Below are 69,731 nucleotides of genomic sequence, written 5' to 3' on the forward strand. Positions count from 1 at the left end.
AACAGGCAGTTTTCTTCAGGTACTTGGAGATGGACTTGGACTAAGTAAACCATCTGTGTCCAGAGCTGTACAAGCAGTCACCTATGCACTGCTTCCACTTGCAGCTGAACACATCAAATTTCCAGCATCAAGACAGGCCATGTCAGACATTCAGGAGTATTTTCTAACACATTACCATATACCACAAGTCATTGGAGTCATTGATGGTACTTTAATTCCCATCAGTACGCCTTCTGTGGATGGCCATACATATATATGCCGCAAAGGTTATCCAGCAATCAACTGCCAAGTGATCTGTGACCATAACTGTTTAATCACAGACATTGTTGCAAGGTGGCCTGGGAGCACACATGACTCCTATATCTTTACCAACTCATCTGTGGGTCAAGAGGCCCAAAACTCAAACGGACATTGGAGGCTGCTTGGTGACAGCGGATATCCATTGAGGCCATATCTGTTCACCCCTGTTGCTAATCCTGTCAGTAACAGTGAGGCACATTTCAACGAGGCTCACCGTGTTGCCCGAAGTACTGTGGAGCGCACTTTAGGAAGGTGGAAGCTACGCTTTCGGGCTATTCACAAGTCCAGTGGTGGTCTTCTCTTTGTGCCACAAAAGTGCTGTGCTGTAATAACAGTAACAGCTATGTTGCACAACATTGCAGTGAGGGCAAGAGTGCCCTTGGACATCAGGGAGGAAGATGAAGAGGTGGAGGAAGAGAATGAAGTTGAGATGAGAATTCATGATGATCAGCCAAGACATGTTCAATACATGGCTGGGTTTGGGGCACGTCAGCAAGTCATTGACACATTTTTTTGAGTTCCTCCTTTATTTGTGTCATCTTTAAATCACATTAAATATTTTCTGTTAAATACAACATATGTAGCCTACTACCCTCGAAATGTCCATATACAACAGTGTAATTTTTTTTTTCATTCTAACATTTATTATGTAATTTTTATTTTTTTCTTTATTCATTATTATTTGTATATTGAATTGTGTAATGTGTAGAAAATATAAATGAATAGAGATATACGTACAAATAAAATGAATAATGACTTTGAAGAGAAGTAAATTGTAGGTGCAATTTGCCGGTTGTCCAGCAGGTGCCCTCATAACTCTGTCTCCTTACGATGCACTTAAGGCTTTACGATTACTCCAGAGCACTCGTAGATCCACTAAGATTTTCAAGTGCTACTTAAGTTACGATGCTTTTGGGAAACAGACCGTAATATTAAGATCAGTCGTACGATCATTTCTACGAACTTCTTAGGCTTACGATGCTTTTGGGAAACGCAGCCCAGAGCGGGTTGGGTGGTGTAGTACTGGTGGGGTTACATTGGTGCAGTGACCTGGATGGGAGTGAGGTTTAGGGGGGTGAGTGTAATGGGGGCCAGCTAGTAAGTGCTGTGCAGGTAAATCTCACTCCTCTGTCCTTTAAAGGTGCTCTAGCGACAGACGCTAGAGGCCAAGGTCTTTAGCCTCCATGTTAGAGCAACTGACTCCCAAGCGGAAAGTCGCCGGTTCAATCCCAGCTCGGAGCAGGTTGGGTGGTGTAGGACTGGCGGGGTTACTCATCAATACAATAAAAAATCTTACAGCTTGCTTTGTTTCTAGCTCAAATATCTAAAACGTCTTGAAGCATTTTCTAGACAATCAGAAAATATTGTCCTGTTTTCAGAAATGAGACGAGTTTTCCCTTAAAATAAGCAAGACAATATCTGCCAATGGGTTATGTAAGAAAATCTTCTGTCAAAAGGAAAAAACTAGATTATTTTGTTTACCCCATTGGCAGATTATTCTACTTGTTTTAAGGAAAAACTCACTAAATATTGGCCTAATATCACTGAAAACAACAAAAACCCAGAGTAAGACAAGCATTGTTTGCAGTACAGCTAATCCGTACTTTGAATTTAAGTAACAGTTTCTGCTTGACGATGTCAAACGCTCTACAACCATATCGACACTTTGCCATTCTGATGAAATGAACAATTTGTACAATTCAAACTAATGCAAACAGCACTCGCAGCAATTTATTTTCCAGGGCATTTGCTTAGAAAGCATTTCCCAACAATCATCAATGTAAATGTAGATGTAAATGCTGGCAGATTACTTTTTTAGAAACGCATGAAAAAGCACATCAAGAGTGTCCGTGTTTGCAACTGGACCACAATTAAATGCATTGGACATTTTAGATTCACAAGATCCACCTGAAACCTGAAGACAACTGTGTGTGTGTTTCTAAAAGCATCTGCTTATAGTGTTTGTCTTGCACTCTGCACTATTTGACTAGCCATACCATCCTTTTGCATATGTAAATAATGTTGATGTCTTTTTTCTTAGGAAAGAAGCTCAGAAAATGACAGATGATGCTGATCTGGGAACAGAAAGCAAGACTGATGTGTTCACCATAATTTTCCTACTGTAGAAAAACCTCACAACACAATGCTCATTGGCTCAATGCATTAAAACGCAGTAAACACTTTATTGATATAGTAAACTACCAAGCACATGTGATTAGATCACAAATGAGTCGCATTTAATGAAATATAAAGCATTTCACCCAAAGAATAACAGATCTAAGTAAGAAGTGTCAAACTCTGTTCCTGGAGGGCCACAGTTTAGTTCCAACTCTGCTTCAACAAACTTACCTGAAGGTTTCAAACAAGCCTGAAGGACTCAATTAGTTTGATCAGGTGTGTTTTAATAGGGTTGGAACAAAACTGTTCCAGTTACAGGAACCTCCAGAAACTGATCTAAGCAAAATAAAATCAGGCATATGTCTAGCTCCACCCACGCTCCGCCTCTTTGCCCATTTTTGGTAATCAGAGTGATGCATGGACAACTAGAGGTTGAACTAGGTATTGCAGTCCAAATTGTATATATTATAGTGCAGGGCTTCTCAAAGTCCGGACTCTGGTCCGGATCCGGACAGCAAAGGTAATCAATCCGGATCCGACTCCATTTTGTATTGCAAGACCATGAGTAAAGGATTGATACTGTGGATATCCTTCATTGATAACTGCACAAACCTCACTGATAAATCAACAGTTTACAGCCCTGCATTTGAGCCCGAGCCCGACTTTTATACATCTCAGGCCAGGCTTTGGGCCAATTTTCACATCATAGCTAGCACGCATATCAGGCTTCGGGCCTGCATTAGAATCTGGGTGCTTACATACTTTGTCATGATAGTCCATTAATTTGATAATATGTCACTCGTAATCAGTCACACAATGACCTTTGAAATTCAAAAGTTTGTTTGCTACACATATAAGAAAAAAAGATAAACTGCAGAAATTAGCAATTTGTCAGATTTTTTTATTTCATTCTCTGTTTCTCCGGAATCGTGTCGCTCCAGTTGGTCACATGTTTGTATTTAATGTATTTTTTGCATGTGAATTAAGATCACAGCAAATCCAGACTTCAGCGTTTCCTTCATCTTTTTGTTTGAGCACAGTGAGCTGTAAATAAAACAGTTAATCACGTCATTTTACATTTCATTTGTACTATGTATGTTCATGCTAATGGGATAGTTCACCCAAAAATGAAAATTCTGTCATCTTTTACTCTGTTACTAACTGTCAGTCCTTTAGGGTGGGGATATCAGTCATTTAGGATGTGGCTATCAGCAATTTAGGGCAGAGCAATCAGTCTTTTGGGCCGGGGCTATCAGTAATTTAGGGAGAGACAATCAGCAATTTAGAGAGGGTCCATCACTAATTTAGCATGTGGCTATCAGTCATTTGGGGCAGGGCAATCAGTCATTCAGGGTGAGGCAAACAGTAATTCAGGGCGGGACAATGATTAATTTATGATATGGCTATCAGTCCTTTAGGCCAGGATAATCAGTAATTTAGGGTAGGGACATCAGTAAATTATAATGTGGCTATCAGTCCTTTAGGGCGGGGCTATCAGTCCTTTAGAGTGTGTTTTTTGAGTAATTTAAGGTGGGACAATCAGTAATTTAGGGTGGGGCAATCAATAATTTAGCATGTAGCTATCAGTCATTTAGGGTGGAGCTATCAGTAATTTAGGGCAGGGCTATCAGTCCTTTAGGATGGGGCTATCATTTTTTTTAGGGCGGGGCTATCAGTCCTATAAGACAGGGCTATCAGTCCTTTAGGGTGGGGCTGTCAGTCCTTTAGGGTGGGGCTATCAATCATTTAGGGTGGGGCTATCAGTCATTTAGGGAGGGGCTATCAGTCCTTTAGGGTGGGGCTATTAGTCCTTTAGGGTGGAGCTATCAGTCCTTTAGGGTGGGGCTATCAATCATTTAGGGTGGGGCTATCAGTCATTTAGGGAGGGGCTATCAGTCCTTTAGGGTGTGTTTTTAGTAATTTAAGGTGGGACAATCAGTAATTTAGGGTGGGGCAATTAATATTTTAGCATGTAGCTATGAGTCCTTTAGGGTGGGGCTATCAGTCCTTTAAGACAGGGCTGTCAGTCCTTTAGGGCGGGGCTTTTAGTCCTTTAGGGTGGAGCTATCAGTCCTTTAGGGCGGGGCTATCAGTCCTATAAGACAGGGCTATCAGTCCTTTAGGGTGGGGCAGCCAGTCCTTTAGGGCAGGGCTATTATTCCTTTAGGGTGGAGCTATCAGTCCTTTAGGGTGGGGCTATCAATCATTTAGGGAGGGGCTATCAGTCATTTAGTGTGGAGCTATCAGTCCTTTAGGGTGGAGCTATCAGTCATTTAGGAGGGGCTCTCAGTCATTTATGGTGGAGCTATCAGTTCTTTAGGATGGAGCTATCAGTCATTTAGGGTGTGTTTTTAGTAATTTAAGGTGGGACAATCAGTAATTTAGGGTGGGGCAATCAGTAATTTAAGGTGGGACAATCAGTAATTTAGGGTGGGGCAATTAATAATTTAGCATGTTGCTATCAGTCATTTAGGGCGGGGCTATCAGTCCTTTAAGACAGGGCTATCAGTCCTTTAGGGCGGGGCTATTATTCCTTTAGGGTGGAGCTATCAGTCCTTTAGGGTGGAGCTATCAGTCATTTAGGGAGGGGCTATCAGTCATTTAGGGTGGAGCTATCAGTCCTTTAGGGTGGGGCTATAAGTCATTTAGGGTGTGTTTTTAGTAAATTAAGGTGGGACAATCAGTAATTTAGGGTGGGGCAATCAATTATTTAGCATGTAGCTATCAGTCATTTAGGAGGGGCTCTCAGTCATTTATGGTGGAGCTATCAGTTCTTTAGGATGGAGCTATCAGTCATTTAGGGTGTGTTTTTAGTAATTTATGGTGGGACAATCAGTAATTTAGGGTGGGGCAATCAGTAATTTAAGGTGGGACAATCAGTAATTTAGGGTGGGGCAATTAATAATTTAGCATGTAGCTATCAGTCATTTAGGGCGGGGCTATCAGTCCTTTAAGACAGGGCTATCAGTCCTTTAGGGCGGGGCTATTATTCCTTTAGGGTGGAGCTATCAGTCCTTTAGGGTGGAGCTATCAGTCATTTAGGGAGGGGCTATCAGTCATTTAGGGTGGAGCTATCAGTCCTTTAGGGTGGGGCTATAAGTCATTTAGGGTGTGTTTTTAGTAAATTAAGGTGGGACAATCAGTAATTTAGGGTGGGGCAATCAATTATTTAGCATGTAGCTATCAGTCATTTAGGGCGGGGCTATCAGTCTTTTAGGATGGGGCTTTCAATTTTTTTAGGGCGGTGCCATCAGTCCTAAAAGACAGGATTATCAATCCTTTAGGGTGGGGCTGTCAGTCCTTTAGGGTGGGGCTATCAGTCATTTAGGGCGGGGCTTTTAGTCCTTTAGGGTGGAGCTATCAGTCCTTTAGGGTGGGGCTTTTAGTCATTTAGGGTGGAGCTATCAGTCTTTTAGGGTGGGGCTATCAGTCATTTGGGGAGGGGCTATCAGTCCTTTAGGGTGGGGCTATCAGTCATTTAGGGCAGGGCTATCAGTCCTTTAGGGTGGGGCTATCCGTCCTTTAGGGTGGGGCTATCAGTCCTTTAGGGTGGGGCTATCAGTCATTTAGGGCAGGGCTATCAGTCCTTTAGGGTGGGGCTATCAGTCCTTTAGGGTGGGGCTATCAGTCATTTAGGGCAGGGCTATCAGTCCTTTAGGGTGGGGCTATCAGTCAGTGATTCGCAATTCTGTACCTTGGGACCCCCTACACTGCACATGTTTTTATGTCTCTCTTGTTTGACAGACAGGGATCAGTTAATGGATCATGGAGCTGATAATCTGAATTAGGTGCATTAAGGAAGACGTACAAAATGTGAACACCTGAGCACTTGACACTGCTTTAGAATGGGAATATCAGTCTTTAAGGTGGGAATGTCAGGGAACATCTTGTTTCTGCTCTGACTTCATTCATTTGTCAATCTTGCTTCAGTTTGTTAGCAACACCCATCTTCCAATGATACAGTCAGTTCCCAAAGAACAAAATCCTCATTTCAAGACTGTTTTAATTGGATGTACTTTGTAATATGGGTAAAAAAAACACTTAACTTCTGTTTCATGGTGTCTATAATGTTTTAATTCACACACTGACCTTGCTCCACTTTCTTCTGTATCACTTCCTGTTTGGGCAGTTGTGTCCATTGCAGCGTGACGTCAGAAAAGCCTCTTTGTGCCAGAGCAGATTCCAGCTGAAATGACAGATGTGTTAAGGAGCATGAATGTGTTCAGGCTGGAGAATGTTTGCGTGTCTCACCTGTGTCAGGAGACGGACTTCAGAAAGACTAAAGCTAGAGTTGAGCTTCAGCTTCATCAATGACTGCTTCAAACATGGACCTGCACACAAACACTAGTTAATTGGTTCTCAAGTAGCAGCAAAACACTGCAGGGTTAGGAGTAAAGGCTGTTTGTGTCAGGGCTGATGGTGGGGTTAGAGAGACCAGAGAGATGACAAAATGTCTTGAGTGCTATTTTAAAAGTCTGATTGGTCAAATTCAGATAAATAACCAATGCTTCAAATAAATGCCATGTATATGTCTGCCATATGTATAATATTGCGAAGACTTTTGATGCACTGTGTCTACAATAACCCTACGCAAATGCATCCGTCACGTAAAACTAGACGTGCAACTTGTAACGCAAACTGTTCTGATCCTCAAAATAAATCTACACAAGCTACTCAAACAAATGTGAAGTAAATGTGTTTGTGTATATATATTAAACTAGGCAACAGGGGTGGGACAATACAGGTAACTCACTATTCAATTCTGTGGCGAAATGTGGCCCACGATAATGAAACAATCACGATTCGCGATATCTACAATATTCAATAAATTGTAAGAATTTTCATGAAGGATATATCACAATATATGTGACTGAAAAAGAAAAAAAATAACCATAATGAGGAAATCTTATGCATTTATTAATGACAACTTTTTCAACATTGTGCAAAGAGTTATGCATTTGCATTTTAACTCAGCGCAAGCCGTTCAGCAGACCGGAGCGCACCCTCCACTTTGGCTCCGGTATCTGCATACAATGCTGGGATGACTTTGTCTGTAAAGTGTCAACGACTCAGTATCTCGTATCTCAGTTCCAGTGTTGCCAACATTTTGCAAAATCCATCATTCTCGACCGTGCTGTAAGGGCGAAGGTCCTTGCAAATAAATTTGGTGATGGACTTATTGTTCGTTTACACTGACTGGTACGGTTTGGGTCAGTACTGGTCACCTTTATCAGGCTTACGTTTCCACTACCAAGATTACCCTTTTAGTGGGCTTAGTGTACAACAGAAAGTTTCAGTCACATCATTCTCGCTCTAGGAAATGTCTAGTAGAGCTGTACGGGTCGCTCACATATCATATGAAAAGCACTTCTCACAAAACAGATGCTTTACACACATAAATACTTCTGTATAAATGTTTATTACTAACTTTTCTATAAACAGGAGTTGTTTATAACTGCAGATCAATGACGGTGCAAAACAGCCTACTGTAACATCTGTAATTATATAAAATATATAAATAAAAGAACATACATATATGAACACATACAGAGCCTTACAGTCTCAGATATATTGTTTATTACAGAAAAACTACACACTGCATACCTCTCATCCTTAATTAGGTTGAAAACAACACAAAATATAGCCCACAGTCAGCGCAAACCTGTTATCTGTGTCTGTAATCTTCAGCAGTACATGTAGCCTCTGTTAGAGTCACTCCATCATTCATACCACCAGTTCATATTAGTATAAAAGGCGATGATAAAAATTAAAACAAGACAGTTTGTTCGCATTTGCTAGAGAAATAATGTCCTTTTTTTCATTAAATTTATTATCATCAGCTCAAGTTTATTATTTCAGATATAGACGTGCGGCGAGCGCAAGCAAGAAAGCGAAACCGCTCGCGATTCAGACTGGCTCGTAAAAAACTACAAGGCAAAGGGTAGATTCTGCTCTACTGCATGGCTTTAAGGCTGTTCATCAAGACGACAACAAGGTTTGTTTGAGCCTGGATCGATCATGGCTCGTCATATGTATATATAATTCCACTGTAATCTCTCGGCTGTGTATTTCAAACATGGCAGGTTTTTTTGTTTTCATATTGGCTTGTTGCGTAAGCGAATGACGTGTCTTTGCAAACCAATAGCGTTCAGCTGCATGTCTAGCTTCGCCTTTTGGTACCCTTTCTCGTGTTTGGTACCCTTTCGGGTACGGTTCGGTTTGGTAAGCCTTTTGACAGTGGAAACCATAAAAGCGTACCGAACCGTACCGTACCGTACTGTACCACTGTAACAGAAATTAGCTCATTTTATGAATATTAAAAATCAACAACAACGGTTTATTCTTAATTATTCATATTCCAGCTTAAGATTGAAGTGGATTTTATACTCTTTAAAGTGTGAAGTTAATCTATATATTCAAATTATATGTGTATAATCTGCTTGTAGACTTGCATACCATTAGAAGAATTACCATATCACAAGAACTGGATAAGTTATATAGTTACCAGGTTTGGGTCAGGGGTTAATCTAGGTGGAATTTGTGTGACATATGTAGAAATAAGGGAAAAACAGATGACAGAGGTGGAATTTGGAGTCAAGGGTTAAACTAGGAGGGGTCTTGTGTGACATATGTACAACAAAAGAAAAAACAGAGTATTTAAGCAGGCTAGAATTTGAGTGAGACAGAATTTTTCAGACAGAGATGCTACTGGGGGTCTCCTGAAAGTTCTCCTTTGTTGTCGACAATAAAATATATTCTTCTGATATTCATAACCTCCAGACTGAGTTTGATTTAGTAAGAGAAAAACCAAGAAAACCACTACAAGCTTCAGTCAATTTGGTCAAACAAACATATGATTGTATATCCTGCCTGCGCGACCGAGCGGATTCTCAGATTATGAATATTAATTATCAACAATAACGAATTATTATCAATCATTAATATTCCGGATCAATTTATAGTTAATTTGACCAAACAAACACAAGCAGAGCCGCCGCTCTTCCGAGCGGACACGGCAATGATCTATTCATTTAGAAAAAGGGAATTTAATTGCTACTTCTTGTGAAGTAGATTAATCAAACATAAGTTTTAATCAACTTATAACAGCTAGGCAGGGGAAATAGTACTGCGAGGAAACAGGGATTTCAGATAAAGAGTGACAAAAATTTCAGTTCCACACACACCATTAAGGATCACCAAGATTATAAAAAAACACCTTTTTGATAAAAGGGGCACAGCTTATTCGCATAACTAAAAACACCTGGGGCCTCATGTATCAACGCTGCATACGCACAAAAACTTTGCGTACGCCAGGTTTCACGCTCAGAATCGCTCACGTTTGGATTTACTAACAATGAACTGAACGTGGGAATGTGCGCACCTTCACGGCAGCTTTCTGGCAGGCGTACGCACATTTTTTGTGCGTGTCTGTTTTATTTCCATTGGCGACTCCTAGAGGCAGTTGTGTTAAATTCCTCTCTACAAAGAGTCTGAGCCTTGCAATGGCAGCTGTATGAGACGGGTTCAGCAGGTATATAAGGTTTCCATACCATACATTTGACCAGCTAAACATTTAAGCACAATTTGCAGCAGTCGCCTGTTTTCCAAATGTAATCTGAGCGATCTACCGCACGTACATTGCTATAAAGACACTATCTGAAGATGAATCTGCATGCGTGAATCAGAAACATTTCCATTCAATAAATGTGCAAATAAAATATGATGCTTATTGATATGAACTTATTGATGATTCCTACTTGTCTTTCTCGTGATAAATAGTTGGCAAAATCTGATATGTAGCGGGGAAAAACCAAGAAAGAGTTCATCAGACGCTGGATTCGAGCCGAATTCATGCTCGAACGTATCAATTCATGACCACAAGCGTCTTACGAGCGCGCCACTGAGACTGTTTAGCGTACTCCAACAGTTTACAGATATAAACCACACTATTTCTTTTTTTTTTAATGCACTCAGTGCGATATGTTCAGACCCGACTGTGTTGACCGCATCAGCTAAACTCTCCCACTCTATTTTTTTCTTTTGTTGTTAATTCCGGAGAACAAACTTGCAAATAACACCGCTTTTCTCCGGTCTACCTCCGAAAGCAGCACCTCCAATTCACATTCTGTTCAAAGTTTCTCTTTTTGCTTGATTTTGCCGTTGCTTTTTCGTTGGGTTTTTCCATTAGCATAGTCATTAGCATATTCATACGGGGGAGGAGGCAGGGAGGGGTTTTGTGCTCGTGCATGTTGCGCTCAGTTTCACGTTCATTCAGATGTACAAAAGAATATGCGTGGGATTCGGCGTACGCAGTGTTTCATACATCTGAAATTTTTTCTGCGTACGCACATTTACAGCTTTGTGCGTACGCAATGTTTTAGTAAGATTTCCACGCAAGTCTTCGTACATGAGGCCCCTGGACTTTCATGTCTGGAGGTCTCTCTCTTTATGCGGGTCTCTTCCTGATGAAACTCCTTTGAGTTCCTTCTTGATGCGTTGAGTTTGTAATACAGTTCGGACAAACACGATCGCACTTTAAACTGAGTTTACTTTGCCGAAAAATAAGAAAAGTGTGGCTTAGAAGAGCTGCTGGCCCCTCAAAGGGCCCACCTTTGATGGGTTTTTTGTTCGGATCTTCTCTGCACAGATGTTTGGGAGCAGTCTGGTTATACCTGTGGGTCACGTGACAACCCGTTCAGCATTCTTGACCAATGATTTCAGGGCAAAGTTTGAGCGCGAAACCTTCCTTTGTCTCGAGGCTGCTCGTATGCAAATTTGAGTGTCCGTCCAAAGATGCGGAGAGGCATTTAATGCAGGGGATTAAAGAATAAAGCAATGCGAGTTATGATCTTGCTCTATGCATTATGTGTTGTAAAATGTCAGCAGAAACCCATCGGTACCAAACATGGGGGGTTTAAAAGTACATCAACATAATTTTTCACATCCTTACATTATTTAAACTAAACAGAGCCTTAAAGTACGAATTTGTATAAACTATGAGGAATGGTACACATTACAAAAGTTAAGTGTAATTAAACAAGATATTTGGGTTCTAAATGTCTTTGTTTAAATAAAAAAAACACTGGAGAGGAATGTCTTTTTCTTCTGTGAGCAAAACGCTGACTAAAGATGTTTTTTTTTCTCTTATCTTATCTGCCATGTTCTTTTGACGTTAGCAGAGAGTGGTTTAGGACGGTTCTGTGAAGTCTCCCAGACTCGTTAACATGTCACCAGGGATTTCTAAGCCAGAGTTTTCGTCACCAAGTGATTTGAATTGTCCTGGAGATTAAACCCAGACCGTTTTCATGGAATGTTAAATGGAATGTTTACCTCCAACATATATGTTACAATATATATGTTACCAGTTATGTTACACCACTCAGTGGAAATGGGTCATTAGTGATACTCTGTGCCCTCTGTGAGCCAAAGAGGAGCTTTGCTTGTAAAGTAGTATTGATTGTCGGCTGACTTGGTGTGCCCTCAGTAGCTCACCGTGTTAGCGAACGAGGTGCATTCACAGATTCGTAGTGTTGCTGTTATATTTTATCTTTGTAAACCAGTTCTTGCAGATTGCATAGTTTTTATCCAGTGCCTTTCCGTCGACTGTCTCGTAAAACCCAAAGTGTCTCCTCACTTTAGAGTGGAAACTAGCAGGCTACTCTTATTTCTGCGTTTCTTCTCTGTTGTTGTTAGTTAACTTGTGTTATTCACTGTGGCTTCCGCCACTTTACCCCTATTTACTCACACAGCCCCCCTACCCCCATCCCAACCAGCAACACTGACAATGGATAAATTGATAATTTTGTGCAATAAACTATCGATGTTGGCCGTTAGATCGATTTTTTTATTGTGACAGAAAGCACAACAATATATTACAATATCGATTTATCTCCCACCCCTACTAGGTAAACATTTACTGACTGCTGAGAGCATGAAATTGTCAAAATGTCTGTTTATAACTAATCCAGCTTTAATTTAATAGTTGAAATGAGTCTATATATTGTTGTAAAGAAGTAAAGAATTGACTGTTTGATCCCACCTTGTCCATAGACCTCCACTTCACACAGAGTGATATACTTCATCTCTCCACGAATCAACAGACTCACATATCGACCCTCCATATTGTTACAGGCGAAGGTGGCAGAAACTCCAGCAGGAATACTGGAAATCACAGCACATCTGAGGAGAAAACAGCATTAGTCTTTAATATTTGAGCAATCAGGTGATTTTGTTATTAATAAGAGATTCTTACATGGGATTGTTGTTGCCGTTGTTCTCCAAAGAGTTTCCGATGTGAATCTCGGCTCCGTTTATTCGTTCTGGACAGCAGTTTAGTCTGTTAGTGACCACTACTGTACTCACTTGGTAAATGTGGCCCAGATCCAGCCTCCACCATGGGTCAGTTTGACCATTGGTTGAGGAACACCCTATCGATGGATCTGATAATCCTGGATTGAAATCAATGGCCTGTTCAGGAATCCAGGAGCTGTAGGTTGATGACTGCATCACGTTTTTACCTGTTGCCAAATTATCTGGAAAATGTGATGTTGACAAGAGTTGGATTTAAGCAGGGGAGATTTTCTTCAGTTTACAAAAGGTGTCTTGTACATCTCAGAAAAAATACCCGGGCATGTTTGACTTCCATATGCCTGTTTGTTTGATTAGTGTGAGTGCTCCTGACTGCACTTGATCGTGTCTATATTCTCAGCCTCAGTTTGCCCGTCTGTTATTGTGAGGATAACTTTGTGACCATGAGCATTTATCAATTTAACTTAAACGCTGGATTATTAAAAGGATGCATTACTCTCTAGATAAAAGCTTCTGACAAACACACACATTTGCTCATGTTCTCAGTTATTTTGTGAAAGAAAGCTTTAACTCAGTCAACTTTTAAAAAGGTTCATGAATGAAAGATGCACAGTGGTGTGACGGGGTGTTATACTGAGGACATTTACACTCCCGTAAACATGGTGCTGCACAAAAGGAAACGTGATTAGTATAGCTGTCAGTCATAACATTAAGAGACTGTTTCACATGTATGACAGTTCGTATGACTTTGTTTTAGTAGTACAAAACCGTACGATTTTAAAAAGGAGGCGTGGCAAAATAGATCGTAAGAATTCATACGAATTAGCCCTTAATTTAAAAAGTTATGAATTGCCGTGAGATTGCTTTGGATTAACACGCGTTTCGCACGAATCGCTCAAGTTTGAAAATCTGAACTTCAGCTGACATTCGTGCTGTGCTATCCTATCAGGAGCTTGCTCTTGTGAGGGCGTGATTATGAAGTAGCGCCTGTTGTTGGTGTCCCAGGGGAAAATCCTCCTTCCGACAAGACAACTGTCCATAAAACTGGGCTTGGCTCAGTCAGAAGCACAGCTGAATGCTTCCATCATGCAGGTTTCATTTCTAGAGGAGTTTATGAGCTCACAGAGCTGGATGCACCTTTGAAAGGATCGCATGCACTCCAAACTGTTTTTCAGCCTTAATAAAGCACATAAACACAGTTATTTTCTCAAAAATATCCATGCTAGCCTTTTAGCAACGAAGCTACAGCCACCGAGCAGACAGAAGCCCTGCCCATGATGGGTATCCACGTCTATTATGAAGTGAATTTGACATGCGAATAAAGTGGATTGTGACGCGCGATTGAATCGATTTTAATTTTGACACGTGTCTCTCTGCGTGCAAGTAGCGCAATTTATCCGCTTGTTCCACGTCTGGTGTGAACACAGCATTAGCCTTTTCCCTTGCCCTCACCCCTCGCTAAGAGGAAGGGGTAGATAGCCCTTGCCACAGAGATTTTTCATGTACACACTCGATACCAAGCGGTAAGATAATTTCCTAGAATACACCATCTACAGCAACACGGAAGCACACGGAAGTAAGGAGATGCACACTGCATACAGGTCACTGGTTTAAGCCTCGGTTGGGTCAGTTGGTATTTCTGTGTGGAGTTAGCATGTTCTCCCTGTCTTCACATGGGTTTCCTCCGGGTGCTCTGGTTTCCCCCATAAGTCCAAAAACATGAGGTATAGATGAATTGAGTAAGCTAAATTGGCTGAACTGTATGTGTGTGAATCAGTGTATTGCATATATGTCTCTATGTCTTTCTCTCTGTCTTTCTCCCTCTCAACCATCTGCAAAGCAATCAAACAATTGAAAGTGAAAGTAAACAGTTTGCTATTTATTAAATTGAGAAGTAGAATTACCTGGAAAAACCACAAAGACTCCTACAGCACAGAGAGTAAGAATGCTTGAAGGTGCATTAATATCCACAAACACGTAACGTCCCTGCATCCCATTACACGAGTAGCTGAACGTCTGTCCTGCTGGAATGGTAGAAACTACTGCACATCTGTAAAGAGACGAAAGGGACACAGCAACATTACTTTTTTTAACTTTCTTTTGGATGAAATGCATTGTATTATATTCAGATGTGTAGAATCAAGTGTATTGATTGTTATTTTATAATGCTGATGGTGATTTAGATCTAGGGTGGCAGTGCCAGTAATCGTAGGATGAACAGGAGGGATGACAGTGGTCAAGATGAAGAAAGGAGTGGATGCCTGTGATCCAGAGAAAGAGTGTGTGGGAGTGGAACAGTGTTCGAAATGAAGAGGGGGATGGGATAACAGTGTTCAAAATGAAGAGCGAGGTTGGGTTGAAAGTGTTCAAGATGAAGAAAAGGGATCACAGTGATTGAGATGAAAAAAGGGGGGTGATCAAGATATGGGGTGATGATTGTGATCAAGATGAAGATATGAGGGAACGGTGGTGATTGAGATGAATAGTTGAACAGTGACGGTGTTCAAGATGAAGAGTCATTGGGGGTGATAGTGGTTAAGATGAAGTGTGGGGGAGATGAAGAATGGGAGGTGATGGTGTTCAAGTTAAAAATGACTGGGGGGTGATGGTGTTAAAGATGCAAAGTGGGGAATTATAGTGTTTGAGATGAAGGGGAGAATGATGGTGTTCGAGATGGAAGGGGTTGATTGTGTTAAAAAATAAAGGACGAGGGGATGGTGTTCAAGATGAAGGGGAGGTTGATGGTGTTCGAGTTGAAGGTGAGGATGATGGGGCTCGAGATAAAGGGGAGGTTGATGGTGTTCAAGATGGAGGGGAGGATGATGGAGCTCAAGATGAAAGGGAAGATGATGGTGCTCGAGATGAAGGGCAGGTTGACGGTGTTCGAGATGGAGGGGAGGTTGACTGTGTTCAAGATGGAGGGGAGGTTGATGGTGTTCGAGATGAAGGGCAGGTTGATGGTGTTCGAGATGAAAGGGAGGTTGATGGTGTTCGAGATGAAGGGCAGGTTGATGGTGTTCGAGATGTAGGGGAGGTTGATGGTGTTCGAGATGGAGGGGAGGATGATGGTGTTCAAGATGAAGGGCAGGTTGATGGTGTTTGAGATGAAGGGCAGGTTGATGGTGTTCGAGATGGAGGGAAGGTGGATGGTGTTCGAGATGGAGGGGAGGTTCATGGTGTTCGAGATGAAGGGCAGGTCGATGGTGTTCGAGATGGAGGGGAGGTTCATGGTGTTCGAGATGAAGGGCAGGTTGATGGTGTTGAGATGTAGGGGAGGTTAATGGTGTTCGAGATGAAGGGGAGGTTGATGGTGTTCGAGATGAAGGGCAGGTTGATGGTGTTCGAGATGAAGGGCAGGTTGATGGTGTTCGAGATGGAGGGGAGGTTGATGGTGTTCGAAATGGAGGGGAGGATGATGGTGTTCAAGATAAAGGCCAGGTTGATGGTGTTTGAGATGAAGGGCAGGTTGATGGTGTTCCAGATGGAGGGGAGGTTGATGGTGTTCGAGATGAAGGGCAGGTTAATGGTGTTCGAGATGGAGGGGAGGTTCATGGTGTTCGAGATGAAGGGCAGGTTGATGGTGTTCAAGATGTAGGGGAGTTTGATGGTGTTCGAGATGGAGGGGAGGATGATGGTGTTCAAGATGAAGGGCAGGTTGATGGTGTTTGAGATGAAGGGCAGGTTAATGGTGTTCGAGATGGAGGGGAGGTTCATGGTGTTCGAGATGAAGGGCAGGTTGATGGTGTTCGAGATGGAGGGGAGGTTGATGGTGTTCGAGATGAAGGGCAGGTTGATGGTGTTCGAGATGGAGGGGAGGTTCATGGTGTTCGAGATGAAGGGCAGGTTGATGGTGTTCGAGATGGAGGGGAGGTTGATGGTGTTCGAGATGGAGGGGAGGTTGATGGTGTTCGAGATGGAGGGAGTTAATGGTGTTCAAAATAAACTGTGAGGGGCGGTGGTGTTCAAGATGAAGGGGAGGTTGTTGGTGTTCAAAATAAAGAGTGCGAAAGGGGGGTTGTGTGCAAGATAAAGGGGAGGATGATGGGGCTTGAGATGAAGGGAAGGTTGATGTTGATCGAGATGAAATGGGTTGACGATGTTTAAGATGGAGGGGGATAATGGTGTTCAAAATAAAGAGCGAGGGGGGGGCTGAAGTTCAAGATGAAGGGGAGGTTGAAGATGTTCAAGATAAAGGGGAGGTTGATGTGTTCAAAATAAAGAGTATGGGGTGGTGGTGTTCAAGATGAAGGGGAGGTTGATGGTGTTCGAGTTGAAGGTGAGGATGATGGGGCTCGAGATGAAGGGGAGGTTGATGGTGTTCGAGATGAAGGGGAGGATGACGTTGTTCGAGATGAAGGGGAGGTTAATGGTGTTCGAGATGAAGGGCAGGTTGACAGTGTTCGAGATGAAGGGCAGGTTGATGGTATTCGAGATGGAGGGGAGGATGATGGTGTTTGAGATAAAGGGCAGGTTGATGGTGTTCGAGATGAAGGGGAGGTTGATGGTGTTCGAGATAAAGGGCAGGTTGATGGTGTTCGAGTTGAAGGTGAGGATGATGGGGCTCGAGATGAAGGGGAGGTTGATGGTGTTCCAGATGGAGGGGAGGATGATGGAGCTCAAGATGAAAAGGAGGATGATGGGGCTCGAGATGAAGGGGAGGATGACGTTGTTCGAGATGAAGGGGAGGTTGATGGTGTTCGAGATGAAGGGCAGGTTGACGGTGTTCGAGATGAAGGGCAGGTTGATGGTGTTTGAGATGGAGGGGAGGTTGATGGTGTTAGAGATGGAGGGGAGTTTGATGGTGTTCGAGATGAAGGGCAGGTTGATGGTGTTCAAGATGAAGGGGAGGTTGATGGTGTTCGAGATGAAGGGCAGGTTGATGGTGTTCGAGATGGAGGGGAGGTTGATGGTGTTCAAAATGAAGGGCAGGTTGATGGTGTTCAAGATGTAGGGGAGGTTGATGGTGTTCGAGATGAAGGGCAGGTTGATGGTGTTCGAGATGTAGGGCAGGTTGATGGTGTTCGAGATGAAGGGCAGGTTGATGGTGTTCGAGATGTAGGGCAGGTTGATGGTGTTCGAGATGAAGGGCAGGTTGATGGTGTTCGAGATGGAGGGGAGGTTGATGGTGTTCGAGATGAAGGGGAGGTTGATGGTGTTCGAGATAAAGGGCTGTTTGATGGTGTTCAAGATGAAGGGCAGGTTGATGGTGTTCGAGATGGAGGGGAGGTTGATGGTGTTCGAGATGGAGGGGAGGCTGATGATGTTCGAGTTGAAGTTGAGGATGATGGGGCTCGAGATGAAGGAGGATGACAGGGCTCGAGATGAAGGGGAGGTTGATGTTTGAGATGAAGGGGGTTGATGGTGTTCAAGATGGAAGGGGTTGATGGTGTTCAAAATAAAAAGCGAGGGGTGTGTGTTCAAGACGAAGGGGAGGTTGATGGCATTCAAAATAAACAGCGAGGGGTGTTGGTGTTCAAGACGAAGGGGAGGTTGATGGTGTTCAAAATAAAGAGCGAGGGGGGTTGTTTAAGATGAAGAGCAGGGGGTTGATGTTGTTCGAGATGAAGGGGAGGCTGATGGGGCTTCAGATGAAGAAGAGGCTGATGGGGCTTAGGATGAAAGAGAGTTGATGGTGTTCAAGAGGAATGGGAGGAGGATGCGGCTCAAGATGAGGGGGGGGTCATGGTGCTTGAGATGAAGGGAGGTTGATGATGTTTGAGATAAAAGGGGGATGACAGTTATCAAGATGAAGAGCCGGGGGAAGGGGTGTTGGTGTTTGAGATGAATGGGGTGGCAGTGATCATGAGAGTAAGAGGCTGGATGACAGTGTTCTAGATGAAGAGTGGGGGAGATGGCGGCGTTTGAGATAAAGAATGGATGGGTGATGGTTTTCAAGTTGAAGATGAGCAGGGATGATAATGTTCAAGGTCAAGAGGGGTGGCGGTTTTTGAGATTAAGAGGTGAAATGACAGCGTTAGAGATGAAAAGGGGGTATCCCAGAAGAAGAGTGGGTGGTGGGGGTGTACAAGCTGAAGGGGGGGAGGGGTGATGATGATCAAGATGAAGAGCTGGGGGGGGGGGGGTGATGTTGATCTAGATATAGATTGAGTGGGTGATATTGATCGCAAGAGGAAGAATGGGGGTTATGGTGTTTGAGAGGAAGAGCAGGGGTGGTGGTGATGGTGATCAAGATGAAGAGATGGAGGGGTGACAGTTTTCAATTAGAACTAATTTACCTTATGACAATCATGTTTACAAAGACGGATAATGCTGTAATGGTTTGTAACAAAGACATTTCAGTGCCATATTTTGATTGAAATGACATAACTGAGTGAACGACAGTTGCGATAAAATCTTCTTTAATCACATCATGATTATGAAGCTGTATTGGCAAGGTCTTATAAACATCTCCTTTTAAGTCAAGTGTTACCAAATATATAAAAACATCAAATGAGCAGCCATCTGGCCAGAATGTCTGCATCCATATTAAACAGAGACTCACACTGGGTTGCTGAACACATCTGAAGGAACGTCTCCGATGCGAATCTCAGCACCGTTGATCCTCTCGCTGCAGCAGTCCAGTCTGTTAGTGATGGAGACTCTGTTCACGCTGTAGCTCTTCTGCAGGTCTAGTCTCCACCAGGGCAGAGTCTGTACTATAGTGTGTGTACAGGGGGGGCTTATCCCATTCAGAGCATTTACAGGAAGCCCGTCCATATATATTGTCGACTGGGTGGCTGTTCCCCATCCTGCTATGTTCACTGTTTGTTCAACAGAGGTGAAAGAAAGCACAGAAAACAGCGTCAGTCCAGTTTTCAGAGTTTAAATTCAGATTAGCTCAGTTCAGGGTGGTTTAATATTCAATACTGAGAGTCCAAACAGTGAAGAGCAAATCCATCAATGCGCAGCTCTACAGATCCCAAACCTTTCAAGCCAGTGCCGACAGCGGAGAGGGAAAACTTCACCAATTAGCGAAAGTGAAGAAATAAAAAAACCTTGTGAGTAACCAGGCCCAGTTGGGCACGACCATTTCTCCTATGGACAAAGGTCTTGTGCAGAGCTGCATTTCTAGGCGTTGAAGGCTGGAGAACGCTGGACGTCACCGAAGGCTCGTCTGTCCCTGGAGCGTCACAGGAATCAGTCTCATGCTCTCCACTCCTCCAAGACCACCACAGCAGCTGCTCAGGATACGGCCTGGTCCAAGATTATGGGAACCTTAGGATCATCTCGTCGCTGGTCTTGGATCGCATCAGTGGCACTGCATAGTCTCTGGGGGCCTCGGGATGAGTATGCCCAGGTGGAAATTCAGTATTAATTTCTCCCAATGTGAGTTTAAACACTATTTTACGTGACATTTATTGCCATAATATTGAAAGCGATAGCAGATAGTTGGCCTCAGATCTTGAAATAAAATAACTAGCAAACAGTTTGAATATGAAGGTCAGAACTGATAATCGGTGCAAACCAACCACATCACATAGTAGCCTATTAATGAAGTTAAAGAGGTTTAATATGTATTCATTAGGTTATAACTAGGGCCAGACAGAATCTGCAGACGTTTTATGCTATTTCTGCGGAGAATTTTGGTAAAAATCTGCGGATTTCTGCGGAATTATTTTGGGAGTATCCAGCAGAGTATCATAATTTACACTTTAATTTATTAAATAAAAAGTAATAAATTAAAACCTATATAATAAATAAAACCTGAATAAATTCCGATTTACACATTTACTCAAGTAAATAAACAAAATTTATAATGGGCTAAAAAATTTCAGAAATCTGCGGAATTCTGCGGAAAATCTGCGGAATTCTGCGCGTGCAGATTCCGTGTGGGCCTAGTTATAACTCATTTCATTGGGAGTTCGGTGGCTGGTATTTAAATGAATGGATGGCATTGGAATGTTTCTGTTGGGTCACGTCATGTTTGGTGCAGACACCCAAAATGCTTGTCGTTAAAATCTGGTTGCATCGCATTTAGTTAGGATTAAGTTATGCACGTAGTAATGTGTCGGTTATGACCTTTGACACTGACTAGCAAGCTAACAGTGTCCAGCAGATGACACCACAAACCAAGCTCCTACTGCACTGATTATGGCCAAAAAGTCTGGCCAGAACAGAAATGGTTGAGCCTAAGTGAGCCTGGTTTCTCTCGAGTTTTTTTTTCATTCACTTTGGTCAATTGGTTAAGGTTGATCCACCACTGTCGCCATTGGCTTACTTGGTTTGGCACTTGTGGAGCTGTGCATGGTTGGATTTTCTCTTCAGTTTTTGGACTCTCAGTTGTGAATATTAAACCACACTGAACTGAACTGAACTGAACTTAAACTCTGAAAACTGAACTGACACTGTTTCAATTAACTAGAACTTCTGTGTTCAGCTGCTGCAGCACAATCTACAATGTATAATGCTGGTGAAATAAAGATGAATTGAATTGAATTATTGCAGTTTGGGTGTGAAAACGTAAAATTCTGTCGTGCATTTAGTGCTTGTTTAAGGTCATCTGGTGATTTTCCATCATATTCATCATCATCATCATCAAGTCTTTCACTCAATATGTGAGGATTGTTTTGTCTTTGTGAACACTTTTAATGCTTCATACTGTACATGTTTGCTGCATTTATTGTAAGGTTTTAAGGTCTGTCTGATGTGATTTTTCTATGTGTGACTTGATTAGATGGGAATAACAGGACTGATTTTTCTACCCAGTCACCATAGCAAGAAAAAAAATAAAGTAGTGACTGCAGGTTGAAGGAAAATAGTCCAGTAAAAGTAGCCTCCAAGAGAGAAAATCTCATTCAACCTATTTTGAACATAATACTTTCAAAAATTGGATGAGGCAGTGGTACAGTAGGTAGTGCTGTCGCTTTACAGCAAGATGGTCGCTGGGTTGAACCTCGGCTCAGTTGGCGTTTCTGTGTGGAGTTTGCATGTTCTCCCTGGATTCGCGATGTTTCCCAGAGATGGGTTGTGGCTGGAAGGGCATCCACTACGTAAAAACTTGCTGGATAAGTTGGCGGTTCATTCCGCTGTGGCGACCACAGATTAATAAAGGGACTAAGCCGACAAGAAAGTAAATGAATGAACTTTCAAAAATTAATTTCTAATAACAGATTTCCTTTACCTTTGCTAAAATGACAGTTAATAATATTTGACTAGATATTCTTCAAGATAGCTTTACCTCTTAAGGCCCAAGGTGTTTTTTTACATTCATTCATTCATTTTCTTGTCAGCTAAGTCCCTTTATTAATCCGGGGTCGCCACAGTGGAATGAACCGCCAATTTATCCAGCAAGTTTTTTACACAGCGTTTCTCTGGGAAACATCCACACACACACTCATACACTACGGACAATTTAGCCTACCCAATTCACCTGTACCGCATGTCTTTGGACTGTGGGGGAAACCGGAGCATCCGGAGGAAACCCACGCAAACGCAGGGAGAACATGCAAACTCCACACAGAAACGGCAACTGAGCCAAGGTTTGAACCAGCGACTCAGCAACCTTCTTGCTGTGAGGTGACAGCCCTCGCCCTGTTTTTTTACATGCATTTTTTATTTCTCTTTGCTATATGAGCTTATTAGAAGCTGATTAGAATAAAATCTAAGTATCATCTTTGGATATGATGTACTTTTAGAGAAAAATCATGTCCACATATGTGGACTCGAGGTCCTTATTTTAACTTTTTTCCTGACTGATTTTTAATGCCTATTTAACATATAATTTTTTTTAACATGTTTTCACTATCAGAGAGTAAAAACATTTTTTTTTTTTGTTGCCAATTTTGGACATTTAAAAATAGTGTTTGGGACATTTCATATGCTGCAAAACAGTTGCAGGATGACACTATATGTCTGTAACAAAATATAAACATTCAAAGTATTTTAAATAGCCACTAAAGAGCTAAAATGTGCTGTCCACATGTGTGGACACTCAAGCCCTAGAAGGATAAACTGACATTTAATGGTTAAACTAGGTTAAGCTGCGGCCACACTGGGCTTTTCCTCCCATAGACTCCCATTCATACGCACGTAATTGCGTCAGACCGGAAACGCAAGGTCATGCGTCAAGTTTCGCAGGTTGCTGCGGTGCGAAATTGCATCACTTGACTACGTCAAACCAATCGAGGATCAAAACATGACCTATCTGGACAGAAAAAGCATGGAGCAATCGCTTGCTTTTTAAAATGTCTAATAAGCTTGTTGAATCCCGCCTCTTTTCGCAGCGCCGCACGACAGAATTTCGCACATACAAACTCTAGTGTGACCGCAGCTTCAATTAGAAAAGTCCTTGTATATCAATAGTTTGTTTTGTAGACATTCGAGAGAAAAAAAGAAACAAGCTAACTATTAATACTGATAATTATATTTTGTCCCAGTCAAACAGAAATAAGACTTTCTCCAGAACAAACATAATAATAGAAAACACTGTGGAAAAATATCCTAGCTCTGTTAAACAGCACTTAGGAAATATTTTAAATAAATAAATAAATAAATAAATAAAATTAATTAATTAATTAATTATTTAAGAATAAATAATATAGATAAAGAATAGCATTTTGTCTTCAAGTGTATTGTAATTTTTCAAACTGGCATCAATCAGTAAAATTAAATATCATGTTGTCATAAAAGCATCTGCTTTGACATTAAAGGTCTAAAATTCAATTTTAAGTGGATTTTTAATTCATTCATTCATTTTCTTTTTGGTGTAGTCCTTTATTAATCAGGGGTCGCAACAGCAGAATGAACCATCAACTTTTACAACTTATTTTTTTACGCAGCTGATGCCCCTCCAGCTGCAACCCATCACTGGGAAACACCCATACACATTAAGTCTCACACTCATACACTACGAGCAATTTAGCTTACCCAATTCACCTGTACCGCATGTCTTTGGACTTGTGGGGGAAACCGGAGCACCCGGAGGAAACCCACGCCAACATGGGAAGAACATGCAAACTCCACACAGAAATGCCAACTGACTTAGCCAAGGCTCGAACCAGCGACCTTCTTGCTGTGAAGTGATTGTTCTACCCACTGCGCCACCGTGCCGCCTATTTTCAAATCAATTATTATAATTAAATTATTCTCTGTCCACTCTATTTTCAAATTTGAATCCATTCGCATTTGAAATCCCCTTGCATGCTTTATAGCCTAAATGTTTGCACTGTAAAGCTCCTAAATGTTTCACAGCAGCACAAAATAACAAACGACATGATTGTTCAATAGAAATCTCACCTTCTGTGCCAGCCGCACTCGTCTCAACTGATAAGAACCCTGGAAATGACAAGCACAGGATCACGAACAGCATTTACAGACCTGTACAGACTACTTTTCAGTAGATACACTTTAAATAGAGCACACATAAATTTGTCAGCTTTTCACTTATAAATGGTTTAACAAGACAATCAATCCCTCCAGAACCAGCAACCTTCTTGCTGTGAGGCAACAGTGCTAACCACTGAACCACCATGCCACCCTTATATATTGCACTTTATATATTTGTGGCCTATAATTACTGACTTGCTTTTATCTAAACTAATGGGAATTTTTGTTTTAGTTCCACTTTATATTAAGTGAGCTTAACTGATACACTGTAAAAAAATGCAGGGTTGCACATAATTCCTTCATGCTGCCCCAACACGAATTCAAGTTCATTAATTCACTCATTTTCTTTTGGGCTTAGACCCTTTATTAATCAGGGCTCGCCACAGCGCAATGAACCACCAGCTGTTCTAGCAAATGTTTTACGCAGTGGATGCCCTTCCAGCCGCAAAACATTACTGGGAACACAAATCCAAGCTAAAATAATTAATTCAAGTAGATTAAATATGAAGCAATTAAGATCCAGATTTGTGCTGTTTCAGCTCTGCAAAAAAAAAAAAAAAATGCTTTAACTTAGATGTTTTGTCTTGTTTCTAGTCCAAATATTTGCAAATTCCTAAATCAAGAAGCACTTTATAGACAAGCAAAACATATTGTAATAATTTGCCAAAATGAAGTGAGTTTTTCCTTAAATCAAGCAAAATAATCTGCCAATGGGGGAAGCAAAATAATCTTGTTTTTGGATTAGTGATAAGATTGTTTTGCTTTCCCCATTGGCAGATTATTTTGCTTGATTTAAGGAAAAACTCACTTCATTTTGGCTTATTATTTTTTAAAACAAGACAATGGGCTCTATTTTGACGGTCCATGCGCACAGCGCAAAGCGCAGGGCACAAACGCTTTCAGGGCGTGTCAGGACGCGTTTTTGCTAATTTAAGGACGGGAAAATCTGCTTTGCGCCGAGGTACATGGTCTAAAAGGGTTGAGTTTATTTTCTTAATGAGTTATAGGTGTGTTTTGATAATAAACCAATTACAGTCTCATCTCCCATTCCCTTTAAGAGCCAGCTGCGTCACGCCAAAAGCACATTCGCTATTTACAGGACGCAAAGTAAGTCTAAGTGGAAAAACTGAGCATTTACATCTACTGCGTGAGAAAGAGAGATAATGGATCTACTTTCTCATTCGCTCTTGGATAGGAAAACCTTTTCGCACAGACATCAATTAGTCTATAAATAATTAATTGCGTTTGTTAAGCGCAAATATTCGTTTCAAAACTATTTCTAAATTGAGTTCTAATTTCCAACGAATAAATGAACAATAATAATAAAGTGTGGTCAAAAACCTGAGTTATATCCTAAAACACATGCTCCTGCAGGTGGACAAATCTAAGCTTGTTTTTAATAAAACAAATATAAATATGGATATAATAAATAATACTGCTAATAATAATAACATTATACAAAAGCAAATTGTTATGAATGAACTGAAAAAGCCTCCCGAGATGAAGACATAAAAGCAGTGATTTTTTATATTTATGTAGGCTTGAAAATAATATGTTTTGTAATATTTTTTATCCTTTATATTTATATTCTATATCTATTCTTATTATATCCTATATATATCCTTAATATTTACATTTTTTCATATGTAAAGATATTTGCCTATTGCTCTCTTGTGTGTATTAAGCAGTGTGTAAGCGAGGCGCAACTCTGCGCTGGAGTTTAGACCGGGTTTGTTTTGGTCTAATGAAAAATCTATTATAGTTTCTCAAAATAGCAACGCGCCAGCGGTCCGCCTCAGAACGCCTTCCTTTTTAGACCAGAACGCCTATGAGCGCAAAAATGAGCGCTAATGCATTTGCTATTAAACAGCCTAGCGCAACGCCTCAAAACCACTCTTACGCCAAGCTGAAACTAGCAAAAGACTACTGCGCCGCACCCCACATTACGCCGGGTGTATGATAGGGCTCAATATGTTTTGCTTGTCTAGAAAATGCTTTTTGATTTAAGAACTTTTAGATATTTGAACTAGAAACAAGGCAAACAAATCTAAGTAAGAAAAGCATTTTTTTGCAGTGAGCTCATTTTATATTAGTAGTTGGATCAAACTGCAGAAATCAGAAAAAATGTACACTAAAATACTGATATGACAAAAAGACATGTCTATGCTATTTCAACATTCTCATTTTAATCAGTAAATTGGGTTTCTACTGATAAACTACAGCACAATTGTAACTGTTAATTTGCAGTGCACTTGCTGGCAAACAAGATTGTATAATAGTGTACATAGTATATAATAGTAATAGTGTACATTTTACAGCATTTTTATGGTGTATTGATGAAAAGTTTAGGTAACATCAACCAAAAAAAAAAAAAAAAAAAACACATTGTGGCATGTTTTCTGTTATGTTCAACTCTGAAAACTAGACTGACACATTTTATAAGAATTTCCATGTGAAGCTGCTTTGACACAATCTACATTGCAAAAGCGCTAGAGAAATAAACATGAGTTAAATTGAATAGAATTTTAGGTTTTGGTTAGTTTTCTCATTTTGAAATACTGTAGAGCACTAAGATTGTGGGTAACACTTTATTTTGAAGGTTCGTTTGAGTATTAGTAGACCGTCTGCTTAATATCTGCTGATTCTGCTCCTTCAACAGACATTTAACTGACTATAGAAAACTTGCAAGTACATGTCAACTCACACTAACCCCAAACTAAAAGTCTACTAATAATCTGATGAGACTTAGTTGGCAGGTAGATGCAATGTAACTTAAATTCAACAAACAGACCATCAGAATGAAGTGTGATCAGAATTTGAATTATTAAAATAAATAAAGGTGGTTTTACTTACCCAGTAAGAGAGGTAGACCCCTGTAAAAAAGCCTCATGTTCATTTCCAGCACTTTCTGACTGCTTTCATCAGGGTATGTTTGAGTGAATGGGTTTCTTAGGAAAAACACATTAGCTTAACTTTACATCCATGTCATGTGTTTGTTTTTCTCCTCCCAACTCACATGTGTTACTCATCTCTCTGACTGCAGCTTTTTACAACAAAACTCTGTATTATTAAAGAAAGAAACAATCAAACAGGTAAACAGCAACACAAGTAAACACATTAGCAATAAACATGATGAAAGCTTGCAGATCAGTTTTATAATTGTGATTTGGAGCACAAAAACAGAAGTCGTATGACTATATTTTAATAGCCCAAAAGGCATTGTATGCGCCAGAATTATACAGTTTTCTATAATATATTTAGTAAAGTATTTAATAAAGATTGTTGCATGTAGATTGTAACGTTGAGTCTGACACAGAGGGATACATTTGCAGTACGTTTATTAAACAGTTTAATAACAATCACACAGTAAGCACTTGTGTGCAAACTCACATCAAACGTAGTAATATTGGGTCGATAGGCTGGCGGCTGACTGTCAAGGATTGTGATAGCAGGCATGGGTCAGAGGCAGGCAGCGTAGATCAAAGGCGATATACCAGGCAGGGTTCGAAGCAGGCGGAGTGGACCAAAGTCGAGGTACAATGCAGGGTTCAGGGCAGGCAAGGCAAGGCAAAGTCTAGGGATGGCTGACATGAAACTGATGTTTCGACACAGTGTCGAGATCCCGAAGCGCAAGTGTTTCGAAACACTGCACCGAAGCATGATCCGAAGCACCCAAGTCACGTGACTAAATTATTTCGAAACACTCTAGTCACGTGACTAAAGCGATTCAAAGCATCGATCAACTTAGAAACGTTTCGAGACCTGGCGAATCCTCATTTGACTGCCAAGGTCACCAAACAATCTCTGTTTCATATGGCCTAGAGCACTGTGGGTTTGCTAGTTGATTCTATGCTTTGCATGATGTTTTGGGTTCGAATCCCGACTTATACAAATACTCTGAAATCATGGTTTTATGTATTTTAATCATGTTTCTGTTTTGTGTAGCCTAAATAGGATACAGCTGCAGTTACGCCATCAATTTAGCATCATTTTTGTAACACTGTAAAACAATAATAAATATTTTTACAGTATGGTTGGGTTTAGGGTTTGGGTAGACATTAATAAAATACAATAAATGGGAAATTTAATGAATAATATAAATAATTCTTGATAACTTCAGGCCACCGTTTTTGATCTAGCAACAACTCTGTTTTTAAGAGAAAAACAAGACATATTTATTCACAAATTGTTCATTCGGATATCAGACCAATGTTGAAACAAAACGATACAAGAGCAAAGCATTACCAATTGGTATTAAAGCAATTCAAAACAACTGCGACAGCCTGACTTCGAAACCTACTAACCCTGCATGGAAGTCTGACATCTAAACCACTGTACTATGTTACTTGAAGAATCAATCATACAAAGTTGGATTTAATGCCTCAATTTGCTCAACTGTTCTTTGCTGAAGCTGTTTCAGTGCAACACATAAAAAAATGACCACTAGATGTCACTGTAGAGTGGGGTTTCAAAACATTTCGAAGCTTCGACACATTTGCTTCGACTGTTTCAGTGTTTCACGAAGCCTCGCTTTGCCCACCACTAGCAAAGTCAAGGGACAGTCCAGGTAATAACAGGGAGATCAGGCAAGGATATGAACGCTCAGTAATGTCAGCAGTACAAGACTTCGCACTGGAGTGAGTGTTTGGGCTGCTTATATGTGTGTGTGTGGGTGATCAGTGAGATGTGCTGCAGGTGTGTTGCAATCAGTGTTTGAGGATGATGTAATGTTAGAAGTCAGATGATGGTGACCACTGCTGGCCAGCGAGGGGAATGACTGGGACTCGGTGACAGATATAGTTGTTTACATACACTGTATAAATAGGCACATGACCATTTTTTTAAAAAGTCAGATGTTAATGTGAATAAACTTTTCCTCTTCTAGGATATTGTTTGAGAAATTGTTATAACTCTTCTTGAAAGTCAAGTTTACATACAGTAAAACTATTCTGCCTCTGGTGTCGAGGTTTTGGAAGTTTCTGATTGGCTAATTGACAACATTTGAGTGAATGTGAGGCACAACTGTAGAATAGTGTTGAAGGAAAAGCTCAAACACACTGCTTCCCTGTGTGACAACATGGAGAATCAACAAGCCAGAATCAACACAAAGCCAGATTACAACTTGCTGAATTACACTGGGAAAAAGACTCATGTTTGGAGACATGTCCTGTGCTCTGATGACTATTTGGCCATAATGAGCAGTGTTACATTTGCAGGACAAAGGGGAAAGTGCACAAGTCTAGGAACATCATCCCAACTGTGAAGTATGGGGGCGGTGGCAGGACTGCCTCTCATGCCCCTCCCTCCCCAGGTCCCTACTATCATCCCACGAAATATCAGAACATCTCTAGTAAGATGCATATCTATGGAAGTGCTTCATTTAGAGGATTTTTTCAGTGTTTCCATTTTTTAAACAGTCAAATTTCATTTTAACTCTGCCAAATAGTGTCCAAACAAACAATCATTTATTTAGTTTTCATTCATTCATTTTCGACGTAGTCCCTTTATTAATCAGAGGTCGCCACAGCAGAATGAACCGCCAACTTATCCAGCACGTTTTAGTTAGCGGATGCCCTTTCAGTCGCAACCTAACACTAAAAAACACCTACACACTCTTGCACACACTCACATTTAGCTTATTCAATTGACCAGACTGTGTGGGGAAACCCGAGCACCCAGAGGAAACCCATGCCAACACGGAGAGAACTATTTAGTTTTCAGATTAAACTTAAATCAAATTTTTTTTTTTGCCAAAATACTTGACAATTGACCAAAAGTTGACACTTTTGACTGGTTTTGTGGTCGCATTTCTGCCTTTGTCTGAGATTTTTACCCAAAGGTATAAATATCTTGTTGGGTTTCCTGAAACTCTTAAATTACATTACATTACATGAGATAAAAAAATACACAAAACTGGATTTACTGGATCTTCTCGAACGTCACTCTGGTTTGTATTTAATGGCATCACATTCTAACTTGGTGTCTGATCTCATTTCTAACCTGTATGACTATCATTCTTTTGTTTTCAGTGAAACGCCAAAGGGAATTTCTGTGAAATGCAAGACCGAGGGTGCCAAGCTCCAAAAGAAAGACCAATTTGTCTTTTTGCGTCCTGTCTCATGAATGTTGCACCTACAATTTTAAGTCTCTTTTCTATCCCGTCCAATAGAAGATCATGAGCTTTCATTTGTTGTTTTCTGCATGAGAGATCCAGAAAAGATTCTCAGACATTACATGACAAGATCTGTTTCTAGACACAAGTACAAAAACAATTCAGTTCAGTTCATCTTTATTTCTCTAGCACTTTGACAATGTATGTGTCAAAGCAGCTTCACATAGTTCCAGTAAAGGGCTAGAGAAAGCCGCTGAAGCCGCTGAAGCCGCTGTCGCCACTGGCTTGCATGGTTCAGGATCTGAAAAGCTACTCATTGATGAATTTGCTCATTAGTGTTTGGACTCTCAGTAATGACTTCAAACCACACTGAACTGAGCTAAACTGAACTGAACTTAAACACTAAAAACTGAACTACCCTGATCCAGTTACTATAACCATTTATGTGAAGCTGCTTTGACACAATCTACATTGTAAAAGCGCTATACAAATAAAGCTGAACTGAATTGAATTGAATTGAATTAAAGTCCAGTGTAAAAAAGCCATTGTTCAGTTTATGCACATTTAAAATAGGTGTTGTATGAAGATTATTTTATCTCTCATTTATAAGAAAAGGTGTGGCATATTTAGTGAGTCGCGCCACCGCGAATCAGTTCAGTTAGGAATCAACCAAATCAAGCAAGCGTTCGTGAATCAGTTCAGTTCAGTTCAAGTCAACCGAATGATAAAAACGAAAGTGAATCAGTTCAGGAATGGCGATGTGAAAGCGGAGGTCCTACAATCTCATCTTTAACGGCGTAAAACAGTAAACTATCCACTCGTTCTGTAGCACCTTCACTTTGTGAACTGCAGAAGGGTGTATGATAATTTGGATTGACAGCGGATGGTTTTTAATAACGCTTATAGACGGTGCCGAAGTCTCGCTCGTGACGATCCTTGCAAGTGCGTCAATGAGAAACGTGAGTTTCACTCGACAGTACATTATATTATATTAATATGATTGTCAGTTACTTGTGTTTAATTGATGTACCACTGCTGCATTGTTGATGTAATGTTTGAGTGTTTAATTGCCCACATTACTATTATCTACATGCATATTGTATGGCTATGACTCAGCACATTTGTAGTGCTGCTGGTGTCCATCATACGATGATTCCAATTACTACTGATCACATTAATTTGTTCATTATAGAACCACACATGTGCAAGAGTCGTATGAAGCAGTATCATAATTATTCAGCAACATCCAGTACCGGCTGAAATTCCTGCCCTTCTCAATCGTGGGAGGATTCATTGTGCACCAACGGCCCTGAGACTGTAGCTAAAAGACCAGCTTCATTCAACCTCCTGGTATCTGAACGTGTAGAAAGGACTTTTTATAATAGTTTTCTTTCTTATTGATTTGTAAGCAATCAGCATTATTCTTTACATACTATTGTGAACCTTTTATTTCATTATTATTTGCGCAGGCCTACACTCTTTTGATGTATGTTTTTGTTTCATTTAAATAATATTGTTATTTGAGAATTAATATATCCTATTTGAGTAAACACCTACAATTTAGTACGTCTGTGTTTTTTTCTTTCATGGTTATTGGACATTAATAGTGTTAATATACATACTGAGACGATTGGCACCGTAACAGTTACCAGTGCAACCCAGTTCTTCATAACATCCAGATTTCAGAGTTGAAGTTCAGCTTAGTTCAGTTCAGTGTGGTTTAACCTTCACTGCTGATAGTCCAAACACTGAAGAGCAAATCCATCAATGCGCAGCTCTACAACTCCTGATCAGAGCAAGCCGGGGGCGACAATGGAGGAACAAACTTCACTAATTGACCAAAGTAAAGGGAAAGAAACCTCGAGAGAAACCAAATTTCTCCTCTGGCCAAACGTCTTGTGCAGAGCTGGAGTCTAGGTGCTGGAGAACGCTGGACGTCCATCGTGGAGAAGCTGCGGGTGTGAGGAGGTCATCGGCAGGGGTTCAGGCTGGCCCTTCAGGATCAATGCAGGGACTCGCTTGTCACTGGGGTCTATCAGGAATCAGTCTCATAAACTCCCTTCCTCCATGACACCACAGCATCAGCTCGGGATACGGCCTGGTCCAGGATTATGGATACCTTGGCATCATTTCTTCACAGGTCTTGGATCGCATCGATTGCGCTGCATACTTCAAAACGCATGAGCTCCATCCCAGATGGCACACTTGCACCAGGGGTGGCCAACCATGTTCCTGGAGAGTCACCTTCGTGCAGATTTCAGTTGCTACCCATATCAAACACACCTGAACCAATTAATTAGGACCTGAACACCACATGATAATTACAGGCAGGTGTGTTTGATATGGGTTGGAACAAAAATATGCAGGAAGGTGGCTCTCTAGGAACAGGGTTGGCCACCCCTGCTATACACTATGCTCTTATCCACTATGCACTTACACACTCAACAGCATAGTATATAAATGTAGTGTCGTCCCAAATGAAACCCTAATGTTTGCTAAAATGTAAGGTATGGGCGTCACGGTGGCACAGTGGGTAGCACGATCGCCTCACAGCAAAAAGGTCACTGGTTCGAGTTCCTGCTGGGTCAGTTGGCATTTCTGTGTGGAGTTTGCATGTTCTCCCTATGTAGGGGTGGGTTTCCTCCGGGTGCTCCGGTTTCCCCCACAGTCCAAACACATGGGCTATAGGGGAACTGATGAAGTGTATGGGTGTTTCCCAGAGATAGGTTGCAGCTGGAAGGCGATCCACTGTGCAAAACATATGCTGGAAAAGTTGTCAGTTCATTCTGTTGTGGTGACCCCTGATTAATAAAGGGACCAAGCTGAAAAGAAAATGAATGAATAAAATATAAAGTTGCAAAGCCTCATATTTTATCTGTTGGAAGAGCATTTAATGCTTCTAAACCTTGTTCCAGACAAGGTTATAATAGTTTTGGATTTTTCATTAGTTTTAGTTTCTATTTCATTTTGACTTTTTGTTTTTAAATTCAGATAGTTTGTATTAGTTTTAGAGGCAGATTTACTAGTTTGTATTAGTTTCCAGTTTTTTGTAGTTTTCGTTTTTTTGTTAACTATAATAACCTTGGTTCCAGAGGCCAACAATAAAAAATGGGGTAGAATAGTGTATAAGTATGCGATATGGGGTGTACCTATGAACACAACTCTATCAACTCAATCAGCATCTGGTTCATACTCGACGTATCCGCTAGTTCAGCGGTTGCCAACAGGAGGGTCGCGGCCCACAAAGGGACCTCAGTGAGTTTTGTGGGGGGGGGGGGGGGGGGTCGCGTCATATTAACTTATATTAAAAAAAAAAAAAAAAACGTAGCAGTTTTAATGTTAATAAGCGATTATATCATTTTATGTGGAAAAAGGTTGTGAACCACGGCGCTAGTTCACTTGAGTGCGCACGGCGAATGTGACGTCATTGCAGAGTTTGCGGAGGTTCGCTTTGGGTGTGCATGACATGATTTCGGCTGGCAGAGCGCACAAAATATTTTGTGACTCGAGCAAACAGTTCACACAGTGTCGTGTTTGATTTGAGTTAGGTATATTCCCTTTGAAGAGATTTTGTCTGAAACAGCACGACTGTACACACATCTTTATGATCTGTCCATCTGTGATCAAATCGATAATCAGATGACCAATAATTCTTGGTTAGAAATTGCAACAGCAGTGGGAAAGGAGGAAAGTTTTTGTTTAGAAAAACTTGAGGGATATGCCTGTTAAAACAAAAACAAAAACAAAAAAAGAGGCCATGACAAAAGTGGAGACCCATACACCCAAAATACATCGTGATAATCTAGGAAAAGTCTGTCAAATAAGTTTTTCTGTAAACTTTTTAATGAAAGTATCTGTAGATTTATAATTTTTTTGCACTTTATTTCAACAAAAAAAATTTTTCCATAATTTTATGGTTTTTATTTGGCAGCCATACACTGAAAAAAGTGTTGCATGCAGAACTGTTGCAAACAATTTGTTTGTGTTGAATTTAAACATACAAATTAAGTTTAGTAATGTTCAACTTAATTTGTTTGTTTAAATTCAGCCCAAATAAATTGTTTACAACCTCTTAACGTAAAGAAATTGAGTAAATCCAAGGAAACATCTTTGAATAATTTTTTTCAGTGTAGCTGCCAGTCATTTGACCTATTTATATGATTTTTTTATTATTATTATTTTTTACAGAGCAAGTAATTGCAATTTATTACTTTATACTTACGTAATTTTAAATGTACAAAAAAAAAAACAAGAAAAAACACTGTAAATAATATGGCAATTTTATTTTATAAAACAGGAAAATTGCTGTAAATTGTCATTAATTATATAGTACATAAAATAACAGTCAGACTGTGAACTTACAGATATAGTTTGTAATTTTTAAGGACTTTTAAATATAATTTAAAATAACAGAAAAAATACTGCATAAATGATACTGTAGTTTTCCTGTATAAAAACAAAAATGTCAGTAATTTGTCTTTAATGAGAAAGTACCTAAAATGAAAGTCAAACTGCTCACATGGCAAAATTTCTCTGGGCCAACTCTGGCCCACACAATCATGTTTTGCTTGGACCAAATCTGGCTTCCAGACAAGGGCCAAACACGGACCATATCTGGGCCAAGTTAATAACTCATAACTGGGCCTGAACTGGGCTAAATAGGTTGGTGTGTCACGATTGCAATGAAATTGATAAACCCAAGAAGCGTTAAGCTTTTGGCACACTATGGACACGCTTTTCTCAAAGTGACCTGATTGATAGAATTTTTTTTCTTCGCTCAAAAATTATTTTAATGTGTTTTAAATGTGGGTCAAGACTGGCCAAACTTACATGGCCCACATATCAATTTTTAAAATCTGGGCCAAATACTATGTTTCACATCTGGCCCAAATCTTGTGTGCTAATTTAAAGACTGTGCCACCTCTGCCAAACACAGGCCATGTTTGGCCCACATGCTGTGTGCCAATGTCGGATGAATGCCTGCTGTGCCAGCTTTATGCCAAATCTGGGCCAGAATTCTTTGCTACAAGGGTGTTAATTTAGAGAGATTGTTTGTCATTTTTCTAAGTTTTGAATATAATTTGAAATTACAAAAAATTACTGTAAAAAATCTAGATATTTTCTGTAAAATTAGTTTTTATTTTTATTTTTTTTACAGTGTACACAATCATGAGGGGGTCTTTCCACACAAACACCAGTGTGCAGCTCCACTTGGATGATGCTCTGGCAGCCACAGGACAACAGCGCCAGTGCTTCACCACACACCAGCTATAGGTGAAGTAGAGAGACGGTGATGGGGGTGATTGGGACAGGTAAGGGCCGATATGGGGAATTTGGACAGTACACTGAGGTTACACCCCTACTCTTAACCATGGGGTTGTTATTGACCACAGAGAGTCAGAACCTCTTTGTAACGTCTCATCCGAAAGACGGAGCTTACTGACAGGATAGAGTCCCGTTCACTATACTGGGGCATTAGGACTCACACAGACCACAGGTTGAGCGCCCCCTGCTGGCCTCACTAACACCACTCCCAGCAGCAACCTAGCTTTCTCATGTGGTCTCCCATCCAGGTACTGACCAGGCTCAGCCCTGCCTAGCTTCAGTGAGTCACTGCTCTTGGGCTGCAGGGTAAAATGACTGTGAATATTAATCAGTTAATCTGGTTTCGACTAAGTTTTTTTTAGTTATAGATGATTAAATTTTTACATCAACCCGGGCTCACTGTGGACACGTAGTCCCGCGGACGTTTCTGGAGACCGCGGAATACGTCTCGGCGGGTACGTACGGCTGCAGTTTTTGTTTACGCGAATCCGCGAGAGGCCGCTGTTGTGTGCTTTTTCGCACCTCAGACGTCTCTCTCGAGCGCAGTTCGCGCCTGCGCTGTTCTTGCGTGAACCCACCGGAGGCTGCTGTCCGACCGACCGGATGATTGACTGCGCGACCGGCCAATCAGCCGACCGCCCTTCTCCTTCCCCGAACCCAACCCATTTTACCGCCCGCTCGCTTCCCTAAACCCGAGCAACAGTTTACAAAAGCCGTCCAAAAAAATAAAAGCCCCGATTTTTTTTTTCTCTACCGCGTTTTCGGATTTCGCCGCGTTCTTACCCTGTCACGAAACTCGTTCACTTAATTTTTGGGATTCTGTTTTCATCTTACCTGATTGCTGGAACCGCTCTTCCCCGGACTCGAAACCGGTCGCCGTGGTCGACTCCTCTCCGCATCTCGAGCCTGCCGACGTTACACTGTGAGCTGAGTGGACAAACGGGCTGCAGCGGTGAAGCCCTCCACAAGGAGGGAAGGCAAGCGTGAAAGGGAACGGCGTCACACAGCTCCGCAGCGTTCGCTTAAAAAAAATAAACGCGGTCGTACGTACACCCCGGGACGTATTCCGTTGTCTCCAGAAATGTCTGCGGGACTACGTTTTCAGAATGAGCTTGGGTTGTTTTAAATTGATATGAGAGTCGAGATGACTTTAACTTGCTTGGATTCAGCTAAACAAACATTTTAGGCAGCAAGAATTTTTACAGAGCAGTTCCTGCTTGGCTTTGACACACTGTTGAATAAATGCACACCATACTCTAAATCATATCTACACTTTGTCCGGCTGAATAAATGGACAGTTTGTACCTTTCAAACAAAACTCAGACCAATTATTTGTCCCAGGGCATTTGCTTAGAAAGCATTCCCCAAAATCATCAATGCAAATGCAGATGTAAATGCTGGGAGATTACTTTTTCAGAAACACGCGAGAAAGCACATATAGAGTGTCTGTGCTTGTGTAATTGGACCACAACTTGACATTTTAGACTGTAAAGATCTGAAACATGAAGAGTTTAGCTCATATGTTCAGTAAATTGAGTGTGTTTCTACAAACGTCAGCTTATAGTGTTATTCATGCTCATGTAATTGATTTTGCTGTTTATTTGACTAGCCGTTGTTTTGCATATGTAAGTAATGATGATGTATTTTTGTTCTTAGGAAAAAAGCTACGAAAGCAAGACTGATGTGGTCATTTGTGTTCAGACTTAAAACATATTCATGCAGTTTCATTAACATTAGCACAATTTTTGCCATTGAAGACTCCAGTTCTGCTTCATCAACGCATCCATTTTTATTGAACTCTTTCCTAATATCTGTTGACATTATAATCTCATGTTATGAATGCATACTGCAGGGCTATTCAATTAGTTTGTCATGGGGGCCAGTTCATGAAAAGCATCCAAAATGAGGCAATAATATCCGATATGACTTGCTATATGATTGATGACACAACAATATGCTGTATATTTTTGCTCCTTAAGACACCCACATTGTATTTTTCTACATTAAAATGTTAATAAATTGTATTTTGTAACTACATACGTCACTGCATTATACAATAGGCTTTATTTTACAAACATTTAAATGTTGTATTTCAGAGCACAACAAAAGCAGCGCATTGCTGAAGTCGGCTTCTTCTACATTTAAACACATTCATATGTTGCTCTGAGCTGCATAACAATTAGGGGTTTGACAATTATAGATTTTGGTTGTGCGATTATAGTCTGAAAAATAATCAACACGGTTATCACGTGTAATGTAAATTTAGGCTTTATACGAGGTATTTAAATGAAGTATTGATATCATCTGCATTCATAATTATTTTAATTATGTAATTTAATAACGATGAAAGCCACGCACAACTGTCACGAGTGTGGGAGAATCACACAAAACGTAAAAATCCAAGTGCAGCAATTTATTACCAAAAAGACAAAGGTATCCAAAAAGACAGAGATTTCCGAGAGACAAAGGTTTCCAAATCTTGGACAGAACTATAAGCAAGATACAAAAACTAGATGACCAGACGAAGAAACTGGCAAAAATCCAAACACGGGTAATTACAAGGACAGGGTAGGAGTGCTAACAAGTGCTAACAAAAACGAACACTAACAGGAATCCAGGAACAATCGTAATACAAAAACAACTAGATAACCAGACAAACATACCAGACGTGAGGAACCAACAAAATCCTAAGGCAACTAAAACAGAGAACAAGAGGGTTTATAAAAGACAGGACTAAATCAACAAACCTGAAACAGCTGTAACATAACACAATCAGTAATACAAAGGATTATGGGAAATGTAGTGAAACTACAAAACAAACCCTCAAGTGTCCAAACAAGGGCACTGTAACAGGTGTGACCGCAACAGCGTGAGATGTTTCAACAAAATCTCACGGCAATTCGTAACTTTTTCATTTAGTGGCTAATTTGTATGAATTTGTACGATCTAATTCGTACAATTTAGTACGACTTAGTCATCCCCCAATGACAGTTGGGTTTAGGGGTGGGGTTAGGTGCCACTGTACGAATTAGCCACTAAACTGGCAAAACATAAAACACTTACGTTTTCTTGTGAGATCAGTGTGCGCCTGTATATTGCCATATATTCTTACATTGGAAATACTAAACTTGCGTGCGGAAAAGATGGGATATGTGAATCGCCTGCTGCTATAGTTAATCCAGTGTACGTGTGTATTAGCTTCGGTGTATAAGCTCAGAACTTTCCTCGTTCTAAAGCGAATATGGTGCTTGAACAGCAGGGGTGCAGGAATTACACTTATTACTAAGCCATACCCACATGCTGCTTCACAGCGAATATTCAAAGTAGTGTAACGGAGTAAATAAGTGTGTTAAATTAATGCCTAAATGGGGACAGCGCCCTCTAGAGTGTGTGTGGTATAAAAAGCGTGTGGAGTAGAGACCGCCCACAGCAGAGTTAACGAAGCATTGCTGTGGGTAAGTTGCATGTTTCTCCCGGGTGGAAAATGACCATTAATAAGTGTTTAAAACACATAAATATTAGCTTTAATGTGACTTAATGTTTCAATGAATATGTTGGGACACTGTTGAGTTGTGTTTGGCGTCGAGTGTGCTGCTCAATCTTGAGTTTATAACGTGTTTATATAACGAGGCCTGATTGAAATCAATTTGTCTTGTGTTTCATATAGAGGTGGTCATTTTCTTTGATCCAGCAACTATTTACACGCGCTGTCTGTCTCCATTGTACTGGTATGTGTTAAATGTTATAAATTAATTGTTTGTAATTCTTTTTCTTCTTACTCAAAACGAGTTACTAAAAGTCTCCACTAGGTGGGGAAGTTTCCTTACTTTTGGAGTTGAATTGTATTGCTCTGTTACACTCAGTGATTGTACATTGAGAATTGTGATTCAATCATTTGTCATGTAAAATTCAAAGTGTGTTGTTTTTCATATTCTGACTGTTAAAATTTACACTATACGATCACAAAGGTAAAAAGAATTCAATGGTATATAAAAAAATATATAAAACTGTTTTGAATAAAACAGAGCAGAGTTAACGAAGCATTGCTGTGGAGGTGGTCATTTTCTTTGTGAACCAGCAACTATTTACACGCGCTGTCTGTCTCCATTGTACAGTGTACAGTAAGAAGACAGCCCAAGAAAGACCGTCACAGTAGCATAGTAAACAATTTAGCTAGAGCGTCACAGGTAGAGTTGGGTACTGAAACCCGGTGCCATTATAGCACCGGTACCTAGGCAACCGGTACCGGTAATAAATCAGCGTATGAATTTTGGTGCCCAATTCGGTGCCTATAAGAGAGTGCGCAGCTCGTATGTTGAGCAGAAGCAGCACGCAGGCGTTTGCCTTTGACGCCTGTTTCAGACCGCAAGCAAAAGCAGTGCGTGTGGAGATAAGAAGCAGCACGCAGCCGTTTGCCTTTCACACCCGCTGCGTCTGCAGCACGCAGCTCTCCGGCAGCTGCTGCAGAGATCGATCAATCTCTATTTCTATCTCTATGTCTATTCTATCTAGTTATGAACAGCCCTCAGGTGGAATAACTTGAGTGAACATAAAACAAAGCCGAGTAAAACTTTCTTCCTCAGCTTCAGCTGCACAGCGCAGCACACAGCGAGCTCACATCATCCAGCATACATGTTGAACTACACTACCCACAATACACTTCGCTATGGACTACAACTCCCGTAAATAGCAAGTCTTAAAGTGACCACTCCCCTTTCCTGCAACACTAGCGTGCAACTTAAGCAAAACTGACACTAAAATTGTTTTCATTTGGTTTTGTAGTTCGGGCCTAAATAAATGATTGTTGCAGTTTTTAATCGTTTGAAGTTCATTTGAATGACTATATATAAACCAGTTGATATTATTAACGCATTTATTGGGTAAAATTGCTACTTTTTACTGTCATTCAATGTGTTTTGGTCATTATCAATGCACAAAATAAACAACAAGAAATATAACTTATTATGACTCTAGAGTAATTATTTCTTCAGGAAACGGTGTGAAAATGTTCAGAAACATTATTGTGAATGAATGAGAGGGCAAAATGAATTGACTTCAACTGTAAACTTTAACAGGCCGACAGTTGCAGCAATGTGCCTTGATGTACTTGAATGTTAGAAATGTGTTCTCCTACACCAGTATAACGTTACTTGTCAAATAAATAAACAAGGAAGATTATTTTGAGTTTAAGTTATTTAATTATCTTGTTTATGAAGACTGCAGAGTAGGGATGTAACGGTATTGTAAATACCGTCATACCGCAATATTAATTTTTTTCGATATTACCGAAGTCGCATGACTCGGTAAAACTATAGGTCTTCTGAGAAAATTTGCTTAGGCGAATGAAGCGAACGGGAGGTAGCGAAAACTACAATACCCATCAGCCCATGCTTGACCATCATCCCTTGCGGTCTGTTGTCGCTACAGATCCAGTAATGCGGAAATGGAGTGTGCTGCTAGAAGCGGGGATGAAAAGAGCTCTCGAGCGCCGAAAACGGAGCGTTTCGAAATGTGTGGATAATGTCTCAGTGTGGATAATGGAAAACGTAGACATCTGAAAACGGAGGCGGGGCTGCAGACGTTCGCCTCTCTGATTGGGGCTTTTCCTGAATATTAAGTAGCCTAACACGCACAGTTCAGTCCTGAATCTTCTCCGTGTAAGTTCAGACTTCGCAAGTTTGATCAAGGCTGCAGTCTCTTCTTCTCAGTTTGATATGGAAAAGCAGACTATACCGAGGACACGGGTAAATCTTCGAAGGGAACAGTGTACTTTATAACTTCATTCACATCACCCTGGCTTCGTTGTTTCACTTTATCAACAATAAAATGTAAACATGATTTAAGGAACTGCCTATTTTCATTTTAATATTAGCAACTTAGACAGCAGACATGTTGAGGCGTCGTGCTGCATAAGATAAGCGTCATCTTCACTGTCTGGATATTTATAACAAAACGGAGCCGATAACAACTGCCTCCTTTCAATTTCAGTGAAAATACGAAACACAGCCTCTCTTTTGCTGAGTATCAGTTTTAATAATCGATAATGGCCATTTTAAAAGTATAACATACAATAAGTTTATACATTATAGGAAATAAAGGCAAGCGATCAGTCAATATACAGAATGTACGTGGTTACATTAATCATTAACTTATCTTTGCGCTCAGCCACAACACGTTACCTGAGAACAAGTAATAGATTCCAATGCCCAAAGTCAGGGAATATGTCGTTAGATAAAGACAACAAGATAAATGAAATATCCCGTTTAATAAATATAGTGAGATTAGATCCAGCGGGAGATGCTGAGAAGTCCGACTAGCAGAGCTCACATCTGGGTAGATGGGCTGAGTGTGATTAAATGTTGAATGTGATGAGTTTTCAACAATACTAAATTGAAACTTTATTGTTTTTACATGGTTTAATAATTTTTTGTTATTAAAATTGAAGTTCCTGTTTCAAAGCTTACAGATAGATGGCTAATTTGTATGTCATTGACACTTTTGGCACTTTTTTGGAGTATTTTCATAAGTTTTGTTTTTTCCTGTAAATGATTCAATAAATACCGTACCGTGACATTCATACCGAGGTATTACCGTACCGTGAAATTCTGATACCGTTACATCCCTACTGCAGAGTGATATATATATATATATATATATATATATATATATATATATATATATATATATATATATATATATATGTTAAAATGTGCTCCTAAAAGTGCATGGCCCCTGCCTGCCCCCCACAGGTTAATAGTAAGCTAATGTAATTACATAATGCAAATCTTAAATTCATGCTAACCAACAAATTATCAAAGGAAATGTATCAATGTAATACAATATCAATTTTTGTTAACTTTAAACTGTAATTATATTGTTCTATTAAAATTATTTTTTAAATATTTTGTCAAATAAAATATTTTTGTACAGTCGTCCACCATCATTTTGTGGCTAAAAAGTATCGATTCAGGCACCGTTTTGGCACCGGTATCGTTTTAAAAGTATCGATTAGGCACCGGTATCGAAAAAAAAAACCAAACGATACCCAACCCTAGTCACAGGCTGTCATTGTTCAATAATGGCCCAATGTGAATATAAAAGCATCTTCAGCTCAGTAACGCAGGCTAGTTTATAGTGCTGTTTACTAATGTTATGTTGTTAAACGAAATATCAATCTACATTATTGATGCAGAAAAAGGACCTTATGAAACTGAAAATAATTTCAATTCAATTCGTCTTTATTTTTATAGCACTTTTACAATGTAGATTGTGTCAAAGCAGCTTCACGTAGCAGATTATAGTAAATTGAAACAGTGTCAGTCCATTTTTCAGTTTTTAAGTTCAGTATGGTTTAATGTTCACTACTGAGAGTCTACCAAGCATTGAAGAGCAAATCCTTCTATGCGCTGCTCTACAGATCCCGAAGCCAGTGGCGACAGCGGCAAGGAAAAAACTTCACCAATTGGCGAAAGTAAATTTAAAAATTTTGAGAAAAACCAGGCTCAGTTGGGCACGACCATTTCTCCACTGGCCAAACTTCTTGTGCAGAGCTGCAGTCTAGGCGCCGGAGGGACTCATCTGACCCTGGACCGTCACAGGAATCAGTCTCATACTCTCCACTCCTCCATGACCACCACAGCAGCTGCTCAGGATACGGCCTAATCCAGGATTATGGAGACCTTGGGATCATCTCGTCGCTGGTCTTGGATTGAATCAGTGGTACTGCATAGTCTGAGGGCTTCAGAATGAGTATCTCCAGGTAGAAATGGAGAATAAAGGAAATAATTAACATAGCTGCTGTTTATAGTGTATATAAACGACATGCAAACACTCACATCTGTCTTTCACCGGAGGATTTCAGAAGCTGAGCAACACTTCTGTGAATATAACCCATTCATAACAACCCAATCTACATCAGCTCTGTGTGACTAAAAGAGTTTTAAACAGAACATTACCTGTCCAACAGCAATAATTCAGACATGGTGGCATCCTTCCTCCAGCGTACAACGTAACTCCAATACTGATTGAGGATTTTAACAAGTTTTGATTCAGCATTTGTTTTTACCGCTGTCTCTCTCGCTCTCTCTCTCTCTCTCTCGCTCTCTCTCTCATGTGCAAACAGCGAATCCGCATGAACGGCTGCAGTTGTACAAATCTCCATTTACTGACAGACAGTTTGGTCTACTTATCTGAATTATGGGAGATGTGGACTCGACATTATTTAATTGGATGAACATTTTTTTAGTCTTCTGCCTCACCCAGAATATAAAAAACACATATAAACACATTTAGATTATTTAATCATTACTACTGGAATGTGAAGAGACTTTCAACCAGCACAACAACACATGTTTCTGAAGACAATCACCAACTGCACCTTCAATTAAGTAAATATTTGATCTTTCGCTGATCTTAAGAGGCCATCGTTTACTTGTAAAACATGTAAGGAACTTTATTAAGCATCTTTGTTTTTTCTTCAAAAAATACAGGAGACTTTATTTAAATTGTACATGCAATCAGTGTTTGGAGGCAGCATTTTTCCTTACAGAATAAATAAACATTTATAGACATCACACCTGCACGGTTAAATTACTAGACTGATTATGATAAATCATTTGTGTAACATAAAATGCAAACTTAAACTCTCATAAACACATTCACACAGGCATTCGATTATTTATGATTTCCCCCCTATTACCCATATTTCCACTTTCTTTCTTCATTGACGTGTGCTGGATTTACTGTAGTGTTGGGTTCATGAAGCGGTCAGTGCTCATCCACCAGTTTCAGAAAGAAAATGTCATTTTGGTGTCCTTACAACAGGATTACGGCGAGGATCCCTGCCAGAATCACCACAGCCGCTGAAAACAACAACAAGAGCAAAGAGTGTTTGATTTTTGATTATAAAACTCATCCATTCATTTTTCGTAGTCACTTATTCATCAGGGGTCACCACAGCGGAATGAACTGCCAACTATTCCAGCATATGTTTTACAGTGGATGCCCTTCCAGCTGCAACCCATTACCAGGAAACATCCATACACACCCATTCACACACACACACACACTCATACACTACGGCCAATTTAGTTCATCAGTTCCCCAATAGTGCATGTGTTTGGACTGTGGGGGAAACCGGGACTCAAACCAGCAACCTTCTTGCTTCTTTATATTTTTAGTAATTAACAATAGAACATAACAGATATGAATCTTATGTAAAAACAGTTGATTATGAACAAAACAGTGAAAGATTTAGCAAGAATTAGGTAATAAAGTTGTTTGGTGTATACCGGCCTTTAGCCTCCTTCCCTCCCTGCTGAAAAATCCAGCTTAAACCAGTCTAGGCTGGTTGGCTGGTTTTAGCTGGTCGACCAGGCTGGTTTTAGAGGGGTTTTGGCCACTTTCAGGCTGGTTTCCAGCCATTTCCAGCCTGGTCTTAGCTGGTCGGGCTGGAAAATGACCAGCCAAATCCCACTAAAACCAGCTTGACCAGCCTGGTTTAAGCTGGATATAGCTGGTTTTGGCTGGGCTCCCAGCTTGGCTAGGCTGGTCAAGCTGGTTTTAGCTGGTCATCTTCCAGCCTGACCAGCTAAGACCAGGCTGGAAATGGCTGGAAACCAGCCTGGAAGTGGCCAAAACCCCTCTACAAACAGCCTGGTCGACCAGCTAAAACCAGCCAACCAGCTTAGGCTGGTTTAAGCTGGATTTTTCAGCAGGGCTGTGTAGAGGCAGCATTAGCATTAGCCATTGTGCTTTTTATGGCCCGTTTCCACTGAGTGGTACGGTACGGTTCGGTTTGGTACGCTTTTTTGGCCGTTTCTAATGTCAAAAGCGTACCGAACCAAACCGTGCCGTACCACTTTTTCGGCACCCTTTTGAAAGGGTCCCAAACTGGAGAAAGGGTACCAAAAGGTGGAGCTACACGTGCAGCTGAACGCTGATTGGTTACAGAGATACGTCACGAGCTCGTGGAGCTACACAAAAGGTAAACAAAGGAACCGCCATGTTTTTTTTTAAATACAAAGCCGAGACATTACATGGAAATACTACATGCATATAATAACCAGCCATGGATGACCCGAGCTCAAACAAACCTTGACGTCGTCTCGACGAACAGACACCAAGCCAAGAAGAAAAATCTGCCGTGTCCTGTTGTTGTTTTACGAGCCCATATAAAAGTGCGAGCGGTATTCGCTTTCTTCCGGGAGCGCGCGATCACGTCTATATTTGATATAACGAACTTCTTGAGCTGTTGATAATAACGTGTGTGTGATTATTAAAGTGTCTCCTTCATCTGATCCATTCAGTAAGAAAAGGACAAGCGCGAGAGTGAAGCGGGAGTGAAACGCTGAAAAAAAAGAGAAACCCGGCAAAACACAGGAGCAAGATTGTTTTAGCAACCTGATCATGAACAAACTGCCATGATTATCTTCGCCTTTTGGACTATGAACTGGGAATGACAGAATGACTCTCTAACAGAGCTGACATGTGCGGGTGAAGATTACAGACACAGATGAGAGGTTTGCGCTGACTCTGGGCTGTATTACGTGTGTTTTTGAATTCAAATAAGTACTAAATGTCTGCTGTGTGTAGTTTTTCTGTAATTAATAATATATCAGAGACTGTAAGAGGCTGTATGTGTTCATATATGTTTCATTTATGTATTTATTTTATATAATTGCACACGTTACAATAGCCTAAAGTCATTGATTTGCAGTTATAGACAAATCATGTTCATAGAAAAGTTAGTAATAAACATTTATAAACAAGTATTTATGTGTGTAAAGCATTACACACATAAATGTTCATTATGATATGTGGACGACCTGTACAGCTTTACTGTCGACATTTATTCCAGCGAGCATGACGTTGACTTAGGGTGCTTTCACACCTACACTTTTGTTTCGGAACGTATCTCGTTTGCCCAGTTAGTGCGGTTCGTTTGGCATATGTGAACAGGGCAATCGCGTTCTGTTTCGCGCCAAAGTAATCGCTCCGAGATCGCTTGAATGAGGCGGCCTCGGCTCGATTGAAACGAACCCTGGAGCGGTTTGATTGCAGTGAGAAAGCGATCCGATCCGAGCGCGGTTATATCACTGTGTTTTATGGATATGTAATAGGCTTACGGCTATGTGAAGAGAGAATTATGAGTAGGGCGGGAAGTGTCACGAGTCTCCGGATGCCCACAAACGAGTGATGATCTCCCGGTAATCTCACGTCTCCCTCCCGGTCCTCGCGCACCCTTCTCACCCCTCCCCACCGCATCTCTCCTCAGACACGTCGCGCGCACACACCCTGTCAATCACCACCAAACCACCACCTCTCCTGACAGCTGAGCGGGACGCTGCAAAATAAACCCTGACACTCTGACCAATGTGAGGAGAGTTTACTCGCACGTGACTTGTTTTAGCTCTTTTGGTCCGATTAGAAACTTTGCAGTGTGAAAGCGAACCGCTCCAAGAGCAAAGAGCAACAATGTAACAATTGTAATCTCTGTATCGGAACAACTGAATCGATTCACAGGTGTGAAAGCAGCCTAAAACTTTATGTCGTACACCACGCCCCCCAAAAGGGTACCTTTTGTGGTGGAAACGCAAGCCTGATAAAGGTGACCCGTACTGGCCCGAACCGTACCACACTGTACTAGTCAGTGGAAACGAGGCATTATGCTAATGATTTCAGGCTTTCCTTTGAAGGTTTCCTCGCTGTATTTTATAAAGGCAGTGTTGTGTGTGATGTAAATGCGTGCTCACCTTGAGACACAGCGTTCTGTAGTGCGGCACGACTCGCTGTGGTTGCGGGTTTGGCTGTGGCAGCAGTAGTCGCAGTGCTGTTAGTGCTGGTTGTAGATGACTGCGGTGTTATTATCACCACATTTGAGCTGTTAACATTGGTCAGATCCACTGATGAATTCGTGTTCATTTGAGTGAGCGGAGAGCCCAGAGTGCCTGTGGAAATAAAAACAGTGGAAACTTTGTCATTTTGGATACAAATGAAGATCTACTAGAGTTACTGGATCTAGGAGCAGATTATCCAATGGGTATTATGGGCATGGGCCACTTGGGGTACATGCAAGGGGTGGAAATAATTGCCAGTTATTGTTAACTCAAATGACCACTCGTTACAACCAAGGTCTGCAGAAGAGCATCTTTAAACGCACAACACGTCCAACCTTGAAGCGGATAGGCTACAGCAGCAGAAGAGCACACTGGGTGCCGCTCCTGTCAGCTAAGAACAGGAAACTGAGGCTACAATTCACACAGGCTCACCAAAACTGGACAATAGAAGATTGGAGAAACGTTGCCTGCTCTGATGAGTCTCCATTTCTGCTGACACATTCAGATGCTCGGGTCAGAATTTGGCATCAACAACATGAAAGCATGGATCTATCCTGCCTTGTATCAGCGGTTCAGGCTGCTGGTGGTGGTGTAATGGTGTGGGGGAGATTTTCATGGCACACTTTGGGTCCATTAGTATCAATTGAGCAACAACGCCACAGCCTACCTGAGTATTGCTGCTGACCATGTCCATCCATTTATGAGCACAGTGTCTCCATCTGCTGATGACTACTTCCAGCAGGATAACGCAGCATGTCATAAAGCGGGAATCATCTCAGACTGGTTTCTTGAACATGACGATGAGTTCACTGTACTCAAACATTCAACAGACTCAATCCAACCTTTGGGATGTGGTGGAACGGGAGATTGGCATCATGGATGTGCAGCCAACAAATCTGCAGCAACTGTGTGACGCTGTCATGTCAATATGGAGTGAAATCTTTGAGGAATATTTCCAGCATCTTGTTGAATTTATGCCATGAAGGATTACGGCAGTTCTGAAGGTAATAGAGGGTCCAAACTGGTACTAGTAAGGTGTACCTAATAAAGTGGCCGGTGAGTGTATGAATAGTTTAATTATATTGTAGCTAAAGTACCGCTCCAGTATCTTAGATATGAATAGGATTAAAATAGTTTTAATTGTTTTTTTTATGTAGAACCGTGACTTAGTGAGAGGCAAAATTTAGGTCCACTGTATGTTCACACATGTAGAAGAATGACAATAAAGCTTTACAAGAATAAAAAAGTACTACTAATATATCTCTTCATTATACTAATTAAAGATCAACAGTTAAAATGCATTTGAAAATGAAAATGGAAAAACTATGTGGGCATTGTATTAGAGATAAATGTTTTTAAATATATACATGTGTAACGGAGGCCAGCCAGTAGGTGCTGTGCAGGTAACCTAGTGCAGCAACAGATGCTAAAGGCCATGGTCTTTAGCCTCCTTGGTAAAGCAACTGACTCCAATGAGGAAAGTCGCCGGTTTTATATCAACTCAGAGCGGGTTGGGAATTGAGCGTTTTTTCGCGCTTTTTTCGCACAAATCACTCGAGTTTAAAAATCGGAACTTCAGCAGACATTCGCACCGCGTATCGCCTGATGTTGGTGTCACGGGGGAAATCCTCCAGCTGACATCAACAAAAAGTTCATCAAACTGGGCTGGGCTCAGTCAGAAGCACCGCTGAAAGCCTCCGTCATCCAGGTTAGGTTTCTGGAGGAGTTCCGCGTCTGGTGTGAACACAGCATAAGGCACTTGGTCTGCGGCCTCATGCCTACCCACGCCTCCCACCAGTGCTGATATACAGCCATATCGAACTGCTACTCCTGTGATATTGCTCATATATATATATATATTATGGATGTAACAATATTGTAAATACCGTCATACCGCAATAGTAATTTTTTTCAATATTACCGTAGGCGCATGACTCAATAAAACTATATTTTTGAGAAAAGTTTGCTCAGGCGAATGAAGCGAACGGAAGGTACCATCATCCTTTGCGGTCTGTTGTCACTACAGATCCAGTAATGTGGAAATGGAGTGTGCTGCTAGTAGCGGGGAAGAAAAAGAGCTGGAAAAGATCTAACCTAAAGCGGGTTTTAAATCGGATGAGTGGAAGCATTTCGGTTTCTCTCTAAAAAGATACGAAAAAGGAGAAAAGGTGACAGACAAAGAAAAAAACAGTATGCAGGCACTGCCAGACTGTGGTGAAATATAAGTCGGGGAATACGACTAAAAACAGTCATGGGGACTGCAGAACACAGCACACTTGTTAGATTGATGCAGACATTGACTTGTACCGCAAAGAGACCTCTATCTCACTCATGGCTTGTCCTCTCAAGTGGTGGAAAGACAATGCACAACGTTACCCACTGCTGTCAACCTGGGCTAAATCATATCTCTCTGTCCCAGAAACCTCAGTCCCAAATGAGAGGGTTTTTTCTGTTGAAGGGGACATTGTAAATACCCAGAGATACCAGCTTTTACCAGATAATATTTATATGAATATTTTCCTTTAAACCCATCTCTATCTAAGTGAGTGAGTGATTAAATGTTGAATGTGATGAGTTTTCAACAATACTAAATTGAAACTTTATTTTTTTATATGGTTTTATAGTTTTTTGTTATTAAAATTGAAAAATTTAAGTTCCTGTTTCGAAACTTACAGATAGATGGCTAATTTGTTTGTCATTGATGTGTTCAGTGCTAAGGTAAATAAACACTTTTGGTACTTTTTTCAAGTCTTTTCATTAGTTTTGTTTTTCCTGTAAATTATTCAATAAATACCGTACCGTGCCATTCATACCGAAGTATTATCGTACCGTGAAATTCTGATACCGTTACATCCCTAATTATATATATATATATATATATATATATATATATATATATATATATATTATTTTTTTTTTTTTTATTCATACAAAACAGTAGACTTTGAATTCTTAACCCTGGCCTGTTTAGGTCATTTTTGGCTCACCGTTTGTGTAGTTTCCGGTGAAGTAGTAGAGGTATGTGTTCGTGTTTGCTGCTCGAGTGTTGCTGCTCAGACCTGCAGCCGTGAAGATACACTGAATTTTTGTGCTGTTCACCAAACCACTGATCGATCCAGGGAAAAACTGCAAAACAACAGAGGACATTACAGATAGAAACTAGAAGGTAATAGACATTCAGTGCTGTAAAGTAATAAACTGCAAATACTTGAGTACATGTTTAGTGCTGTATCAGTACTCCACTCTGTCCTTCAAACTGCAGTCACTACCTTATTTTTTCTTGTCTACGGGGATTGGATGAGTAGAAAAATCTGTCCTGTGATTCCCACCCAATCAAACCGCACATAGAAAGTAAGTACTAAACAACCTCAAGACTTGCAGCACTTGAAAGCATTAGAAATGTTTAAGAAGATGACCAGAATCTATACACACAATAGCCCCTTTCACACATACAGACCTTTCCGGAAAATTGCCAGCAATTTTCCGGAAAGGTTGTATGTGTGAACAGGTCCTTTTTGAAAATACCGGTAAATTCGTTCTGGCTATTTTCCGGAAAGAGAAGTTGTAACATTACCGGTAATTTGCGGGAATGCTGCGCTGTGTGAATGCAGAAGGAAGATTGCTGTAATAAGCGCGTGCACGTCTAGAACGTGCTGACGTGAGACGTCTGCTTTAGCCAATCACAACAGTCAGACGCATTTACGTGCGCGCGGTTTATGAGAATAAAAGCCTTTGAATATTTTTCCAGACACATTTAGCTGCTAGAAGTTACTCAGATAACGTTTATATGTTCTTCTTAATGCTAACTGTGTAAATAATCATCGATAAGATGCTTATGATGAGCCGTTGTTTGTTTACCTTCAAGCTTTGCGTGTGCCTGTGAAACAGACTGTGAGCGCCTGCACACGCACATATTATGAACGTCTCGACATGCGAAAGTGATCCTGCAAAAGTTGTTCACAATATTGATCATCCACAGAGTTTGTAATTTAGTCAAATGTTTACAAACATAAGCGCAGCCGTTTAAAGCTCATTTGTGGTGAATGATGTCAGAATTTACCGGTATTTTGGAATGGATGTGTGAATGCTCTTTTCCGGAAAATTTCCGTAACGTCCTCGCCTGTGTGAACAGCGCTTTTTTGAATATACCGGTAAAGTCGTTCCGGAAATTTTCCAGATATTTACCGGTATCACTGTGTGAAAGGGGCTAATGACTGTTGGCACGTCACTGATGAGAAAATGAAGGCTGTCGACTGTATGATGACTGAAAACCATCACTAAATTCCCTACAGAATGTTACGTTTCCACACACATATTGCATAAAAACACATCAGCTTTTAACAGCGTGATACTCACTACTCTTGAGTACGTTTTTACTCATGCTTTTACTCTATGTGCACTTAATGTTTAAGCAAGTCTTGATACGGGAGTATGATTGTTCTGTACTCGTTCCACCACTAGAGTATATACAGTACACCACTGAATATGTTATTCTTTTTTGTCTTTCTTCTAGTTCATATATCTAAACAATCTTAAATCAAGAAGCATTGTCTAGACGAGCAAATCAAACTGCCTTGTTTTAAGAAATTATATGGCAAAAAGTAAGTGAGTTTTTTCCTACAGCTAAACAAGCTAAATAATCTGCCGATTTTGGCCACATTGACCCTCCTGGGCAAGATTTGATGAATCCTGCGCTAAATGATGTTGGATAAATGTGATTATGAGATATTATTCTGAAATTCGATCAAAAATGTGGTTTTGGGATTTCTGTCTCTCGCAAATCTTCCTGTTTTTCTTGTGATTCTAATAAATCCGCTCAGTGGGTTTCTTGTTTTGAGCTCTGTGCTGTTCATTGTGTATACTGCTGGCAAAGTCTTGCTTGTGTTTGCTATCATGTCATGCATGGAGGCGGTGATAAGAGACTTACAGTGTTATCCTGAGCCAGAACGGTGTTGTTCAGCGAGGCACGGATGAACTTCAGCACACCGTTGTTGTTTGCACAAGAATAGATGGTGTCACAATAGCCCTGTGAGGAGGAAAGGTAGATCAGTCTGAGAACCCAAACATTTGATGTGTTGAAATTTCATTGAGTGACACTTTAGAACAAGGGTGCCCAAAGCTTTCCTTATAAAGGGCCAAAAGCCCCTTTCACACATACAGACCTTTCCGGAAAATTACCGGCAATTTTCCGGAAAGGTTGTATGTGTGATCAGGTCCTTTTTGAAAATACCGGTAAATTCGTTCTGGCTATTTTCTGGAAAGAGAAGTTGTAACATTACCGGCAATTTGCCGGAATGCTGCGCTGTGTGAATGCAGAAGGAAGATTGCTGTAATAAGCGCGTGCACGTCTAGAACGTGCTGACGTGAGACGTCTGCTTTAGCCAATCAGAACAGTCAGACGCATTTACGTCCGCGCGGTTTATGAGAATAAAAGTCTTTGAATATTTTTCCAGACACATTTAGCTGCTAGAAGTTACTCAGATCACGTTTATATGTTCTTCTTAATGCCAACTGTGTAAATAATCATCGATGAGATGCTTATGATAAGCCGCTGTTTGTTTACCTTCAAGCTTTGCGTGTGCCTGTGAAACAGCCTGTGAGCGCCTGCACACACACATATTATGAACATCTCGACATGCGAAAGTGATCCTGCGAAAGTTGTTCACAATATTGATCATCCACAGAGTTTGTAATTTAGTCAAATGTTTACAAATACAAGCGCAGCCGTTTAGAGGTCATTTGTGGTGAATGATGTCAGAATTTACCGATATTTTGGAATGGATGTGTGAATGCTCTTTTCCGGAAAATTTCCGTAATGTCCTCGCCTGTGTGAACAGCGCTTTTTTGTATATACCGGTAAAGTCGTTCCGTAAATTTTCTGGATATTTACCGGTATCACTGTGTGAAAGGGGCTAATAACTAAACTTGATTGAGGGCTGTGGGTCAAACATATACCAAGCCGTATTTGCCAAGGGGAATTTCCTAAAAATGTTGCTTTAAATCGTATCAACTAACGCAGTATCATCTTTAACATTTTATACTGAACTTATTTATTTAATTCATTCATTCATTCATTTATTTATTTTCTTCCGATTTTCCGGGGCTGGGTCACAGGGGCAGCAGTCTTAGAAGAAAACCCCAGACTTTCCTCTTCCCAGACACTTCCTCCAGCTCCTCCGGGGCGATCCCGAGGCGTTCCCAGGCTAGCCGAGAGACTTAGGGCCTACTCACACAATATCATCCATACCGTGCCCAGGCCCGTTTCCTGGATCGTTTGAGAAGTGTGAGTGCACTGAATCGGGCTCAAGCACGGTTCACTTGGCCGGCCCTGGCCTGGTTGGAAGAGGTGGGCCTGAGTGCGGTTCACTTGGGCTTTGGCGCGGTACGCTTGTGTGTGAGTGCAAAACACGCCAAAGCCCGAAACTGAAAGCGAGACGTGACTTTTAAGGGACTGTTTCATATGGATTTATTAATCTTTCTTACTGTTCAGTGAACGCAAACTGCTCACTTCACGACAGCTGCACACCTTCAGCAGACCTTCAGCAGTGTCACCGCATCCCTAAGGACTGTTTGGCAAAATATTTGACTGCATGTCACTGCATATCAAACGACTGAAACGATATAACTAGAGAAATCTCCACTGTGCTGCTGAGTGACAGCGATTCTCACTGAACAGCGCAGCAGCGATGACGTAAGCGTGCCGAGGCACGATTGTGGTGTGAGTGCAAGCCGTCGGGGGAGACGGGAGGGGGGACAAGCGTGCTTTGGCCCGGTTCAAGGCAACTGTACCCATTGCGAGTACGGCCATAGTCTCTTCAGCGTTGCCTGGGTCTTCCGCCCTCCTCCTAGTGGGACATGCCTTGAACATTTCCCTAGGGAGGCGTCCAGGAGGCATCTGAAAGAAATGCCCGAGCCACCTCAGCTGACTTCTCTCGATGTGGGAGATCTGCGGCTCTACTCCGAGCTCTTCCCAGGTGACAGAACTCCTCACCTTATGTTTAAGAGTGCACCCTGCCGGGCAGAGGAAACTCATTTTGGCAGCTTGTATCTGAGATCTTGTCCTTTCGCTCATGACCCAAAGCCATGACCATAGGTGAGAGTAGAAATGTAGATTGACCAGTAAATCGAAAACTTTGCCTCTTTTGACCGCATTACTGCTGCCACTGCACCAAACCGCCTTCCACACTCCATCCTTCCCTCACTCGTGAACACAACCCCCAGATACTTAAACTCCTCCACCAAATGGAGTTCAATGCAATCCTCTATCTGTCTGGTTCATTTATAACATTTAATTGAATCATTTAATTTCATTTTTTTTGTAGCTTGGCAATAAAACAAAGAAACAAAAGGTCAAGCTAAATTCGAAATGATGATCTCTGTCAAAGGCATTCGCCCCAAACACCTCCCCATCATTCTTCCTCTTATTTCAGATGGGATGGTGGGCCAAATCAAAGTTTACCATGGGCCAAATCTGGCCGACTGGCTCTACTTTAGGCATCTCTGCTTTAGACTAATGGTCCATTATTAATGTGTTTACTAACATTAACTAAGTATCAGTTAACTCATAAAGCATCTAGTTCAACATTTACTAATGCATTATTAAAATCCAAAGTTGTGTTTGTTAATATTAGTTAGTTAGTGCACTGTGACTTAACATGAACTAATGTTATTCAACTTAATGTAATGTATTTTTGCATCGTGCATGGTCATACACTCAAAGTGCTTCACAACCTTGTGTGGAGTCTCTCCACACCACCCCCAGTGTGCAGCATCCACTTGGATGATACGACAGCGCTTTGAGTGTCATGTAGGAAATTATTATTATTATTATATTAGTATTATTATTTGTGGTCTACTCTTCTGGTAAAGAGTAGGGGCGTAACCCCGGTGTCCTGGCCAAATTCCCTCCTTCAGGCCTTACCTTTCATGGCCTGTACCTATAGCTGGTGTGTAGTGAAGCACTGGCGCTGTTGTCATGTGGCTGCTTTACACAATAGGGGAAATCTGGCGAACCACACACCAGCTGATTGGTGGAGAAGAGACAGAATGATGAAGCCAATTATGATATGGGGATGGTTTAGAGGCAGTGTTGTAGTGGATGGGCCCGCAGGGCAAACAATGCGATGGGGCGCCGCGTTCAGAGGTCATCCTGGGATTTTAATGAGCACAGGGAGTCAGGACCGCGGATTAATGTCTCAACTAAAAGACGGCACTCACTGAGCAGGATAGAGTCCCCTACACTATATTGGGGCGCTAGGACCCACATAGGCCGCAGGTTGAGTGCCCCCTGCTGGTCTCACTAACACCACTTTCAACAGCAACCTAGCTTCACATGTGTTCTCTCATTCAGGTACTGACCGGGCGCAGCCATGCTTAGCATCAGTGGGCGACCATGTGAGAGTTGCAGAGAGCCAGCTGTCGGACAAAGAGTCTGGACCTCGGTTTAACGTCTCATCCCACAGACAAAAACTTAAATCACATTACCTAATGTTAACGAAGATGATTGAATACAGTATTAAATTCAGTACTTACTGTTGGTTTGTGTTAGTAAATACATTAACATTAACTAACAGACCATCATTTTAAAGTGTAACCATTCGTTCTATCAATGGAAATAAACGTGATCTTTTTCAGACCTGCTGGTTGTTGCTTGAGAGTCCGACTGCGATATAACCACTGGAGGCGCCGCTGAGCTCGAAGGTGAGATTGTTTGTGTTGTTGCTCACTGGTCTTGTGGAGACGAAATAACATCCGTTGGAGTTAGACGGATCGCAGTTAGCGGGAGTGGAAAAACAGGCTCTGTCCTTCATACAGTTGCTCCTGCTGACGGTTCCCTGCAATGGCACGGAGAACATTAGCCTCCAAATGCAGAATGGTGCATACAATCTCAAGTGAACTGAAGAATTTAGTCATTTACCATCTAATAATAAAATAGCTACTGTCATGACTGATCCATCACATCTAATGGCTTTTAGTGGTCCTTAAGGGAATTATATATATATATATATATATATATATATATATATATATATATATATATATATATATATATATATATATATATATGTATATATTAGCGCTGTCAAAATTAACGTGTTAACCCATGCGATTAATTTTAAATAATTAACGCGTTAAAAAAATTAACGTAATTAACGCAGTTGCAGGTTTTTTTTACTTCCTGTTGTGGTGGACGTGTGTTTAACATGCAAAAAATGTGGATAAGACCAAGGAAGCACTTTTTGAAGGCAAGTTTCAGTATAAAACTATTAGTCGCATCACCAGGCTCTCCAGAGTTTCATGCAATTTCGGGTGTTTCATTTTTAACTTTCGACTTCTGTTGTAAGTTGATACCGCATGGCGAACAGAAAGAAAATCCTCCGCATTTCGTGACTCGGTGTTCCTTTAAGGTAAGGTTCCTTTTAAGGCTACACGGTAGAATTTTAATAAGAGTATAATCTTAATCATATTCAAATCGGAGTATTGGTGTCTTATGTAAATGTACTCAGAACGTCTGGTGAAGTCGCGAGCTGTCAAAGACAGGGCATTACTCTGCCTTTCAGCATGAGCCCTCCAAGTTTAGCGTGTTTCCTCATTAAACGCAATGAAAGTGTATGCTTCGCGTTTTTGTGTCAGAATCCTTGTGAAATACAGTAATACTTTAGGACGCTTAGTTTAAGCAAATTTGATGAACGTGATCATGCGTGTTGAATCTGAGGGGAGTCACTCTAGTATGGAAGGCCGTTGGGGCCAAATCGTCTGCAGCGCGTTGTGTGTGTCTGTCTTTGTGTGTGTCTGTGTCAGGGGTGGAGTGAGCAACGTATCTGAGTAGGGGGGAGAGGGATGTGCAATGTATTTAGCGACTGGTTTGCAAGAAATTATCATTCATTTGTGGGCATTTGGGAGTCTCTGTGCTCTTGCGGGATACTCCTAGTCTTAGCCACTGGATGAATGTAAAGGAGGATTAAGCAAAATTGTTTCTACTCTATAACTAATGTTCTCAACTCACAGCAATAAAACTTTACAATGAGTGCAACAGTTTGTCATCTATAGTTTATTATTATAATTGTTCATTTTCCATATCTGCAATTCCTGTATTTTGGCATTTTTTTGCAGTCCACTTAGAATCCAACATGGAAATCAATGTTTTCTTTATTGTCATTGATTGTTTTGAAATTTAAATGTCATTAACATGCCTGTGTTTTAATTCCTGTAATAAATATGGTTGTCAAGCCAGGATCTTGATGGTTTATTGTGGGTTTGTTGTTTACATGAAGAAATCTGTGTTACAAGTTAAACAAAAATTCTATTAAACAATTATATTTTGAATTTAAATAGTTTTTGTCTTGCGTTTACATTAATTTTACATTTGAACAGCCAAAATTACAAGTTTCAGTATTTTAAATGCGATTAATCGCAATAAATTTTTTTTAAAAGGTGCGATTAATTAGTTAAATTTTTTTAATCACTTGACAGCACTAATATATATATATATATATATATATATATATATATATATATATATATATATATATATATATATATATATATATACACACAATATATTATGTTGGAAACCTTATTGAAACTACATCTACTGGAATTTTATGAATTATTGGCATGTCACAACCAATAAATCCTAATGGAAAATAGGCCAAAACATACTAGAAAGTTTTAGTCAACCGATACTCAGTCTTCAGCCAAACAACGGTTTTAAAAATACTAGTGTTTTTGTGTACAGGACCTCAAACTTAGGGCCATAGTTCCTACACTGCTCCAACACACTTACTGTAACTCTAGGGTTCAATCAATTCTAAAGAATTTTGTTTATTTTAATAAAGGTTGAAGCTCCGCATAGGCCGTCATAATCAGGAAAACAAGAAGTTCATTGGTTAGTTCACACTTACGTTTGTTGTAGCGGTGTTTGATGTAGCACTGGTAGAGCTCTGAGTGCTGTTTGAAGCAGTGGCACTTGATGATGTAGTTGTGTTTGATGATGTAGTTGTGTTTGATGATGTAGTTGTGTTTGATGATGTAGTTGTGTTTGATGATGTAGTTGTGTTTGATAAAGCAGTGGTACTTGATGCTGTAGTGCTGTTTGAAGCTGTTGTATTTGATGATGCATTGGTGGTTGATGCTGTTGTGTTTGAAGATGCCGTGGCATTTGATGCTGTTGTATTTGATGAGGCGGTGGAAACCGATGCAGTGACATTTGATGCTGTTGTATTTGATGGTGCATTGGTGGTTGATGCTGTGGTGTTTGAAGATGCCGTGGCATTTGATGCTGTTGTGTTTGATGAAGCAGTGGAAACCGACGCAGGGGCATTTGATGCTGTTGTGTTTGGGGCTCCAGTGGTGGTTGATGTGGTATTTGATGCAGTCACGTTTGATATCACTGAAGCATCTGTGCTGTTAGGGTTGCCTAAGTTCACCGTTCCATTTGTGACCAATGCAGTTACTGGAGCACCCAGAGTACCTACAAGCAGAACAAGGAATATTTAAATCTGCTGAAGCTAAATGAATACGTCTGTTATTGAGGAATGTGTGCACTCACCATTTGAGACACTGCCCGTTACAACGGATACAACAGGGTCTGTGGTTGTAGGTGTGTTTGCTGCACGTGCAACCCTGCTGCTGGATAGACCTGCTGCGGTGAAAACGCACTGAATCTTTTTTCCAATCACTGAGCCACTGAAGCTTCCTGGAACAAACTGCAACATGATAGAAGTAATGTTAGTAGATGCTATAGTGCAGGGAACAACATCTAAGGTGGAATATACAGTGCTGAATTTGAATTTGCCCTTAAACATTAGTGCATTGTGCTAAATACTCATAAGGAGCAATCAATTGAGAGTTGTGTGCGTTGTAGTAGATTTGGACAGACCTAAATACATTCCCTGCTTTTATATATGGTAACACTTTATTTTGATGGTTCATTGGAGTATTAGTAGACTGTCTGCTTAATATCTGCTGGTTCTGCTCCTTTAACAGCCATTTAATTGACTATAAGAAACTTTGCAAGTATGTCAACTTACACTAACTCTAACCCCAAACTAACAGTCTACTTATAATTTATTGAGAATACAAGAGTTCACGCCTAGCTCATGATTTACACATAGCTTGTTTGGAATGCTGTCCTGAGAGAGAGCCCTGAGCTCAAGGGATCATTGCGCCCAAGGCTACCACCCCTTTAAAGGGCGAGGGGAGATTGAGCTAAGATCAATCTCAAAACTCCCCTGCTGCTGAAGCTAAGGTGAACTTCTTGAGAATAAGACATTGAATAAAACATTTAGGCTTGATTTATCTATACTAAAGAGCATATTTGGACGGTGGAAGGAAACCGGGGAATCCGGGGGAAACCCACGCGGACACGGGGAGAACATGCACAGATATACCAGATGGCGCAGCGAGGAACCCACACCATTGGTATTCTTGCTGTGAGGCAGCAGTGGTAGTCACTGGGCCTCTGTGCTGCCCATTCTGGATAAAGGTGGAAGAAAGGGTGGAGGAGAGTTTCTTCAAGACTTAAGCTGTGGTCACACAGGACTTTTCTTCCCATAGACTTCCATTCATACTCACGCGAATGCGTCAGACCGGAAGCGCAAGGTCATGCGTCAAGTTTTGCTGGGCTCTGCGGTGCAAAGTTTATGCTTAGAAAACTCTGACCTGCGAAATCCCATCACTTGACTGCGTCAGACCAATCGAGGATTAAAACATGAGCTCTCTGTACAGAAACTTAAAACATGGAGCAATAGCTTGCTTTTTAAAATGTGTAATCATTGTGTTTAATCCCGCCCCTTTCCGCAGCTCCGTAGGACAGAATTTCTCAAGCTCAAACTCTAGTGTGACTGAGGCATAAGATGGTTGTTTTAGGAAATTATGATTTATAGTGACTTGGGATCCTTTGATTGTGATCAGCTAGTGTGGGTCAGCTGGGTCAATCATGAGCACATGCTCCTCTCAAAATTAGCTTACCATTAAACTTCACTGAGTTGGCGCAGTTGATGCAATGTAACTTAAATTCAACAAACGAACCATCAAAATAAAGTGTGACTTTATATACGACCTTATTGTTTGTGTGTTTGTTTACACTTTATTGTCTCCAATGGGGAAGTTTGTCTTGGACTCTAGGTCCATGTTTCCATACACCAAACAGATTCTTTTAATTACCTACAGTTGTCTCCTTTACTAACAATGGCATTGTATTTTTTTTTAAATAAAAATGCTCTTTGAAAAAGTGCCTTACTGTGTTATCCTGAGTCAGTATTTGGTTGCTCATTGTGGAACGGATTAACTTCAGTAAACCATTGAAGTTGGCACAGGAATAGACTGTGGCACCTAGACCCTGAGGATGTGAACAGTAATCAGAGAAACAATACGGTTACTGAAGTTTAAGAATATATTGGTTAAATATTAAAGTGTCTTGGTTAATAAACTGATCTCTTACGCTGTTGTCCGGGGCGAGGGCAGCTCCGATGTAACCAGCAGTCTCACCACTGAGCTCAAAGGTAAAATTATTCGTACTTCCACTCACGGCTCTTGTGGACATGAAATAACAGGTACTCTGTGCACCAGGATTACAGGTAGGTGGAGCAGAGAAACATGCCCTATCCCTCCTGCAGTTATCCCTGTTGGTGATTTCCTAAAATTCAAAAATAAAAAACATAAGATGCATAAAATCACATACCTATGCACTATTCAGTGGCATTTTGTAACATAAGTATTGTAAGTAGAGCATTTACACCAAAGCGAATAAATGCACTGAACTCATACACTACACATTTGAGTGCATAATGTATACTGTGTCATTTCAGACACATTCAAGACTGTTATTTCCATTTTGATAGAAGTGAAACAGCTTACTTGTGATGGGACATTACTGTTGCCATTGGAATTAGATCCTGATGGTGTGACAAGGTTTGTCACAGTGACGGGAACCTGCTGGGTGGGCATTGTGGTTATATTGGGAGGAAGTGTCTGGGGCAGGTTGGTGGTTATGTTGGGGGGAAGTGTCTGAGTCTGGTTGGTGGTTATGTTGGGAGGGCGATTGTTGGTGGTAATGTTGGGGGGAAGTGTCTGAGTCTGGTTAATGGTTATGATGGGGGCAAGTGTCTGGGTCTGGTTGGTGGTTATGTTGGGAGGGCGTATGTTGGTGGTAATGTTGGGGGGAAGTGTCTGAGTCTGGTTAGTGGTTATGTTGGGGGGAAGTGTCTGGGTCTGGTTGGTGGTTATGTTGGGAGGGCGTATGTTGGTGGTGATGTTGGGGGGAAGTGTCTGAGTCTGGTTGGTGGTTATGTTGGGGGGAAGTGTCTGGGTCTGGTTAGTGGTTATGTTGGGAGGGCGTATGTTGGTGGTAATGTTGGGGGGAAGTGTCTGAGTCTGGTTGGTGGTTATGTTGGGGGAAAGTGTCTGAGTCTGGTTGGTGGTTATGTTGGGGGGAAGTGTCTGGGTCTGGTTGGTGGTTATGTTGGGAGGGCGTATGTTGGTGGTAATGTTGGGGGGAAGTGTCTGAGTCTGGTTGTTGGTTATGTTGGGGGGAAGTGTCTGGGTCTGGTTGGTGGTTATATTGGGAGGGCGTATGTTGGTGGTTATGTTGGGGGGAAGTGTCTGGGTCTGGTTTGTGGTTATGTTGGGGGGAAGTGTCTGGGTCTGGTTGGTGGTTATGTTGGGAGGGCGTATGTTGGTGGTAATGTTGGGGGGAAGTGTCTGAGTCTGGTTGGTGGCTATGTTGGGGGGAAGTGTCTGGGTCTGGTTGGTGGTTATGTTGGGAGGGCGTATGTTGGTGGTAATGTTGGGGGGAAGTGTCTGAGTCTGGTTTGTGGTTATGTTGGGGGGAAGTGTCTGGGTCTGGTTGGTGGATATGTTGGGGGGAGGTGTTTGGGTCTGGTTGGTGGTTATATTGGGAGGGCGTATGTTGGTGGTTATGTTGGGGGGAAGTGTCTGGGTCTGGTTAGTGGTTATGTTGGGGGGAAGTGTCTGGGTCTGGTTGCTGGTTATGTTGGGGGGAAGTGTCTGATTGTTGGTTATGTTGGGAGGGCGTATGTTGGTTGTTAAGTTGGGGGGAAGTGTCAGGGTCTGGTTGGTTGTTATATTGGGAGGAAGAGTCAGAGGCAGGCTGGTGGTTATGTTAGAGGGACCCACCTGGTTCGGGTTGACAGTCATGTTGTTAGGTTGCGTCTGGTTGTTAGGTTGCGTCTGACTCGAGTTGGTGGTCAAGTTGTTAGGTTGCGTCTGGTTGTTAGGTTGCGTCTGGTTCGGGTTAGTGGTGAAGTTGTTAGGTTGCGTCTGGTTCAGGATGGTGGTCGTGTTGTTAAGTTGTGTCTGAGTCAAATTTGTGGTCATGTTAGAAGAAATTGAGCTGTTGGTTGCTGTTGAGTTCTGGACTCCAATCATCATGAATGCCATACCAAATATAGCTACATAGGTCCATTTATAGCTCTCCATTTATGTGTTTGTTTTAGCTCCGTTTTTGCAATCTGAAATGTAAAATGAAGATTTTAGTTTATGTAATTAAAACAATTGTAAACGATTTTAAAAATAGAAAAACAATAATGTCACCTAAACAATATCTCAAAAACACCATTTAATTGTATTTGCTGTTACTGTGCTTTTGTGGCCAATTCATTGGATTTTTTATTTTTTGATACCCAAGGAAAATATGTTTTATCAAGAAGTTAATTTCAGCAAAACTTGCACTTAATGTTTTGTTTCATGCGCTCCAAGAGTTCCTATGTATGTTGTAAGTGTGGCTGTAATTAGTATGACACCAGGTAAAGCTTCCCTGTGCCTGCGCTCAGTTGTGTTGTGTATGCAGGGGTTACAGTAAGGTTTGTCTGTGGACTGCTTGGCCTAATGGCAGAAGCCAGTCAGGGTCCAACTACATCCTCGAAGGAACATGTCAAGCCGGGTCCATTATGTTTAAGGAAGACCATATCAACCGATGCTACAGAGCTAGACTGGAGTGCTATCTGAATGATGCTGTGGAACATGCCATCTAGATTTGTTTTGGGAAAGCCAAAGTTGATCATTTTGCCACAAGGAAATTCAAAGTTATCCCCTGTGGTATTCTGCTGTGGGCTCAGAGCCAAAGATCTGCTGGTTTCATCAGATTGGTTGGTCTGATCACTGCTAAGCCCAAGGACAGGAGCCAGTATTTTTCCATTGGCATTGTTTCACATGTACCTACTAAAGCAATGGTTTGTAAGGTACAGATTGACTCTATACAAGAATGGACAGTGCCTGATTCCATCCGAGAGATTTGGATTAATTTTCAACAGTGAAGTATTAGCATTTTACTACATCCCTGAAGGAAGGTGTCAAGCTGGCTCCATTATATTCAAGGAAAATCACATCAACCGATGCTGCACAGGTAGGTGCTGCGGTACAGGCCATCTGGATTGGTTTTTGCCACACAAAAATCCATACGTTGTCCTATGTGGTATTCAGCTGTGAGCCTCAGAGGGCCCTTTTGTCGTGGAGCAGGTCTGATCTCTGTTGTGTTTTCCTTTTGTGTCCTGCTCCCATTTGCTCTCAGCTGTCAATTCTAACACGTTGTCTTTATCTCCCTTGCCTTTCCAACATTTTTTTCTGTTTATTAATGTTTACTAACACCAAGATATCTGCTCTACAGAGCTCACCTTCTTGTCCAGTCTTATTTTGTCTTGTCTCACATCCACAATAAAGTATATGTTGAGACTTTGTGATTATTTTATGTGGTAGGCTAATTGCTTCTACCAGCTCTTCCTCTTTGTCCAGGCCAAGCAAATGCCTTTTTGTGCTATCTTGAACACCAGATCTGCGTTCACTTTCGTTTACTTTCATTTGAATGGCAGGCTGCCTGATTTGACTCATTTGAAACATAATGAACTTCCTGTTAACCCTTCTTTTGTCCAGCTGTTCTGTCAGTGTTAGTTTTTGTGTGTTTTCTCTGTCTCCCTCCTGTGTCTGTCTATTAGTGCGCACCTGCTATCAATTCCATTGTTGCCCCATTCTTATCGCGCACATCTGTTCTCTCTCCTCTCTGATTGTTGGCTATTTAATCTCACCTTCTCCCTCCTTCTGTGCTTGAGTGGTTTGTATAGTTGCAACTTTCTCTAAAAGAGCAACACAGTTGAGCAGCGCATCTTTTTTCAAGATGTCGCTCCAACTGTGCGTTTTTGGATGCGGTCATTTCCTGTCCACGGATGATGGGCACAAGCACTGCTTTGCATATCTGGGGATCCAGCATATTAATGCGGTGCTCCCAGGCATTTTATGCCGTCACTGCGATGGCATGTCTGTTGAGCAATTAAGATTGTGGCTTCCAGTGGGAGTAAATTTGATGCCTACGGGCCTGTGGATCTCCCGATTCTCGAAGTGCTTCATCCAAGCTTCGCACGGGGGAAGCAATCCGTCTAACCAGATGGTAGCCCTTTTGCTCGACGACACTGGGGATCAGATGTCCACTGCTGCATCGGAGGGTGGGCTTTCATTGTCTGATGAGGATCCGGACCCTTCCCCCCCCCTCCGGCAGGTAAGCGCTGCGTCAGAACCATAAAGCGACATGTTAGCCGTGCTTTCCCAGGCTGCTTTGGCCATAGGGTTGGAGATGGTTTATCCCCCAGCTCTGCGGCCAGACCAACTAGATGGGTGCTACGTGGAGGATACCAAGAAGGCTAGACCTTCTAGGCCTCCCATCCCCTTCTTCCCGGAGGTGCACAGTAGGCTCACGTAGTCTTGGAGGGCACCTTTCTCTGCCCAAACTGCGTGCGCCTCTGCCCTCACCACCCTTGATGGCGGAGCAGCCAGGGACTATGAGGTGATCCCGCAGGTCGAGCATGCTAATCGGTCAACCTTTGTCCACGTGGTGCCTCTTCCTGGTAGGGTCCGCAGTACTGTCGAAGATGATGATGATGATTTGATTTGTTGAGTTCATTCATTCATGCATTCATTTTCTTGTCGGCTTAGTCCCTTTATTAATCTGGGGTCGTCACAGCGGAATGAACCGCCAACTTATCCAGCAAGTTTTTACGCAGCGGATGCCCTTCTAGACGCAACCCATCTCAGGGAAACATCCACATGCACATTCACACACTACGGACAATTTAGCTTATTCAATTCACCTGTACCGCATGTCTTTGGACTGTGGGGGAAACCGGAGCACCCGTAGGAAACCCACGCGAAGGCAGGGAGAACATGCAAACTCCACACAGAAACGCCAACTGAGCCGAGGTTCGAACCAGAGACCCATCGACCCTCTTGCTGTGAGGCGACAGCACTACCTACTGCGCCACTGCCTCGCCTGCATCCTCAGCAGTTGTGGAAGCCAAATATAAAATTTGGTGAAGGGGTCACCACGACATCTACCGGTTAGACTTTTCTCAAGCCAAGGATCAGCTCTGGTAGCCAAATACAGGGAAGTAGAGCCTACATGTCTGGCCACTAGATAGGAATCAGACAGAAATCTTGTACTGTAGAAGCAGTTCCAACAACATTGCAGACACCCAAGCCCGTTTTACAGATGGTGTCAGTTCATGGAGACTGACCCATTTTCATGTGAAATGGATTCAGTTCAGTAATTTCTTCTGTTCTTGCAGAAGACTGGATTGACCGATTGTAACCAGATTGTCTTCAAGGCTATGGAGGTTACACAATTGGGTCTTTACGTCTTGTCAGATGTTATCTGAATGGGGATTATGGACTGTGCGCATCTCCAGCTTGACTAATTCCCTTAAGGAATCTGACTATTGTCCTGAAGGCTCTGACAGAACCACATTTTTAAGCACTACATGAAATAGGGCTGGCATTTCTGGCATTCTGCATTTCTTCTGTGTGTTTGATCAGTTAAGAGGGTTCATGAAATTCACTGTTCACCTTGCGTGTTTCAAATTAGGACAGGAGGAATCTCCTTTATTTTTCTTTCTTACAAACTCCCCAAAGCTCTGCAGCATTCCCTTGTTTTCTGACCCCTTGGTGCTAAACCCATTTCACCACCTCACAGTTCAGCAGAAGCAGTCAGACTGCATCTTATCTGTCCGGTTAAGCCATTGAGCAATTTCTTTTGACTCCTCCTAAAGGAGTGGTGGCCTGTTCCGCTACAGGAGTGTTTGCCTCCTGGGCATTGTTTAAAGGTGCCTCTGGAATCATGTACAGCTCCAGGTTGGACATCATCTGTGACATTTGTCAGATTTTATAACCTGAATGTTGCTACAACTACTCTACTGTACTTATGTAGACATTTTCAAGACGCTAATCGCTGACTAGTTCACGAACTAATTCAAATCATTAAGTTCCTTTAAACCTTCATGTTTTTTTCTTTTGTTGAACACAAAACAATATACTTTAAAGAAAGATGAAAATATATAGTGGGCTGTACGGTGGCACAGTTGGTAGTGCTGTCGCCACATGGTAAGAAGGTTGCTGGTTTGAGCCCTGGCTGGGTCAGTTGGCATTTCTGTGTGGAGTTTGCATGTTCTCCCTGTGTTGGCGTGGGTTTCCTCTGGGTGCTCCGGTTTCCCCCATAGTCCAAATGCTTGCACTGTAGGGGAATTGATTAACTAAATTGTCCGTAGTGTGTGAGTGTGTATGGGTGTTTCCCAGTGATGGGTTGCAGCTGGAAGGGCATCCGCTGCATAAAACATATGCTGGATAAGTTGGCAGTTCATTCTGCTGTGGCGACCTCGGATTAATAAAGGGACTTAGTTGAAAAAAAAATGAATGAATGAACAAAAATCCATGGTCAACGACTTCCATAAGAGGTAAAACAAATGCTATGGTGGTCAATTCAATTTAAATGAATCCATATTTATTTCTACACTTTCAGAAATAAAGGTACAGGAGCTGTCACTAGGGCAGAACCTTTACAAAGGGTACACATTTGTACCTGATGGGTCTACAATGGTACCTCAAAGGTATTTTTTAGGTATATTTGCGCACTATTATACACCTTTGAGGTACGACTGTGGACTCTTTGGGTACAAATATATATCTTTTGGAAAGGTACTGCCCCAGTGACAGCTCCTGTACCTTTATTTCTGAGAGTGTATAGTGCTTTTTACAATGTAGATTGTGCCAAAGCAGTTTAATAAAGATGATCTAGTAATTATAAACTGCTTCAGTTCCCAGTTGTCGTTTAGTTCCATGTAATGTGCTGTGAATGTTGAGTGTAAAAATATTCCAGCTTTTTTCTACACACAGTTGAAGTCAGAATTATTAGCCCCTTTCAGATTTATTTCTTCTTTTTAATATGATTTCCAAATGATGTTTAACAGCGAAAGGAAATGTTCACAGTATGTCTGATAATATTTGTTCTTCTGGAAAAAGTCTCATTTGTTTTATTTTGGCTAGAGTAAAAGCAGTTTTTAATTTTTGAAACACTTTTAGGGACAAAATTGTCAGCCCTTTCAAGCTACTTTTTTCTTGATAGTCTACAGAACAAACCACCATTATACAATAACTTGTCTAACTACCCTAACCTGCCTAGTTACCCTAATTACCCTAGTGGAGCCTTTAAATGTGACTTTAAGCTGTATAGAAGTGTGTTGAAGAATATCTAGTCTAATATTATTTACTGTCATCATGACAAAGAGAAAATAAATCAGTTATTAGAGATGAGTTATTAACACTATTATGATTAGAAATGTGTTGAAGAAATCTGCTCTCCGTTGAACAGAAATTGGGGAAAAAAATAAACAAGCCGACTAAAAATTGAGGAGGGGCTGATAATTCTGACTTCAACTGTATCATCTTCATTTGTATTTAAAAGAAGAAGAAAACATTTGTTACAAATGAAGGGAGAGTACATGATGGCAGAATTACAAACTATCCCATAACTATGTGAATTAAAGGAAAATTCTAGGGTTTATGGGTTTTTTATATACATTTTATTGACCTGCATAGATTTTATCTCCCCACTTGCTTTTATCTGCGACACAGTTGACCCATACTGTGGCATGTTGACTCAGATTAAATAAAATCAAGTGTTTTATAGGTAACCTGGTTTGTGAATGAAGTCACTTGCGGAGCTCTTGTCACTTGTTGGCTTAAGACAGGGGTGTCCAAACTCGGTTAAAGAGGGCCGGTGTCCTGCAAAGTTTAGTTCCAATCCCAATCAGACACATCTGTGCTCGCTAATCAAGCCCTTACAAGGCTTTCTAGAAACATCCTTGCAGGTGTGTTGAGCTAAAATCTGCAGGACACCGGCCTTCCTGGACTGACTTTGGACACCGCTGGCTTTAGAAATCACTGGAAATCATCTGGTCTACAGCTCACTCTTTTGATGGTGACCCATAATATGATGTGTTGACTTCATTCACAGAACTAGCTTATCATTCATTCATTTTTTCTTCAGCTTAGTCCCTTATTTATCAGGGGTCATCACAGTGGAATGAACCACCAACTAATCCAGCATATGTTTTAACCCTTTCAAGGCAGGCGTTGCAGATTTGCAACAGTTAAAAATTAACTGCCTTATTACTCCAGATACATATTTTATGAGTTTTTTTTACTCAGAAGTACCACTGCAGGACTTGGTTGTCCATTAGCAACAAACAGTTTCCCCACTTGCTCACTAGATGACACACACACAAAAAAAGTTTCTTGGAGTACCTCATGATATAGTGACTTGGAAACATGACCTACTCAATGAGGATTTGAGATATTGGATTTGGATTGCATATTGTTTTTGTTGTTGTTCTGCCACTGAAAAGCATTTTGTTACATTGTTTGAAAAGTTGTACATAAAAAATAATTTTTCATATCATATTCAGTCGTCAGTGTCTAATTACCACACTGAGCCAATGTTGCAAATCTGCAGCATCCCAGAACGCCTTGCATGTGAAGGTCTCTCTAAAAAAAAAAAGTCAGGATTCTGTTGTACTACGCCATATGATCATTTTCCCCAAATATCAGATTTTTCCTGTTTCTAAAAATTGATTTGAGCCTGAGAGGGTTAAGCAGCGGATGCCCTTCCAGCCACAAACCAGTACTGGGAAACACCCATAAACACTGATTCACACACATACACTATAGCCATTTTAGTTAATCAGTTCCCCTATAGTGCATGTGTTTGGACTGTGGGGGAAACCAGAGCACCCGGTAGAAACCCACGTAAACACGGGGAGAACATGCAAACTGGCACAGGAATGCCAATAGACCCAGCTGGGACTCAAACTAGCGACCTTCTTGCAGTGAGGCGACAGTGCTAACCACTGAGCCACCGTGCCGCCCAATAGGCTATCAAAGTAAGTCTTTTGTTTCGAGACGAGTAACAAATTAATATTAGACTATATAGATATAGCTGATATATAATCAGGTAACACATCTGTCTGCAGATTTTGTGTTAGGACGTTCTCTTTTCCACACGTTTTAAGGAAAAAAAAAGACATTAAGACTTAAAAAACCGACCCATCTAGCCATGGCAAAATGAATCT

General features: G+C 41.1%; 2 protein-coding genes across 7 annotated transcripts in view; both read right to left on the bottom strand.

Moving 5' to 3' along the window:
* Window positions 1-3,298: 3,298 nt before the first annotated feature.
* On the bottom strand, window positions 3,299-28,739 carry zgc:171424. Of its 2 annotated transcripts, NM_001114582.2 has the most exon segments (11): window positions 3,299-3,462; window positions 6,508-6,604; window positions 6,670-6,749; window positions 12,458-12,597; window positions 12,671-12,950; window positions 14,631-14,776; window positions 19,229-19,487; window positions 23,962-24,000; window positions 26,905-27,111; window positions 27,442-27,626; window positions 28,605-28,739. In NM_001114582.2, coding segments are annotated over 9 exon segments (1,110 nt in total). In that variant the 5' UTR covers window positions 26,948-27,111; window positions 27,442-27,626; window positions 28,605-28,739; the 3' UTR covers window positions 3,299-3,436.
* Window positions 28,740-43,914: 15,175 nt separating this feature from the next.
* si:cabz01007794.1 overlaps window positions 43,915-69,731 on the bottom strand; it is a 27,188-nt gene continuing 1,371 nt past the window's right edge. Inside the window, exons 2-12 of one of the 5 annotated variants that reach the window (XM_087260220.1) lie at window positions 62,464-62,798; window positions 60,770-60,964; window positions 60,569-60,667; window positions 58,877-59,033; window positions 58,357-58,798; window positions 58,230-58,302; window positions 55,962-56,159; window positions 52,253-52,351; window positions 50,313-50,451; window positions 47,242-47,436; window positions 43,915-44,349 (exon numbers count right to left, since the gene is read on the bottom strand). In XM_087260220.1, the coding sequence (XP_087116346.1) occupies window positions 44,303-44,349; window positions 47,242-47,436; window positions 50,313-50,451; window positions 52,253-52,351; window positions 55,962-56,159; window positions 58,230-58,302; window positions 58,357-58,798; window positions 58,877-59,033; window positions 60,569-60,667; window positions 60,770-60,964; window positions 62,464-62,766 (1,947 nt within the window). In that variant the 5' untranslated portion in view covers window positions 62,767-62,798 and the 3' untranslated portion in view covers window positions 43,915-44,302. Of the gene's footprint in view, window positions 44,350-47,241; window positions 47,437-50,312; window positions 50,452-52,252; window positions 52,352-55,961; window positions 56,160-58,229; window positions 58,799-58,876; window positions 59,034-60,568; window positions 60,668-60,769; window positions 60,965-61,185; window positions 62,799-69,731 lie in introns of all 5 variants that reach the window. The other 4 variants (XM_087260218.1, XM_087260217.1, XM_087260219.1 and 1 more) reach the window with 4 other exon arrangements.

This window comes from Danio rerio, chromosome 7, assembly GCF_052040795.2.
Source record: "Danio rerio strain M-AB ecotype USA chromosome 7, GRCz13ab, whole genome shotgun sequence".
NCBI classification, from domain to species: Eukaryota; Metazoa; Chordata; class Actinopteri; order Cypriniformes; family Danionidae; genus Danio; species Danio rerio.

What these genes read in the sequence shown, in the direction of transcription:
- zgc:171424 (XM_087260020.1), bottom strand. Translation starts at nt 26,947, where the DNA reads ATGAACATGAGGCTTTTTTACAGGGGTCTACCTCTCTTACTGG. An exon ending in GATGTGTTCAGCAACCCAGT is followed by an intron (nt 14,777 to 19,228) that starts GTGAGTCTCTGT and finishes GTCTCTTTACAG; the next exon opens with ATGTGCAGTAGTTTCTACCA. An exon ending in AAGTCCGTCTCCTGACACAG is followed by an intron (nt 6,605 to 6,669) that starts GTGAGACACGCA and finishes CTGTCATTTCAG; the next exon opens with CTGGAATCTGCTCTGGCACA.